General features: G+C 39.0%; 4 protein-coding genes across 4 annotated transcripts; 3 read left to right on the top strand and 1 right to left on the bottom strand.

Moving 5' to 3' along the window:
* The first annotated feature begins 4,135 nt into the window (after positions 1-4,135).
* LOC139736417 (thioredoxin domain-containing protein 17-like) lies at positions 4,136-8,313 on the top strand. Its single transcript, XM_071647169.1, has 4 exons — positions 4,136-4,390; positions 5,983-6,064; positions 7,054-7,135; positions 7,994-8,313. Exons 1-4 carry the CDS (start codon positions 4,150-4,152, stop codon positions 8,060-8,062), a joined length of 474 nt encoding a protein of 157 aa, XP_071503270.1. The 5' UTR covers positions 4,136-4,149; the 3' UTR covers positions 8,063-8,313.
* A 6,253-nt stretch (positions 8,314-14,566) lies between these two features.
* LOC139736416 (coiled-coil domain-containing protein 157-like) lies at positions 14,567-28,839 on the top strand. Its single transcript, XM_071647168.1, has 12 exons — positions 14,567-14,701; positions 15,868-15,977; positions 16,463-16,640; positions 16,965-17,748; positions 18,964-19,154; positions 19,787-19,963; positions 21,436-21,613; positions 22,654-22,790; positions 24,882-25,048; positions 25,874-26,031; positions 27,199-27,333; positions 28,637-28,839. The coding sequence occupies exons 1-12, from the start codon at positions 14,567-14,569 to the stop codon at positions 28,837-28,839; spliced, it is 2,553 nt and encodes an 850-aa protein (XP_071503269.1).
* A 6,963-nt stretch (positions 28,840-35,802) lies between these two features.
* On the bottom strand, positions 35,803-44,295 carry LOC139736406 (2-oxoglutarate and iron-dependent oxygenase domain-containing protein 2-like). The gene is made up of 7 exons (XM_071647158.1): positions 44,151-44,295; positions 42,660-42,713; positions 40,845-40,955; positions 40,001-40,100; positions 39,245-39,369; positions 38,395-38,652; positions 35,803-36,087 (listed from the first exon to the last, which is right to left on the bottom strand). Exons 1-7 carry the CDS (start codon positions 44,274-44,276, stop codon positions 35,803-35,805), a joined length of 1,059 nt encoding a protein of 352 aa, XP_071503259.1. The 5' UTR covers positions 44,277-44,295.
* A 5,227-nt stretch (positions 44,296-49,522) lies between these two features.
* LOC139736404 (zinc finger SWIM domain-containing protein 7-like) lies at positions 49,523-63,148 on the top strand. The gene is made up of 6 exons (XM_071647155.1): positions 49,523-49,601; positions 50,271-50,292; positions 50,740-50,845; positions 51,504-51,582; positions 62,094-62,119; positions 62,965-63,148. Exons 1-6 carry the CDS (start codon positions 49,523-49,525, stop codon positions 63,088-63,090), a joined length of 438 nt encoding a protein of 145 aa, XP_071503256.1. The 3' UTR covers positions 63,091-63,148.
* Positions 63,149-72,089: the final 8,941 nt, after the last annotated feature.

Genomic DNA, 72,089 nt, shown 5'->3' with positions numbered 1-72,089 from the left:
ACACCCTGACGTGGAACAATCACATTGCCAATGTAAAGGCCAAACTCTCTTCTGCGTTGTACTGCTTCAAGAGAATAAGGCCCTATATTCCGCAAGACACCGCCCTTATTTTATACGAAGGGTTAATTCAGCCCCATTTGGATTATTGTTCAATTGTGTGGAGGAACGCCAGTAAAAGTCTAGTAAATCAAATAAGTGTTTTGCAGAAGAGGGCTCTCCGCACCATTCTTATAGATAATCGTTTCAGTAGTCGAGCCTTATATGAATTATCTGGCGTAGAAGCAATTATGAATCGCTGGGAAAAACACTCGGCAATATTTATCTTTAAATTATTACACCAGTTATTGCCATTATTTATCTGCAAAAAAGTAGTTATCAAAATAGATAAATATAATTTACGTAATTCACGTAATATCATCATACTTCCAAAACCCAGAACAAATTTCATGAAATTTGGATGCATTTATTCCAGTGTTGAAATATTCAATAGCCTCCCCGAAAATGTAAGAATACTAAGTAATTTGAAGGCTTTTGAAAGAATGTTAGAGTATGTGTTATAGTGTGGATTTCATAACTATGTTTGAGTTCATTTGTCTGAATTTACGTGAACTTGTTTGTGTCACCCTCTTTTGTAGCCCTGTGTGTTTAGTGGTTACGTTTATATTCCTCTTCTTCTTCTTTTTTTGTTCTTGGTATCTAGTTTCTGCTATATTGTAATGTATTTCATTATGTTATGCTTGTTGTTTTTTATGTTTTTTGTAATTGTTAATTTACTTTGATTGATTTGTTAACTGTTGTGTTGTTTTTGTTGTTGCTGTAACACTGCATGTACTCACGGCCTCTCTGAAAAACAGCCTCATCTGGCTGATCGAGGGCATTTTTCCCCGTGATTAAATGAAATAAAACAAACAAACAAACAAACAAATAAACCTTGAATTTCTCTTAAAAAGGTATGCTCTGTACTATTTCATAAGTGTTTTCTTGGTAAGTCTCGCAAAAAGTTAAAAGCCCAATTCTCATTTCCACCAATACTGTATTATCCCTTTAATAGTCTTTTCACCCAGGTCATTTTAAGTTCAGAAATTACGCATGGAAAGCGAAACAATTATCTCCAATCGTCCGTTGATTTTATCTCGTTTATCTACCAGATCAATGAAAAATAATATTTGTTCCATTTCCTTAAAAAAAATGTGCTAGCGGAGAAAGTAATACTGAAAAAAATAATAATTCTGGAAAAAAAACACACACACACAAACTGATTTTGATTGCGATGATAAGGAAACTACTCGGAGGAATGCTGGTCCCACTGCTCACGGCTGGACTTCATCAAGCGTACGGCCTGAAGGGGGCGCTGCTGTGGTTTATTCTTACACCACATACCCGTTGGTCTGGTTCTGAAGACGCCACGGGAAGAAGAGTGGAAGAAAGTTCCTGTTTTACATTACAGTGACACAGACCACGTGGGTTCATGTGAAATGGCATTAGAAGACAGGAATAGAGCAAAGTCACCACCCACTGAAGACCAGGTGCGCTCCACTTTTAGCCGACTTGTCGCTACGTCGACGTCGTGTGGATTGCTCTATGTAACGCGGATTTCTTGAAATAATCATTGATAAGAATTCATCCTAGAAGACACACACTGATGCCTTGGCAAAGTTATTATGAAGGAATGCTGGGATTATCCGTAAACTGAAATTTCATCCCATCCAATACTAGTATCTATTATTTAAGCTTTATAATACACTGATAGCGTCACATGTAAATTATGGGCTGCTTGCTTGGGGGTCACCTCCAAGATTGTGCATTGATAGGATATAATAAAGAGCTGGGCCCTTCGAACTGTTTTTAATTTGGACTTCCGCTTACACTCTTCAAATACATGGGGTTTTTCGGAAAAAAATACTGAAAATGTGTGATATGTATCTTTTTCATCTTGGATATCTGATGTATTAAACCTACGTGAATGAATGTCATACTGCCCTTTCTGTTTTGTATAAGAAGAATAGTCATGTTCATAATTGCTCCACTCGTCAGCAAAACGTATTCCATATACCTCGTACACACACCACCTTTGCACAAAACACTGCTATTAATTCTGGTCCTAAGCTCTGGAACAATTTGCCAATTGATATTAAATCTGTCCCAGTTTATCTGTATTCAAGCAAAGATTTAAAGAACCCCTCCTTGCATTTTATGTTGATTGATGATAATATGACATTTTGATGACCAATGTGTGTATTACGCCTACTTAACATTCCATGTAAACATCAACCTAGCTCTTTTTTATTATTGTACAAAACAATGTATTTGTCCCCACAAGGGGTCTGTGTTACATGTGAATGTTTTGTGAAAATAAATCGAACTAGAATTGAAAAACTGAATTGAAATATCGCATTTCTCGGTTTATCCCAACTCTTGGATGTCAAGCCCTCTTACGGCAAGTTGCGTACGCTGAAACACCGCTACGAGTAGTATAAAAAGAGTCCAGAAGCTAGACTATACGGTCTAGCTAGACTACACCCACATCTATACAGATGGATCAAAAGACCAACACCAGAACACCAGCGCAGCAGTATACATACCAAAGCACGAAGTAAAAATCACTCATAAACTTTCACCAATTTCAATATTCCGAGCCGAACAATTAGCTATAATATTAGCATTAGATTGGATTGAAGAGAACAAAATAACCGACTCAGTTATTTTTTTGTGATTCTTTGAGCGTTTTGTGTGACTTGAAAGATTCAAATACATCCCCTTTTACCATTGAGATTAGACAGAAATTATACGCCTTAACAAAACAACAAATCAAAGTCAATTTTGAATGGATCCCCTCCCACTGTGACATCAGGGGGAATGACAAAGTCCACACGTTAGCAAAAAACGCGCTGAAAAACACTCGGGAAACGGAAGTCTGTAGCAGCATAAGTGAGACGAATATTATTATATTCAATCATTATATGAAACAGTGGCTGTTATAATGGGAAAACTCGGAAAGAGGTCGATTTTTATTTCACATACAACCAAACACAACGCAGACATGTAAAAGCAATCTGTATTGCAGACGTGATGAAAACATTCTTCACAGATTAAGAGTAGGAAGCTGTTTACTGAATGAAACATTGTTTAAATTAGGAAAACATATTGATGGTAAATATTCTCAGGGCGGTACATTAGAAACGGTGCAACATTTCCTCCTAGAATGTCCGGTTTATAAAGAATACAGAAATCAGTTGCAAAGTTATCTTGGAGTAAGTAATCTTACTATAGGTAATATATTGAATCATCCTCAACAAAAATATATTATATGTTTTGTTAGATGCACTGGTAAATATTGGATATTATAGTTTGTATTGATATGTTAACACTAGTTGTTTATGGAATAGCATGCATAATGATAAAAGTGCCCGGTGTGTATGCCTGAAAACCAAAATCTGTTTCAGGTTGACAGCAATTTGTTTTAATTAACCACAAAAATAAAGTTATTTATGCTAATACAAGAAATAAAATATTTGCCGGGAGCTGTTGCGCAGCAAGGACACAGAATAAAGAGCGCCATCAAACGACTTCAACCAGCAGTGACCACGTGACACGAACCAGGGGGGCATTTCATGAAGCATTTTGTCCGACAACTTGTCGGACAAAATTTGCTCTCAGCCAATCAGAAGCAAGGATTTCACTAGCTTTTAACAGTTTGTCAGACGAGATATCTGACAAATTGCTTCATGAAATGCCCCCCAGGGGGGCATTTCATGAAAGGTCTTGTCGGATAAAATATCTGACAAGTCAGTTATATCTGACAAGTTCAGAGAAATCAGCCAATCAGACTAGAGAATTTCTCAAAACTTGTCGGATATAATTGACTTGTAAGATATTTTATCCGACAAGTTCCTTCATGAAATGCCCCCCAGGACTCGACAAGCCAACCCATCACAGAACTCAAGAGTTCTGTGCAACCCATACACCCCCAGCCTCAGCCCAGTCAGTTAGCCACTGTACAAGCACAGCTGCAAACGCACCGTGCAGAGTAGCAAAAACAGTCAAGTCTGACTGAAAAACGCCAATAAACTCAACAACAATAACAACAAGACTACGGTCCAGTGTGCACCTGACTCGATCACGTGATTAACCTGACGTTCCTGACTCCGAATGCATGTAATTTGCACGCCGTCCGTACATGTACAGGAAACAAGTCTGTTGAGTTTCGCCTTTATCACTGCCAAAAGAGAGTGTAGAAGACCAGTCAAAATGGTGATTCAAGAGAAAACTGAAGGGATTGATAATTTGTTCGAACTCCTAGAGAAACATAAGGATAAGAAGGTGCAGTACATTCTGTTTTGTGGTTCGAAGGACAGTGATGGTGCGAGTTGGTGTCCGGACTGCGTGACAGGTAGGTAAAGTCAAAATTTACTACTTTTACTACAGGCCTTACCTAAATCATGTTTTTTAGTACTTTTACTTCTTAGCTTTGACTTTGCCCTCAACCAAACTAGGGGTCTAGAAAGGGTACTGAAGTGTCGGTGACGGGTGACGTGAGACCGTCGACCGGTAGTTGCATGGTCTAACGTCTATGGAGCTGGCGCCTGCGGAGCTGCAGTAACTGCGAAGGAGCGCCCCGCGCCGCCGGCCCGGCACCGGGGTTAGAGCTGGCATGAAATGGAGTAGAGTACCGTGAAGTGCAGAAAGAGTGTGCAGACAAAACACTGTCACAGATCAATGCAATGTACTTTGTGATGTACAGTTATATCAGTCTAATAGTTAACAAAAACCATGCCAGGCCAGTAAAGTGAAACTAATATGTGAGAGCCTTCAGGAGGCTGCACCTAGTAGCACATCTCTGTTGAAGATCTAGAGAGCACCCTCCTATATCCTACTGTAACTGCTCTCCACTAACTAGTGACCTCAACACGTTCGTTACTAAGTTAACTTACTGTCGAGTTGTCAAGTGCCACACATCCGTTGGTAGTGTACCATGTAGAATGTAGAATGTACACTGTAGTAAAACCCTTAAGCGATGCTGGATAAACTGCTGATGGAGGAACAAGATTATTCCAATCTTGGATGACCCTTTGGCTGAATGAGTACTTCCTAGCATCAAATCTCATGTGTTGCTTCTGGATTTTGAGTTGGTGTCCTCTTTGTGCCCTGGTGTGTAGCAAGTTGGAAGATTTCTGTTGGGTTGATTTTGCCTATGATGTTGAAAATTCTGTAGGTTTGGATTAAGTCTGCTCTTCTGTGTCTATGTTTTAGTGTAGTGAGGTGGAGTTTCTGGAATCTTTCTTCATATGGAAGATGTCTTATGCTTGGGATGAGTTTGGTAATTCTTCTTTGCACTCCTTCTAATAGTTGATTTCCTTTTTTATAGGTGTGGTCTCCACACTTAGATACTGTAGTCAAGATGGGACCTAATCAGCGACTTATAGAGTTGCATGATTATTTCTTGACTTCTGTATTTAAAGGAGTGTTTTCCATGTCAAGCGTTACTGGTTACAGTGTCCTGGAGTTCCTCCTCCTATTGTAGCTCATTGTGATGTTGGTTTTCCCCTTTTCCATTGACTGCTGTCACTGGCCTGCTACAGTAGTAGATGGTCCAACTCCCTGGATCATGGAGAGCAGTAGAATACCTTAATGTTTGAGTCAAAAGCTGCATCAGGTGGGCATTTCATGAAGCGCTCTGCCAGATATTTTTTTTTCTGACAAACTGCTGTAAGCTATGGAAATTCTTGCATCTGATTGGCATAGAGCAATTTTGTCAAAAAAAAAAAAAACTAACAAAATGCTTCGTGACATGCTTCTCTGGTATTACATGTAGTAGGATGCTGGGTGTGGTTATTAATTTGTAAAACTACTGTAAAAGTAGATATTTTTGCCCCCCCCCCCCCAACAAAAAAAAAGAGAGAAAAGTTTGTTGTTGTTGTTATCTTATAGTTATCTTGATTACCATTATCATTGTCATTGATACCATTATTATTGTTGTTGCAGCTGAGCCAGTGGTGATGAAATGCCTTGAAGCTGCACCAGAAAACGCTGTCTTTATTTATTGCTCTGTGGGTGATAGAGCAAGGTAAGCATTGATATATGGTTCCTAAGTATTTGTAGTGTTAAGAAGGACATTTTTTTTTCTTTCTCAGTTTTCTTATGAATCCAGGTGAGAGGCTAATACAACTGTATGTGTAGCTCATTAGGTGCTATCTGAAATGAGAATGTATAACAGAGAATATACTTGTGCATGTACATCAGAAGGAATTCAGTACTGTCACTGCAGAGTCCCTCATGATACGAATGTAAATCTATGATACATAAAAGAAAAGAAAAATAAAAAGGCTCAAATGTTGTCCAAGTCAAACAAAACAAGAAGGTCCAGCATATTTAAGGGTAATCTATCCCCAAATGATATGTTTTGTAAGTGTATGCACCAATATTAGTGGAAGACATAATTGTAGTTATGAGGACAATTGAACAATTCATTCAATAATTAATTTTTGAAAATCTAATGTCATGGCTGTCAGTGCTGGATGAGATGACTACAGTTTGTAATGTCACAGTAGGACAATGATTTAAAAAAAAAAAAATCCGTGTATACGCCAAATATTTTGCGAGGTTTTTATTTTCGCGAATTTCGCGAGTCAGGTGCTATTCGCCAAATAAAAGACGCGCGAAAATATTGACTCTGATCCTGATGTGAATGTGACGTACTCATGCACACTTCTCAGTTCAGCACAGGACTCCCCGATCGCGAAATCATCGAGAGTTCCCGATTCGCAAAAATTTAGACTCGCGAAATATATGGCGTATACAGTAATAGCCTGATGCTGACTGAAATGCAGAGGGCACATGAAAAGTTGATACAAGAAGAAAGGATGCTGATCTTGATGCAAGAGAATTGTGTACAGTATTAGAAGCTGTACATGGGAAAAGGAGAGCAGATAAAAATTAGGTAATGACACATGACTATCACTGTTTTAATTCTCATGTGTAGACAAAGCTGTATGAACCACATCCGGGGTTTTGCTTAGAACTCATAACTTCCTTTATTTGACTGTTTGTTTCTAGCTGGAAGGATCCAAACAATTCATACCGAACACATCCAAAGTTGTTGCTTAAAGGTGTACCAACTCTTCTTCAATGGAATACTGTAAGTAAACCTTTTTATCTCTAACTCAGAATCTCTGCCATTACCAAAAATCAGAGATTGGAATTTGTACATTTCCTTCATAAATGATTTCAAGTTCATATTGTTTTTATGGCTTAAAAAAGTATTTTAAAAAGTATTAAAAAAAAACAAGTATGTAATCCTCTTATCTTGTGAACAAAGAGAGTAAACGATTTCTGTCTGTCATCTTATTTACTGAGAAATCAGTCAAGTTCTAGTCTGTATTTGTTGGCCTGATAGGGTTATTTTAACATTAAGGATATTTGCTCACATGTACACAGATTCAAACAAGTGCTTTTCAGGTATACATGTAATTACAAGAATGTAATTTGATTCAGCTTTAAGGATGGCTTAATTGGAACCGTGAACATTATTTCCTAACTCTACTACATGTATTATGTACTCAGAGTACAGTGTAGAGTCATTTACTCTTTCTGTATTCATATATTGATACTTGCATATATTGTCTGTGTGTTATGATGGCATAATAGACAAAATTAAAAGATTTGAAACTTACAGTTTGCTGTAAACCCTTCCTGCAGATATACAATAATTTCTTATCAGTCATCAACCAAGAACACATTGTAATTTCCACCAATTATTTCTTGTTTGCAGCTAGATTAATGACATTTCTAAAGCTCTTGAAGACAGTCTGGAAAATGCTCAAATTACTTCCGCATCAACAAGAACTTCAACCAAAAATATTCAGAATTGTCATTCATTGTAGAATAATTTGCAAATGCCATGAGCCAGAATCTTTGTTGTTGTTGTTGTTTTGTGGACTAACTCACAATGTTGTTCAATTACATTTGTTTGTTTGTCTGTCTGTTTGCCTTTCAGCCCAAAAAATTGGTAGAGGAGGAATGCGCTAAAGAAGATCTTGTTAGTCTATTCTTTGAAGAAGATTGAGATTCACATACTTCACGGGGAGAGGATTTTCAGTGACCTTCAGATGTTTGTGGACATATGCAGTGCAACTTCAGAGACCCAAGAACTGTTTGTTTGTTTGTTTTGAATATACTGTGTAACAAACCCCTCTCAAAGATAAATGTTATATAAGTTAACTAATTCTGTCAGCATCCGTTGCCCTTGAGAGTTGTGGATATATATTTCTACTTCATAAAATGCATGGACATATGTCAAAGTCAGATTTTAAGTGCAGGAATCACAATCCAAAAACAGCTCAAACCTTTGCAATGAAAGTTGAAGTTATAAATGTCATGGTAAGTAGATAGAGATGTTTGTGCTACAATTGTACTTAAATGCATGATGTGGTGATATTTGTACTGCTGGTACTTCAAACACATTCCACTTTGGGAGGAGTGAACAAGAACTTCAAAACAGTTTACAGTGTACATGTACTTTCATTAACTGTAAAAAGTGATGTGTTCATTGGTATACAGTTTCATAAGGAATGTTGCATTCTCATTGTTTCCTGCATAAGAAATAACCTACATTTACCGTACATCAGTCTGAGAATATTTCACATTTATTCACATTTATATGCATCCCTGCTTATCATTGATCATGTACAACTATGCTTACAAGAATGTTTCCTAGTACAGTGTATACAGTACAAAGAAGGTATAGGCATGTTTGTTTGTTTGTTTGTTTGTTTGTTTGATTAATTTTGTTTGTGTGTTGTTGATTTTTAACACTGACAGGAGGCTTGTTTCGAGGATCTTTGTTTCCATTGTGTACTGCCCTCTGGTGGTCAGTCAGAGGTAACAGTCTAGAGCCTTACTGAGGGTTCTGTACCAGTCTTGAAGTAGAAATGAATTTAAATAAAAAGACAGAAAAGGGGGAAAAATCCTTGTAACCTCAGCAGTGAAGTGAAACAGAAGGGCATGATCACTTTGCTGAGGACATGGATTTGATTTTTTCCCCTCTTATGATAATAATGAGATGTGTTGTCAGTTTTTAGCACAAAGTACAAATGTAGCACACATGATAATCATGCGAAAAAATTCTGTACTTGTACTTCCATGGGAAGAGTGTGTACGGATCCATTGACTTGCCTGTTGAATTAAACACTTGTAATAAAAGCTGTACAAAATTCTGCTGTACCCCATCCATGCTTTGTTGTCTGAACAACATTTAAAGGAGAATGAAACCCACATATATGTGTAAATTGAGGGAATGCAGCAATATTAGTAGAACACTTCAGTGAAGCTTGAGGAAAATTGGACCAAAATGTTTAGTACATCCATGAAGTTGTGAATCTTTTAAGTTATGGTGCAGCCATCACTGGATGAGAAGACTACAGCACTTTGTAATGTCAAGTAAATTGTATGTACAATATGTACAACGTATACAATACAACATATAAAGAAACTATAAAGAAAATTCAACATATTTTCACTTTTTTAGCTCTCTGAAAGAGCACTAGACCATGATGTCTTTCAGAAAACAGGGAAAATATGATATTATGCTCAACATATATTGGTTACAATTTGAAGAGTTTATGTACTTTTCATAAGAACCATTTTTTTGTGAATTATGTGTATATTTTGTTTGTGTTGTACAGGTATGTGATGGCACAAACTGTACAGTAGTTGTCTTCTCATCCAGCGATGGCTGTGCTGTGCCTTAAAGGGGATGGTTAGTAACTGATCAGTGGGAATCAGTGGGAATGCTGGGGGATGATTGTTCCAATCCTTGTGGGATTCATTTAAGAGTACATTATATATCTATTGTTGTGTGAAAATATTTGCTTCAGAATGGTCTCATATTCAAGTAATGTGCAGTTAAATGTTTCCATGTTAGCATGCCTGTACAGTGTTGGGGCGATCGTTAACGGGCCATTAACAATTGCCCCAACTCTGTACAGGCATGCTAACCTGGAAACATTTAACTGCACATTACAATGTACAGTTGAACCTCTCGTATCCGGACAAGTCGGAACCGGGGTTCATCCGGATTAGGGATTTGGCCGGATACGGGAGACTCAATGCTTTAAACATGTACATATACATACACATGTACTGATGTAGCCCATGTAGTACCACAATGTGGTACTACAATGGGCTACATCAGTACATGTGTATACTGCAACCTTTTCATTGTTACACTCAGTAACGGCCCCAAAATAGAGGTTCGTGTTTGCAAGAATTAAATCATTTTCTTTTATAAATTCTTGGGATGATTTACCTGAATAATTATTAAGAAATGTATCAAGTAGATCTTGAAAATAAACAGTACGAGTCAACGATACTACGCTTCAAAATTCGATCATCACGGCTCGGCAAAGTCGACTGTATGTCGCCATTGTTAGATTGAGTTGGGAATCCCCCTCTCCTCCCGTAATTATAAAAAAAAGAGAAAAATCACGGCGAGTTTGCGTCCGTATAATAGAGAGATCCGGATAAAGGGAGGCCGGATAAGAGAGGTTCAACTGTACTTGAATATGAGACCATTCTGAAGCAAATAATTTTCACACAACAGTAGATATATAATGTACAGTACTCTTAAATGAATCCCACAAGGATTGGAACAATCATCCCCCAGCATTCCCACTGATTCCCACTGATCAGTTACTAGCCATCCCCTTTAAAGAATGTGTAGCTTTTCAATGGATTGTCTGATTTTCCTCAAACTTCACTAATGTGTTCTACAGTAATATTTCTACATTCAGGCAATCCACACATGCATATTTGGGTTTTATTCTCCTTGAAATACTGACTGTGCTTTTTAATTTTGTAGTGTAGTGTGTCACACTGAGCTCACCATGTGATGTAGTGTTGTAATTATGTGTAGATGTGTAACAGAAACGACTGCCTTTGTTCAAGTACTGCAATCATACAACTTCCAGCCAATGACCATGGGTGCGGCATACCAGTGGTCAGTGCCGTATACGGCACTGCCAGTGGTGATTGTAGTTTCCCTGTTCAATTTTACAATGTATTAGCCTAATCACCATCCACTTCAAATTATCATTAATGTTTACAGAATGATTCTTTAGATATATATTATATTCTATCTTGTATTATCAATGTCTACAGTAAAAAAAAAAGTCTCCAAAATCTTCATTTCTGTTAAAAACGTTGAGCAAGATTGAAGACACACACAGCATATACCATAAGTTCTAGTCAATCTTAAATTTTAAGTTAGACTTAAATTCTTTGTGAAACACCCCCAGGGCCCTGTCTTATAAAACTGATAGAAATCAATCAATCACAAATCTCTTGAAAGCTGCAATCAATCGCAACCTGTGATTGATTGATTGTAGTTCTCCATCTTAATTTCAGTCATAACTTTTTTATAAGATGGATTTGCATTCAATCGTAAAGTTGTGATTGATTTGAATCAATCACAAGTCTTTATAAGACGGGGCCCAGGTAGAATAAAGTGACATATGGATTCATGCATTAGATAACCTACAGCTTCCAACAGGCACACACACACACACACACACACACACACACACACACACACACACTTTTGTCAATGATATTTGTTAATTTCAATTCAAATAATACAGAGGCATTTCCCATAGACACCTGCCCGAGTATACTCGGGACTCGTCCTCAACGGGTTAAAGGACAAGTTCACCTTCATAGACATGTGGGTTGAGTGAATGCAGCAATATTACAGGGTCGGATCCAGGAATTCCATAAAGAGGGGGCGTATAATTACAAAATTAAAGGGGGGGGCGCACGCACCCCTCCCCCCATTTTTTTCTTTTTATTTCTTTTGTTTCAACAAAAAAATAAAGGGGGGGGGCGTGCGCCGGTAATTGCGGTCCTCCCTGAATCCGCCCCTGATATTAGTAGAACACATCAGTGAGAGTTTGAGGAAAATCGGACAATCCGTTCAAAAGTTATGAATTTTTGAAGTTTCTGCTCAGTCACGGCTGGATGAAAAGACTAAGTAAGCTTGCAATGTCACATGAGTACAGCGATATAAAGAAAGAATAAAGAAAATTCAACATATTTCCATTTTTCTCGCATAACAAAAGAACACTCGACTTCTCTCTTTCAGAAGGCAGGGGGAATAATATTACCCTTAACATACGTCAGTAGCAAGTCGAAGAAATGTGCACTTTATTCAAAAAGTAAAGATTTGTGAAATTCTCTTTTTATTTTCTTATATAGTTGTACGCATGTGACATCATACACTGTAGTAGTCTTCTCATCCAGTAGTGACTGCGCAGATACTTTAAATATTCATAGCTTTTGAACGGATTGTCCGATTTTCCTCAAACTTTCACTGATGTGTTCTACTAATATTGCTGCATTCTCTGCAATCCTAATGTATATGAAGGTGGACTTGTCCTTTAATGGAGTGCGCTACTAGTATACCATTTTTCTGAAAGACACGATAATAGATTTAATGTGCTCTATGATTTTGACCAAGAGAGACAGACAGACAGAGAGGGAGAGAGAGAGGGAGAGAGGGAGGGGGCAGGTGCATGAAACGACTGGAGCGCTTCCGATTCCAGCTGATAGAGTACCCGCTTTCGATTTTAACGGCTGGAACAAAAGACTACTCCGTGAGAAAAATTCCTATGGAGATTGTACACAACGATACCAAAGATCAACCCGTCCGACGGCCGAGGTGCAATAAAGGTTAATGTAGAAGCCGTCCCAGCACCCAAATGTCACATTTAACTTTGCTGTAGTCTTACAACGTAAGTACTGGTGCCGATGTACGTAGCAATGTTTTCAAGTAATGAACATAGAGAGATACTGAGTTGTTTGTTTAGGGTAAGTGAATGGCGCATGCAGATTTCTTAGTCCCATACGTGGCGTTTGTTGCTGTCCATTGAAGTAAACGGTGAAATAGCTTTGATTCTGCCGCTGCCTTGCTAGGCTACTCTTATTGACTCTGATTATGAATAGTAAAATTTGCGTGCTAGGCCCTACTTGTATATGACTGCATTTCAGCTTCATGTCTCATAGAATACCGGGTAATCTTGTTTTATAGAGAATGTTTCATCAGGTTTAGCGTACGAGTATTTTGCCTCGTCTTCTTTATTGCAGGCTAAGACTAAATGTTAGTATGACCATGATGACTGCTAACCGTTACTATTTGACTATTGAGATAATTGATTTAATGAAATTTCCTCTGCGGAGTAAATGTGAATTTTAGTAAATTTAAATGATGTAAATGTGAATTTGTTATGAATTTGTTGTAAAGTACTTCTTTGACAGGAATGCATGACTTCTGAATTGAATCTGTTATTCAGTGTTAACTGTAGAGCAGTCGCTTCCACAGTAACTGTACACACACACAACCCTACACAAGTGTAAGTCGACAGGGCTGTACGGTGTGTGATACACATATCTACGAAACCCCATGCACATATCTACTAAACTAAACCCCTCGAACACGGCCACACAACAACAAAACTGTTGAAAATTTCTACATTCTTATCACAAATTTTGCGAATCGCTCACGTGAATTGAGATGCTTGGACTAGTATGAGCATGGTATTTCAGTCCATAGAGAGCCCTACATGTAATGCAACATACACTGAGCAAAAAGTCCAATCTTAACCAGGAATGCTGTGATCATCGCTGGGCCATTCAAAATGAACCTTACCCAGAGCTCTTTGAACGATGAAAATTACGCTGCTATAGAGTATGTACACCCGTGCAGTCGACAGCACCCTCTTTGCCCAGTGCTGCGCCGACATTTCGAATCATTTCTGTGATTTATGCGATTTATGCGGCGTGCAGGATTAAAAAAGGTGTATTTTTTGGTAAGTTGTAAATTATGTATGTCAATGTCAATAGCTGAAAATGTCAGCTAAATAGATAAAGTTTTCAGCTTATGTAGTCTTAGTAACAAATATGGTGCAGTAAATTCAAAATCGAGTCGGCGCCCCGGATTCCTGAGATTACGTAGTGTCCACACTGTCCAGCCCTGTCGCGACTTTATACACTAATGTACACCGACAGGGCTGTGTATAGTTACTTCCACAGCTGACTATGGTACAATGGTAGCATATTCCAGTGAGATACTACCCTGTGATGAGTGAAGTTATCTTTTTCCTGATGTTAAGACGTGCATGTTGTTTCTGGATCTTGATGAAGTTGTGGCCATGAAGATAAACTTTCTTGTTTTTTGTTTTGAAAAGCTTGGAACAGTTGGTGTCGGTGAAGTCATTCATGATTTTGAAGACTTGGATCATGTCACCATTGGATCATTAAATTTAAAAAAAAAATGCCTAGAATTTTGTATGATTAACAAAATGTTTGCCTCCTTTGTGAAGCTATGAATGTCAGTAAAATACTGAAGTAGAATGTAACTGTTAGTGTTGGAGCTACTGTAGTTGAATGTCACAAATAATTGATGCCATCACTTCAAACAAAGGAAACTGAGGTAAGACTCTAAGAGTGGGGCATATGAGTTGACTCTCTTTCTTATGCCCTGCGAATATTTTTCCCCCTTCACTTCAGAACGCTTACCATGGCACACATGCTGGGCAGCAAGTACTGTGTGGAGAGTCTCCACAGTGATGTGATGGATCTTCAGTCTGCTGTGGCTGACACTCTCTCTAGGGTGGGGCCTGTCAGGTATCCTTCTTGGAAATTTCCAGACAAGGTGAGAAAAACAGAAGAGATGTAGAAGGTCTAGTCTTTTGAAGAACGCTACTCTGCACTCCAGTTATAATGAATAGGGTTGCAGCAAAATTCATTACAAGTACTTGCAAAACGAAGCAAAAGTTCAGGTCCCACAATTATTTTCTAATCCCAGTTTAGCTTTCTATGAGCTGCTGCAGCAGGGATTACCCATTCAAGATTCAAGATAAACCTTTAAATACTTTATTGTTCAGCTATTACAAAATTTGATCTATGAAAGAAAACTGCCGGTCCCAAACTCTACGTTTTAAATATACATTGTATGGGAGTCATGTGTAAAATTAATCTCTTGACTGTCAGATTTGCTGTTTGTTGAATTATTGACATGATGCTACATGCTTTTCAATATTCCGTGTAGTCTAGCCAATATCAAATGAAGGGCACTTTTTGTCTCTCATTTACTCAAACTGCAGATAAAAACAAACAGCTGCAGTGAAATGGGCTTCAAGTCAGGTGTTTCTACCATTGCTGAAACGCTGTATTTGTATTTTGTACATCATACTATAAAACGAGGAATGTCCGTGTGCATTCTAATTTTGCGAATTTTGCGAGAGCCAGGATTCGCGAAATTAGAAAGCACACAAAAGTTCTTGTCTACACTACATGCATTGAGAATGCCAGTGGCGATTCACGAAAATTTCATGCCACGAATGTATCATGTTTTACAGTACATGTACAATGGTGTAGACATAATTGTAAACTATTGCTTGGCTAGTCAGGATAGCATGATGAAGGAAACATGGCCAAGATTAAAGTCTCATTGCACTGAGAGGGCTGCCAAGTCTTTCTGATTTTTCAGGGGACTCCTTGAAAAGTTTTAATCAAACACTAATGAAGACTCCTTAATATGATTTTATTTATTCATTTATTATTATAGTTTCACATATTGAGATACATGTGATACACTTTTATCTCTGTGACTGCTCCTTGGAATATCCATGATTTCAGTTTGTGCATGTTGGCAGCCGTGCAAATGGTACAAACCAGCAAAAGTTTCATTTGCTGTATATACTATACAATCATTTAATCTTTTTAGATCACATTCTGTGTGTCACAAATGTCAACACTAATGATGATTATTCAATTGCAATCCAGTCTCAATGCTTGTTCTCTGGTCCACTGTCACAGGTGTCCAGTGAAGTGGACATTGAGGAGTTGCTGCAGGATCACGCATTCTGTGAGGACGAAGAGGACAATCAGGTCTCCCATATCATCCTCTTTGAGCTGGTCATTGACAGGTCAGTTTCACAGTCAATTTGAGAAAGAGCCCCATATTGAAAACATTTGTGATATCAACTACAGTGTCCCTAGATAAAATATTTTACAGTAGAACTAGAGCTGTTGACAATATGTGTTTGCTCTCACAGACAATTTGCTCTGTGCAGGCATAGGTTTCATTGATTTAAATTGTTGTTTGAGCACATGCTTTAAAGAATTGATTGCTATATTATGGGGAAAAAAATCACAGTTTTGCAATCCACTAATGCAGAATCGTCAATCTTTTTTCTTGTTAATCTCAGTGTAATGATTGTAGCTGATGCCATGCAGTTTAGGGTCAGTGATATTCTTGTCATTGAATCATCCAGTGAAATTCAACTGAGTTCCATTTATACCCACAGAAATTCATATTTCCAGTACTTGTACTAAAGTTATGTTATGTAGCATCATGACTTCAGAAACCTGATGTCTTAAGTCTGTCCATCTCATTTTTGTTTCTCCCCAGGATGGTCTTGCTGTTGCAAAGTTTCACTCGGTTTGTGGAACAATTGATACAGGGCACTGTGGGGCGACCACCGACAGCAACCTCCATGGGTTCACAGATGTCCATTGGCCTCGTAGTCAAGAAGTTCTGGAACAAAATTGTGCAGCTGAACAACATCACACATAAGCTTCATACTGAGGTATGCACATCTACAATGTAGGAGGGAATAAAGAATGTGTCCTGGGGAAGAATGGTGGTCTTGAAGAAAGCTTCACTAACTTCTCGACTTAACAGAGTCTGTAAGCTGTAAAATACCGCATAAGTGAAAATGAAATCAACATGTTGTAGTAGTTGCAACATGGTCTGTATTACTTGTTACAAAAGTAAGGTACAACTTACTGCTTGGAGATGCAGTAATGTGTGATGTGCATGTGTTGCAGGGAATGAATATTATCTTTCTTTGCGTCATATGTCTGTCTTCTTTATTCTGTTTCTTAAAGTGATGTAACATTTTTCTTTCCAGAGCAAATCAAAAGGGAGCACCATCAACAAGCTTGAAGTCATCAATGCCGAGTTACAGGACCAAGTCCGCAGGACGATGCAATCAGCTAACCTGTCTAACCACCTCCTTGGCAGTCATGTGGGTTTTTTACCAGATGGGGACTCTGATGAACCAGGGTCACTATCCCCTGAGACATCAACCCTCTCCAAATCACAGGCTGCAGTCCTCACTCCACAGCCAGCGATATCCATAGACACTAGGACAGTATCTTCACAGACACATGAGACAGCGTTTGTACCATGTGAGGCCTGTGACAGAGTGCAGCTGTGCTTGAAGGAAGTAGGTGAGACCATCTCAGAGGTGTGCCGCTCACAGGGCATGCCATCATCCGTTGCTAGGCACCGCAAGATGCTGCCAGGAGATGTGATGTCTGCTGCGGACATTGCAAGGTGGGCTCTAGAGCAGGGCAAGGATCTGGATAAGATCAAAGACCACCTCACCAACCTGATGATGCAGATAGACCCACTGAAGGCTGAGTTTGAGGAAGCCAGGAATAGATGCCAGGAGCTGACAGAGAATGTGGCAAGCAGAGAAAGAGATCTCAAAAGTGCCAGGATGTCGCATGGATCAGAGATCAAACAGTTTGAGGCGAAGCTGAAGGAGATAGAGCGACAGCACGCCGAGTCCATCATGGTGGTCAAACGAAGTTATGAGGAGACGAGAAGTGGGAAGAAGAAGGCTGATGATGAATTGGTGAAACTCAAGAGAGAGCTACAGAGACAATACGCAGCACTCAAGGAATTAGGTAAAGCTGTACAGCTATTGAGCAGTTTAAAGGACAAGTTCACCTTCATAAACATAAGGATTGAGAGAATGTAGCAATATTAGTAGAACACATCATTGAAAGTTTGAGGAAAATCGGACAATCCCTTCAAAAGTTATGAATTTTTGAAGTTTTTGTGTAGTAACCGCTGGATGAGAAGACTACTGCAGTGTATGAATAACTTAGATGTCACATGCGTACAACAATACAAGGAAAATATAAAGAGAATTTCACAAAATTTCATCTTTTGAAAAAAAGTACACATTCCCTTGACTCGTTACCGACATATGTTATGGGTAATATTATTCCCCCTGCCTTTAGAAAGAGGCAAGTCAAGTGGTCTTTTATTATACGAAAAAAGTGAAAATATGTTGAATTTTCTTTATATTTTCTTTATACTGTTGTACGCATATGACTCACAGGCTGTAGTAGTCTCCTCATCCAGCGGTTCCAACACAAAAATCTTAAAAATTCATAACTTTTGCATCGATTGTCCAATTTTCCTCAAACTTTCACTGATGTGCTCTACTTATATTGCTGCATTTTCTCAACCCTTATTTTTATGAAGGTGAACTTGTCCTTTAATGTGATTTAAGTACAATCACAGCATTTGATCATATGTCACATCTTCTTTGTACGGGATCTGGTTCTTAAAATCAGCATCAATGTCATATAGTGTAGAGGGTTGTTCTGTACTAACAATCTTCAATTGTATGTGAAATTTTCTTTAAATCCTATGTTGTTAGTGTTGCTTCACTTTTACATAGTTAAGTAAATATTTTTCAATGAAATTCCGACATTTGATATTTGATTATAAAGAACACAGAATGTTAGAGATCTTTGTTTTTTTACATGACGACATATCAAGGAAGAAATCAGATGGTGTATCTGAAAATACATTTTTATCATAGCAATTGTGTGCTTATGTAATATTTGCCTTGTGCAATCTAGTAATTTGGTAAATGTATTCAACGTTTTATGGACATCTTTCTGTCAAGGGATGTCTACCAGAAAGCCTGTCCAGGGCCTACCTAAGGCTTGCCAAACAAAGCAGCACCTAGTGCATGCAAACTGGGTTCCAAATATTGAAATGTAGGTCTTAGTGACACAGGAATTAATGTGTTAAGCAGTTCACAGGGACAAATGGATAAGTTTAACACATTAGTAAACTGGCCTGTTACATTACTGTTGACCCAGAGGGTGTGAAAGAAGAGCTGAGTCAGACACTGGACACGAGTGTGGTCAACCAAGCAGCCATCACCCGGCTGGAGAGTCAGGTCGGTCAGCTCAGTCTGCAACTGACCGAGACCCGGGAGCAACTGACCGAGTCCAGCCGACAGCTGGGCAAGGAGCAGGCCAAGAACCGCAGCATTGACAAACACGGAGAGGTGAGTTTGAACAGGGCGTCACACTGATTTTTTCTCACAAATCATTCCATATCAATCTTTAATGGTAGTAGATGGCCTGTTATTACTTATGTATCTCCCCAGGTGGATATATCCTTTACTGTTTCTTTGTGTTAATGAATATGCACCATGAGAATTTCTTCTTGTTTGTTCTTTGATTTAGTAATTGCAACTGGCACAGTGCAGCTTAAATGTTAACATAGGTATTTAAGCAGGCTTGTAATGCTCATTTTTTTTTCTACAGCAGTCATTGGATGAGTGTAGATACCACAGTAGTGTGTAGCACATTTCTGACAACACAATTTCCCTAAATTGTGATGATGTGGCTGAATCTTAATCAAATTTCTTGAGATGCCCATGACTTGTTTTAATCCCCCATGACCAAAGTCCAAATTTCATCGGGTGGAACATCACATCATTACTAATGTTATTACAGTCTAATTGACCATCATGAATTTTACTGTTGGAGGAAGATATTGAGAGCTATAATTACCATTGACACGTTTGTCCTTTGACATTATTATTGTTTGGTATAAACTGGAAGCAAACGGTGTGTTAATGAAGTCAAAAGATGTTACACTGTTGTCATCCTCCTGTGTACCTCCACCTCTCAGGCCCTCCAGAGCAAGCATGATGCCCTGGTGCAGCGGGTCGATGAGCTGGACCAAGAATGCCAGGACCTGAGAGATGCTGTGGCTGATGCTGAAGATGGCAAGGAGGAGGTGGTAGAGCAACTCAAGGCAACTCAGGAGGAGTTGCAGGGGTTGCAGGAAGAGCTGCAGACACAGACGGTATGATGGTGTGGGTGTGAAGAGCGATATTAGGTTAATGGTTGAGGGGGTGGCACAGCATTTACTCCTGCGACTATTGCTCCGGTCATGTTTTCTCCAAGGACTGAGGGTTAGGGTTGTGATAGGGTTTTATGTTTAATTTGATGTGAGGATTAGGGTTAGGGTTAGGGTTATGTTTGTAGGTAGAATATATGTTCGGGTTAGCATGTACATATTTCATGGGAGTGATTGTTGTAAGAGCAAATGTCATGGAACGGGTTAAGGCAGTTGTGGTGATAATGATGGTGATGGTGGTGGGTGTTGTTAAAGTGATAGATTTAGTATTGCTGGGTTGAGGTGGTGGTGATTTTGGTAGTAGTCTCAACCCTAACTGCACTGGGGGGGGGGGGGCCTCGGAGGCCCCCCCCCCTCCATACTTTTGGCGATTGCATCGCGACCGCTGGGAATTTCCGATTCTCGCTTCATGACTTTTTCCCCTGAAGTCTTGCGCACATTTTGATACCACATTTGTCCATATCAGACCTACCTAGGGGGTGTTATGGGCCAATTAGTATGCACGTGTCATTAAAACGGCTAATCGCTGCATATATTTGTGTACAGTTACATACTGTCAATAGACCATGGCTTGCATTACTTTATAAATTTTGCTCAGGAACTGGTTTCCCACTTGGTTCATGCTTCTATATTGTTCTGAAATAAATTGGGCAAAGTTTAGAAACAATGATATACATAAGGAATAGAAACAATACAAAACATAACAAAAAAGTTGGTTTTTTTTCTCGTTTTTTTTTTTTTCTCTCTCTGATTTATTTCACATTTGGGAAACATTATTCTTCATTATTACACAGTTTTCATGTAATTTTGTACTTGTTTAGGCTGAAATTATGAAAATATCCCCCAAATGCATAAAATACGCATTATGAATGATTAATTAGCTAATTATGCAAAAATGTGCATAATTGATTAAAATAAATTACACCATCAGATTCAGCACGCAAAGATCTATCAGCATGCAAATTTTCAAGTTCATCAGACATTGCGTTTCCGAGATCAATGGGGGGGCCTCCCAGGCCCCCCCCCCTCCCCCCCCCCCCCCCCCCCCCCCCAGTATTTTCATGGAGCCAAATAGCCCAGTACAGTAAGGGTTAAAAGTGGTGGTTGAGGTAGTGGATATGATGCCATGATTTAAAGATAAAATACTGTTCTGGTTTGAGACTAAAGTTGAGAGAGTGATATTGATTGTTGTTGTACTGTGAACAGTTGTCATAATTGCGGTGGTTGTGGTAATAATGGTTGTACCAGATAGCTTGAATTTAGGGAATGGGTTGATGTTAAAGCAGCTGTTTCAAACTTAGAAAAAAAAAAAATGGATGGTGAAAGTAATGATAATGATCGTGTGATATGCTTCTGTGAAAATTCTGTAATTCTTCAGTCCTCATATGCAATGTGTGATTATGCTACTTTTCCTCCAGAATTTAGTCACATCCATCAAAGAAGAGAAGGAGTTTCTGGAGAGTTCAGTTGGAGATCTTCAGACCATGATTCTAGCTCTAGAAGAACAGGTGAATGAGTCAAAGGAACGTGAGCGGCTACTAGTTATCTATCCAGACTCCAACCCTGGTTTGGTTCCTGCAACGAAGAGAGCAGACGGTGAGTGAACCACAAACCATTCTGGAACAGTGAACTTTCTTTTTACACTCAACTTAGAAACACCCAATCACATGTCTTCATTTTGATTCACATCAGTTTAAGACAAAAATATCTTACATTGTAGGGTTAGCCTTCCCGTAGCACACATGTGGTTGGTAATCAGGAATACCAACATGAACTACCTTGTTACTAGCAGTAACTTGATTGCATACAATATCAGTGGCCTGTTCAGGCCAGAACTAGGATTCTTATGGGAGGGTTCAGAATTAGAAAAAGTGGACCTTTTAGTTCGTTTATTTTCCACATTAAAGAAAAATAATAAAATCTGTGCGCCTCTGGGTTTAATCAGCTGACAAGCCCCCCCCAAAAAAACAAAAAAAATAAGGCTCCTGAGTGATTTTCTGGTACCACTACAATCTCCTCACAAAGATGGTTTCTTGGTTCTTTAACAAAAATTAAAAGGGGTGCACTCTTCTTCTTTATTTTTGCTTTAATTTTATTTTTTTCTATTTTATTTATTCATTTTTTTTTTGCTGCTGCTGCTGCTGGCAACCCCTGATGCCTTCCAGACTGAGAGAGTTTGGTAGAAAACCAAGAGGAAAAGGAAGAGGGAGAGATAGAATTATAAAAAATAAACAATTCTAACACATATTTAAGTAAGAGAGAGAGAGAGACCAGAGAGAGAAAGAAAGAAAAAAAAAGATGCCAACATGTACCACTTCAAGTGTTTCTATGGATTCTGCTAATCGGACCCTAAGTGAAAGAGCATTTCAGATAGATGTGGCTGCTGAAATGAAAGCCTTTTCTCCAAGAGTTTAGATCATTCTTTGGACTGTTAATTGTTTACTTTATGGAAGCTTCTTCCAGGAATGTAGATAATTATCCTCAAACAAGGTTTTGCAAGTATTGTGGATCTAAAGAATGTACTTCTTTCCACTCATGGAGCAGAATTCTAAGCTCTATTCTGTTGATAGTCTTATCTCTGGGTATGTAAGGGTTAAGAATTCATGTTTCCTGTTCGTGGATCCTACCTCTCACAGGAGACAGCGCCAGTGACCTGGGTCAGCAGGTTCAGGTCAATAACCTCCGCATCCAGATCCTGGAGGAGCAAAACGGTCTCCTGCGTAAGAACATTGACAAGCTTCTGGATGGCCCACCCCAGGGACCAGCCCAAGAGGTGAGGGGAACTACCGGCTTGGTAGAATGATGTAGCAGGTCCATGACGTCATAGGGGTGTTTCACAAAGCTGTTCTTAAAGTTACGAACGACTTAAGAACGACTGTTGATCAGTTTTTATGTGCTATGCTTATCAGAATTTCAATAATCAGGGAGGTGAGTCACCTTCCTGCAACAATTTAGCACAAGAATACCAGTCATTCTTAAGTTGTTTGTAACTTTTAGAACAGCTTTATGAACCATCCCCCCCTGGTTGCAGGTTTTGTAAATTGACTATATTGAGCTCCATTAAATGCAGTTAACTTATGTATGAACTGCCAAGTTTAGACCTTTGTATGTTCCGGTATCAATCTGATGTGTAAAGAAAGTTTCTCTGCTGATATTAATTTACCCTCATTCTGTGTGATAGAGAAACAATAATTACAATCAAGATAGGATGGGTTGTGACAGAACATTACATACATACACATGTAGGAATCTGATTCCTCCTCTTTGGCAGAGATTTGTACATTCCACAGTTGTACAGTGAAATTACTTTACCATAATCACAGTCATTGCAAAGCTACTTGTAAAGAGGGGAAAAGGAACATGCATTCAATTTGAATTAAAGTTTGGAACTGGAAATTGTATTTACTCACTTAGAATATTTTTTTTTCTGCACCTGCTATTGTCTATTTATTTAGGAATTGTATAGTTTCAAAAGATTACTTTGAATCTCCGTAGAGTATGTATCTTTTCTTCATAAAATCCAAATATTGCAAGCACAATTCGTTTGTATCAGGACCTTATCATATTATGGTAGAAAACGACTGTGCAACCTGACCTGCATCTCAGATACAAACTTCCCTGATTACCGGTTATGTCATCTGCATGTACCTTATTCATTCTTTGTGTGCACCTGTGTTACACAGTGTTTAGGATACACATAGGTGCATGGAGTGTGAACTTTCTAGTATTACTGTAAAGGTGGTTTCTTTCTCGGTTGTTTTATTTTCGTGCTTTTCGCGCTTTGAGGTTGAACCGCAATTTAACAGCACGCGAAAATGTTTTGAACTCGTCGCTTGTACAACGATATCATTACCGACCGCGAATTTAAACACACGCGAAAAAGTCCGCACCGATGGAAACCGCGAAAGTTTCTGTAGGCGAAAGAAACCACTTTTACAGTAGCTGCTCCTCAATTAACACCTTTAGAATTTGATCACTGGTAAAAGATGAAAGAATGATTGCATTGTCATACTTAAAGGACAAGTTCACCTTCATAAACATAAGGATTGAGAAAATGCAACAATATTAGTAGAACACATCAGTGAAAGTTTGAGGAAAATTGGACAATCGATGCAAAAGTTATGAATTTTTAAATTTTTGTGTTGGAACCGCTGGATGAGGAGACTACTACAGCTTGTGAGTCATATGCGTACAACAGTATAAAGAAAATATAAAAGAAAATTCAACATATTTTCACTTTTTTCGCATAATAAAAGAGAAATTGACTTGCCTCTTTCTAAAGGCAGGGGGAATAATATTACCCATAACATTTATCGGTAACGAGTCAGGGGAATGTGTACTTTTTTCAAAAGATGGAATTTTGTGAAATTCTCTTTATATTTTCCTTATATTGTTGTACGCATGTGACATCTAAGTTATTCATACACTGCAGTAGTCTTCTCATCCAGCGGGTACTGCACAAAAACTTCAAAAATTCATAGCTTTTGAACGGATTGTCTGATTTTCCTCAAACTTTCAATGATGTGTTCTACTAATATTGCTACATTCTCTCAATCCTTATGTTTATGAAGGTGAACTTGTCCTTTAACATCATGGGAGCTATTTCTATGTTGTTAAACAAATAATGCTTCATAGCTTGTGCCATGTTTGGATGGTGATGAAATGGTATAAGTTCACTCATTTCCAGGCAGAATAAGTAATATATGAATATACATATTTTTTTTCTTTTTCTTTTTTTTTTCATGACAATCTTTGCGCATTATCCCTTGTTTATTAAAGTCATAAAAATTTTATCTTCTCTCTCATTTTCCTTTGTAAAATGTTAACACACCATGCCCCACCCCCACTTTGAATGATTTTTCAGATGTCTGGTCCGGCAATCCCTCTCTGGCAGAAGGATTCACTGCAGCATGCAAAGCAAGCAGCCAGCAGTAACAACAACAGCAATGTGGACAAGAGGTCACACAGGTCACCAAGGTCACCAAGAGGTCAAACAGAACCTGTCCATTCCAATGGTCACTATAACATGCAGTGAGTGGCCAACTCAGATTATTGGTGGCTGTCTCTTGTCTTTGATGAAAAGTCAGTTAGACCATGGACCTACTACATATGGACTCTCATCATTTCATTAATAATTAATGCATGCCTCTGTCTATGTCAAGAGTGTCACAAAAACATTTTTTAACATTCTTCCCTGCATTGATGTTATGATCTCTGCCGCTGGCAAGCCAGAGCAAAACACGGTGCTGCTTTGAAAACTCTATAAACCAAATGTGCAGAAGATAATAACTGTCGTAAATAAAAAAAAATACATGTGCAATAATTTAATTGTGGCGTGTATCAGCATTTCACTGCTCTGATATCGTCATTGGCAAAATGCAGGTACTTGCAGGTACATACAGGTACTCTCCTACTTCAAAGCGTTTGAATTTGTAGAAAGTCCATTTGTTAGTAGGTCCATACGGTTAGACATTAGAGTAAAGATGTGAAAAGGATTGATTATGATGACACCATTAATTCAATGGTGTATCAAGTATTTCGTGTTAAAGAGAGGAGTCAGCAGTCTTGACTCAAACATTCGAAGCATAACAGCATTTAGCTGTTTGAAATATTGTTAGTAAAATGTAATCCAATATTAGTCATATACTCCTTGACAAGTGCGCAGTGATGTGTTTCAATCTTAATAGGGAGGGAGAGAGAACATCTAGAAGAGAGAGAGGTAGTGAGTTAATGCCTAAGAAAACTATGGTATCAATAGATGTTTTCTAGTGCAAGAGTAAGGAGAACAGTGGTGAGATGGAATATACCCAAAGTCAACTGGTTGCCATGGTTTTGTTATCTCTTCTCTGGTTCCAGTGAGCATCTCAGTGAGGAGGAGGTTATTAAAAAGTATGTGGGTCAAGGTGGGAAGAATCGTCAATTCAGCCCAGCATCGGATGAGGCTTCAAACTACCACATTCCTCCCAGACCTCCATCTAGGAAAGGAGTCAGGGACAAGACCAGACCAAAGTCAGGTTGGTGTCTTCCTTCTTTTCATTTACCACATTTTACTGATGTTTCATTAAAAGGAGAAGTCCAGAGGATATTCATAATTCCACATCATGTCATACATAAATCAACATCTCTATGTAGGCCCTATAGATTTGTAGAATCTATTGTGGTCCTTGAGCAGCGAAAGCAGTATTCTAAAAACCCAAAACAAATTACATTGAACAACTAAAAAAGCACTCTCAGAGCGCAGACCTCCGCCAAGCATGCAGCTCATTTCCACCACTGATCTTGTTCTTCCATAGAGATATCAGTGATTTCCACCCATACGTCGTATTGTGTGCTGAAAGTCGCCCGATTTCCTGATATAGAAGCCTTTGTTACATCATAAACCCTCAGCTGCATGGCGCGCCTCGCCCTAGCATAAACTAGAGCACGCACTTTAGTGCATGCATGCAAACCTCAAATACGCGCAGCCTGAACTCCCAAGTTCATTGACCCTACCTGCCAAAATATCAAAAATCCTTCATAAATTCCCAAAAAATTCTCGGATTACTACCAAAAGTTAATCATTTGTTACTTGTGTCATTCTCAACCTTTCCTGCAAGTTCCATTCCAATCCGTTAACTACTTTTTGAGTTACTTTGCACACAGACAAACAAACACACAAACCAACGGTAACGAAAACATAACCTGCTCCCTTGGCGGAGGTAATAATGATAACATAGGAGGCTCACATGTTTCAGAAATGTAGCAATGTAATTTCATTACAAGTTAACCAGTGTAGAATTTATGCGTGCTTTTGTATTTTGTTCCGCTTCTGTGAGCCCCCACTCATGTATTCTTATGCTGAGGTTGCTATGTCTCATCCTTGTTCATTGTGATATGTGATAAATTTTGAAACCATTCTTATTTCTCATTCCAATGACTATAAATTCTGAAACTCTGTACCCAGTATAACCAATTTAGAGTGGTTCAAATGTGAAAGTCAGAATATCATCCGGAGGTCTCCTATGAAATTTTACACCATCAAATTGTGCAAAAGCATGATTAGTGAGAATCATGTATCTTTTCTTCATTTTGTGACATGCTATTGTGAAATGTTCTGAGATGCAAGAAGTATTTTTGTACTTAAAATATAAAATCTGAGCGTTTATGGAAAATGACCATGTCTTTGTTTTCCTGATGTACAGCAAAACGAACTTCAAGTAAGAGTGGTGTCAACGTTGGGCGCCTCACTGGACCAACAAACTCTAGTCTTCATGCCTACCGCATCCTGAAGAGCAGTGGTGCCATTAAAACTCAGACAGCTGTGATGGAGAAGGATGGTGAGTTCTTCTCTCTCATCAAGGCAGTTCTTTCCTGGTGTGTGCCATATATTATATAATAGCCAGGTTAGCCATGGCCAAACCCTGTGTAACTTCTGTCTGACCACAGGCCTCAACCACCGACCATTATTAGATCCCCAGGAAGAGATTTTTTTTTTTTTTAATATATATATTCATTACAGAAACAGGCGTCTCCATAGTGGACCACCATAACTCTCCAGAAATGCATTTGTATGAGCAGTCTGCTGTAAGCACGTGCCGCAGACACTTCTCCAATTAATTCTCTCTCTCTCTATCTCACAACACGCAGAGTGTATCAACTTCCATGTTATAACAGGTCACTTCGGTGTGGTCAAAGGAAGCAAGCAGCAAGTCAATCAAGGCTGAGCTATGTATCTTGAATCTGGCACGCTCTTCTCCCAAATAAAGATTAAAGCAGAAATATATATAATTTTGAAAGATGTTGGTTTGCTCCAGTCATTAAAAAGGACAGATACAATAAATTCCTCTACCCAAATACTTCTTTTTGTCATTTCCTTTCTTGTATCATGATAGAGTAGAATACCCTTTCCAGTGATTTAGGCTCAGATTTTGCTTGAACAGGCAGTCTATTTTGTAGACATGTATCAAGGATGAAAAGCACTTCTGCATGATGGATTTATTAATTAATTTATTCATTTATTTTATTTATTTTTTCTTGTGGGGGGGGGGGGAGGCAGTTATACATGTAGATCATCAGGCTTTATACCACAAGCAATATTCAAGGTTATATCCTCTCACACAAGTCTCAATTTGTGTCATATGTCACACACAAGAGTTATTGGTTGTTGAATCATGTTGCAGGAATCAGTATCATTTACCACCCTTTTACACATGGCCAAAATCTGTCATACAGCTGCAAGCTATGCATTTTAAATCTCTAAACTGCACCTGCCCAAACAATGACCCCAAGCACCCGAGTGTGCACACCTTGTATGGCAAGTTGCATCGCAAGATTGTGTTCTGATTGTGTTCTGATTGTGCATAGCAGTATAACTTCTCTAATTTTCTCTTTTGTTTGAAATATCAATGTGTGTACACATCTGCATTACCCTTGCCCATGTTTATTCACAGTAATTTCATACTGCTGTTGTGATACAAAGTTTTGCTCTCTATTATTGCTTGCACAGTGGTCATCTGATTGCATAATGTCAGTTATCTTTGGAGCAATCATATGAAACTTACCATTTTTCAGGAATCATTTTAGCAATGGAAGTGATATCGACTTACCTTTACATTCCTTGTTTGTCTGTTTGATTCTTAGGGCCTGATTTCTTTGTAGGCAGTAGACCCCCTGCTAAAAATCAGACTGCATGGAAAACACCTGACCCAGGTCAAAGGTCAGAGGGCACACAGTCTCGGAACAGCCATTATGAACCAGTGGACACATACATCTGCCATCAGTGTGACAAGATGTACAACAACAAGAGAGATCTGGAGATTCACCAGTCTTATTGCTATCCTTGACAAATAGACATGAAGGTTCACCAGTCTTACTACTATCCCTAACAAATAGATGGAGGTGATTCACCAGTGTTACTGCTATCCTTGACTAATAGGGTGCGTTCGAGCGCTCTAAAGCGAACCAAAGCGAACTGAACTAAAGCGTACCGTACCGTACTGTGCCAGCTTGGGAGCGTTCGAAAGCTCTGTGGAGAAAGCGTACCTCTCGAGTTATTTTTAGAAAAGGTCACGCTTGTTTGTAGCGAGAAGGTCATTCACCTTGCGCTTGACCTACTTACAGCTGCCCCGAACAAAGAGAATTATGTTTTTGCATTGTGACGTATGCACATGATACGCGTATGCTTTACAACGAACTTATGGTACGCTTTGGTACGCTTTTGGAGCACATCGGGAAGTGATCCACTTTTGGCTCGGTACAGTACGGTACGGTACACTTTAGGAGCGTTCGAACGCTCCTCTAGCGCGGTACGGTACGGTACAGTTCACTTTAGGAGAGCGCTCGAACGCGCCCATAGACATGGAGATTTACCAGTCTCATTGCTACGTCTAACGTGTATACCAGTACAATGAGATTGTAAAGCAGTTTTACTGCTGCCTGCAGCAAATCAACAGACATGGAGATTCACCAGTCTTATGGCTACTTCTAGCAAGTAAACATCACATTTCTAGTTGAGTGAATCTTGTATGTGATGACTCACACATAGGGAGACATTACCTGAAGTGACTTTGATCATAAACTTTTGTTGTTTTCCTGTCACATGCATGCCATACTCTTTCTCTCTTGGCAGGTGACAAGATCATAGTTAATTTGTGTCAGCTAGTTTTATGAACTCACTAGAGCCTGACAGAGAGGTAGATGTACTGTGCATCAGATGAAATCATCTTGTTCCCTTCAGAAAGTTAAATTTAGGGTTTGCAGCCAGTCTCATAGCGTACAGGGCATGTTGGCAGTAATTGTCTCTAAACAGTCGAAGGCTAGTCGTAGGTTTTACCCGATATGATGCTGAAGCAAATTTATGTTTAGAAGAAGAAAAAAAAAAATCAGATTTTCATGCTGGAGTGAGATATTTGCATTGATTTTTAATGATTTACACCATGAACAACCCGGTGGTCTTTCCCTTTAAAGACACTCAGTCGTGGCGAGTGGTTTGTGCGGCACGGAGACGAACGCAACACGCTGCCTCCCCCATTCTGTATCAAATGTAGTGACCCCCGAATGAGAATAGCGCTGGCTCAATGGGTCAGCGAAAATACGGTAGGCTACAAGAGAGCTCCCTGTGCTTATCTCCTAACCCAAAATGGCTGTCCCGAGAGCTTCCGAATGGACGCACACTCTCAGTGCGCATGCGCATGAAGAGAGGCCAAAAGAGCCACGCGTCTTCTGGCCTCTCTCCTCCAATCACCGCAGCTCGCGGTGACAATATTTGTGTATGATGCGTACACACACACGCACACACACACACACACACACACACACGCCGCAGCGTCTTCTGGCCTCTCTCCTCCAATCACCGCAGCTCGCGGTGACAATGTTTGTGTATGATGCGTACACACACACGCACACACACACACTTGTCTCAGTGGTAGCATTGTCCCACACGTTTATGGATATAGCACCGAGTCTGCCATTGCGCAATTGCACGCACAAACTTCGGTCGTTCGGAGTTTACGTACCATTAGGGATGGCGATCGGCTGCCTTTAATTATGGTGTCACATGAGAATGCATGTACCAGGGGATGGTGTCCGGATTGCAGCATGTAATCTTCAACCACACCTGCAGACGCTTCTATTCCTTTTTTCCAGTAACCCTTGCCCTGCGGGAATATTACAATCTCATAGACTTATACTACAGGAGCCAAGAGGTTCCCATTTGCTGTGTTCAATATGTTGGCATCTCCATCTAGTATAAACCATGTTTAAATGAAATAGCAGATTGAAATAAAAAATGATAGGAAAAACTGTTATCATTGTGACACTTCTGTGGCAAATGAAAGCTGCTTTCAGGACACCCTGCATTGAGTCAGATTTTAATGTTCTGATTTTGACCACAAAGTGCAATACCTCCGATCAAGAAACTTTTGTCATTGCACCCATTGTCTTGGAATCAAAAAGCGACAGATATTTGTACATTTACATGTCCATATTGATTTGGTTAAATTGTTTAGCTTGCAAGCAATCATATCCTGTGATATCAGTCCAATTCTGTATAACTCTCACTAAACCAGTGTTCAAACGCAAATTGATTTGAGGCTATACTCATGATGCCATGTTGATATCTTTATATCAGAATAGCACATGCTGTGTACATCCTTTTAACTACAAAGAGGTCAGTAACATTGTCATACACAGCATGGTATAGATAGTCCATGAGCAGGTTGCTGCTCTATGTGTCTTAGATTGTGCTCAGACCTGAAGAGATGTACAAATATGACCCGCCATGTCAAAAGGATCCAATAGTTGCTGACTGCTGAGCAGAGAAAATTGAGTTTGAAGTCAGATCATCAGATTCCATCAAAATCATCAAATTTCTGTTTTGGCATTACTTGTGCATTTTGTAGTCTATCATCTACTGAAATTTTGAATCTTAATGATCAAAGGAAAGGCAAAAAATTTGCCTTTTTCTGGGCCACGATTTTTCTTAGACTCCGCCCCTAGCAATGAGGGAGTGATCTCATTGCTCAGTGGGTGGCATCCTGGTTACTGATTAGTCATGCGTAAACCGCTGGCGTAAGCTTGAATGAACATTGTGGAGGTTGCTAGGAGTGTACCTTCTATTGTCAAGAGGTGAAAATTGTCATACCTCCCTTAGATCACTATTGCATTGGAAGGAAAACTTTGAAGGTGGTTTTCTTGCAACACTGATTTTCCAGACCACTCAACATGCTCTCATAAAATCATCGATATCTCCACAACTGATTCATTTTATGAGTCGTGTTATATATGAAATTAAAGTGGAAGAGTAAGGAAGTAATGCCATGTCATTTTCAGAAGATAAACCTTCCCCGACTTTCGGATCCTTTTGAGTTTTGTTGTAGCAGGTCACAAAAAAAAACTTCTAGCCATTTCTCGAATGTCTTTTTATTTTCTCCTTTGTCAAGGACTGTTAGTATACCATAATGTAGCAATGCGGAGAACTCTAGGCTTTGACTTACAATACATTCTTTGCTTCCCATTTTAATATAAAATACAAGGCATTAACAGCAGTATCCAGGAGCCATGCGGGAGCACCAAATGATAGATATAACCTACCAATAGTTTCATATTGAATCACAAACAAATATCTATGTGCCTTTTTGTGTGTGTTCATAGAACTTCATACCTGCTGGAACAATTTACCCCATCAGTTACTGTAGGTGTGTGTGTGTGGGATTGTTACTGCATTGCTTAGCAAATGTATGAATGGCTAGGAAATCTTCAAATTGGCTACGGTGTGAAAGGGTTCAGAATCTTTCATACAGTCTGTAACCCCATTTTCTTATCAAGTGTTGACACCTTTTAGCGAAAATTCATTCTGGAATTATTATACAGTTTTGGGAGGCTTGTGAAGCCTGTGGCAAAAGGCAGTTAATGTTTAAACTGCAAAATGATTGATAGTGAAAAATTGATCAGTAGGACTCAATAAAAGAACAATAAGTATGAAAGGTTCAATGATGCCTGTTGAAAGCCTTTTGTTGATATGCCTTATGGACCCAAGACTGTCTCAAAACAATTCAGTAGAGAGGATGACTTCCATGGGTTTTTGAACCTCATATTGCAGTTAGCTTTTGCTCTGTAGTAAGTAAGTACAGTACTGCATGTCACATGTATCAATCAGCAGACTTCATACAATGGAATGGCATGTATGTATTGAGTGTGGCAATAAAGCAGATACACGGATGATCAGAGGAATACATGTATCTTGGTGATTTACAAATTCAGTTTCAGTGATAGAGAGCAATCTGTGGTGTGTTTTTCCTGGTGTATGCATTGTACATGTACTACGATGCACTCCCCTTATAATCAACACGAATTGTAACGCAACTCCCATTACAGCAAAGTAAAATTTTTGGTCCCAAATTCATTATCTATATATCTTTATTTACTTTCTTTGTTCGGTTATAATAATGAAGTTTCACTGTAACAATTGAAAACTGCCAGTCCTGAGGACTTCATTATAACAGGAGTCACTTGTACATTGTAGTGCTCAGAGTGTGCATGTATTTTATTCAAGTTACATATCAAACTGAACAAATTGTGTAAATTGAGTCAAAGGTGAGTAGAGAAGAGACATTGGTGAATGACTTTGCATGCAGATGTGAAACATTCTCAGAAGCATACAAGCAACCTCCAAGGGGCTTTATGGGGGTTTATCAAGTGTTCATACACGTATTAAAAAATACCTGCACTTTACTATTGTTTTAATTTGAATGCACGTTCAGACATACATATTTGAATTTTCAGGCGAACCACCTAATCATTTCTGACTGTTTTTCCTAAAAGATTTTTATTCCTGTTTGTAGTAATCAAGATTTTAAGTACAGTGCATTGAATTTCCAGACAAACTGACCACTCTGCAAATAAACACACACACACGCACATACACATGCACACACACACATGCACACACACTAACAAACAGGTAAACTGAACACACATTACCCAATCATTCTTTCGAGTAAATTGTTATTGCAGTTTTCAGTACATACATGTAAGAGAAAATTCATACCATTATTTGTGAAAATATATATTACTTTTATATATCAACATCTTTTACATAGATACTATGCTGTACTTTACAATATTCTCCGAAACATTTACCAACATGAAAAGAAACATTGCTACATAGGCTAATCAACCCTACAAATGTAAAAGTTTCATTTGAGGAAAACCAACTGTTCCATTTTTTCCATCACAAAAGTTCTCGTGAATCTTAACAATATGAATCAGCAGAGTCAAAATGAAAATATGAAGATCATGCCAAACATGAATGTGGGACTAGTGCCATTATACAATATAATTTGGTGATAAAAGACAATACACATACAATGTACTAAGTACTTACTTCAGTGGCGGATCCGGAGGGAGTGCACCAAGCGCAAGCCCTCTTTAGTTTTGGTTAAAACAAAAGAAATGAAAAGGAAAAAAATGGGTGGGCATTTGCCCCCCCAACCTTAATTTTGTAAAGGCGCCTCCCCTTTACGGAATTCCTGGATCTGCCCATGTAGTTTATATATGCACATACTTCCTTTATAAATATTTTTTTTCTTACCAATGCCCTATTTGCACATATTTTAATGGAAGACTTGCCTCACATGATTCTGAAAGAAATGTGATGTAAAGTTTTGGAACATTATCTTTTGCTTCCCTGAAACTCAGTCTTTACTTGTGAGACTACAGTTGGCATTCAAAGCCAAGGATGATAGAATTCAGGGATTTAAATCAGAACCACACTGCTCGCCAATATTCAACCATGACCAGAAGTGAAGGCAGATCAACTAAAATTCCTTCACACTAATCAAAATTTGCTGCTTTATAAATGTGTTTGATTCTTTGAAATACTGCTAACTGCCACTACTTGAAACCTTTTAAAAGTACATCCCATCCTTGAAAACAATAGGAAATATCAGTATCAGATAACTGATTTGATTGAAATATGTATTTGTTGCATCGTAAACCATCCACATTTATTTTTTTGACACCCCCAGAATGAAAATCTGTTGTGGTATGGAATTAACTTGACATAAACCACAATACAGGAAACTGTAGCAATAGTGGCCCTACATATTAACACTATATGTTAACTACCAGTACAAAATTGTACAAGAGCAATTAGCATTGTGACAATGAGTTACTTGAACATATGGAATAAAAAGAAGGATGGTACAAAAGCTGATAATGACACGGAAGTAAAGCTGAGTTGTTTCATCGAAAATATAATCGATTTAATATCTACTGTACTGTATACCACAACTGCCCTTTGGCACTTTGATAATCAGTTCCTGTACCCAAATTCACTGATACATGGAGGAGACCTTTTTAAAGTGTTTGTCTATGTGCTGGAAGGATACAGATACATGTATTGCAAATTCAAAAAACTCTTCTTTAAATGTGAGTTTTTTGGTCATAGCTTTATTTTTATGACAATGATACATGACCTAACATGGGCCAGTTAATGACTTCTTGTATAAGCAATAGCAATCTTTGCTTTGATGAGAAATCAGATCACTCGGGCTCCAAGTACAGACCATTCTTACAGGCAATATGAGTCACACTGATTGCTTCTAGCTGTCCCCACAATATGTGGGAAGTAACATGAAAATTGAAACCAGCTTTAAAGAAGTTTAACCAAACTTGCACATTTAGAATGCAGTAAGAATTACTCATAGGCAGTATTTAATGTACAGTGCACTCCCGTAATAACAAACACAGTTATAATGAAATTCTGGTTACAACGAAATAAAAATTCTGGCTGCAGCACTATCCAATTTTGATATAATGAAAGAAAACTGCCAGTCCCAAGGACTTCGTTATAGCGGGAGTCCACTGTATTACCACACCAACCAGAGGCTGTGTGAACAGCAAGCTCTGAACTCTCCTAACTCTCCAGTGCACTACAGCACACTAGATGGGGGAGCACAGGAGCAAACATGGAAGAGGTACCGGTATCAGTATTGTGTAACCACCCACTGTAAAAGTTGATATTTTCACGACTAAGTTTTCTCGCTCAGCAGGGTATAGAGTTTCATTTGTTATTAATTCATCGAAATCAAGACTTCAACTACTGGAACATATGATAAGCAAAAATATTCGCTTGCTTTTATTTTCGCGCTAGTTTCTGGTGGTGCGAAATGTGCGAAAATTTCCACTTTTACAGTATATATGAAGATTGCACAGCCTTAGCCAGCCTTAAACGAATGCCCAACAGCCAACTTTGAGTAAGCCACATTAAACACAGCCTCACATCAGCTTGTAAAGATTGACAGCAGTCAGAGAGTCACGCACATGTCAACAGTCTCTGGACTTGATCTCCTGGCTGGCCTTCCATCAGACGTGAACCCATCACCATACCCAATACTCTCAACCAGCTCAGGCTCCTCGTCACACATGGGGCAAAGCGCATTCCGTTGCCGTGACGACCGCATCCATATAATGAGGTTGTAGCGCTCCCCGTCACTGATGGGCATTGCTCCATGCATGTGTTGGCCACGGTGCAGAAGACCAAAGGTCCTTTTGTGCTGGAATCTTGTGTACTTCACACCATCTCTGGGAATCTACAACATTGGGTAAGATGCAGTCAACAAATAATGAAAGATGGCTAGCAAGTTTTCTGTTGGATATTGAAAATACATGTAATATTCATCTCTGAAATACAACTGTATGATCCTCATATTTTATCATTCCCTCCAAATAACACTAGTCTTGCATGAATGATATCTGTATCTGCTCTTATGAGACATTAAACTAGAAATGTCGCTTTGGCGACTGGTATGCCTCCGCCATAATGCATGATTTTCCCAATAGGTCTAGATAGTACATGTGGACAATGTGTGATTACATTTTCACAAAATTGGCGAAATATTGAAATGACAAGTTTGTCACAAATGTGTTGAATGTTCACCTTCCTTGACCTAGGTTTAATTGGATGAATAGGAGAGCATGTAACTAGGGATTTAAGGACTTTAACTCGACTTTGACCCATTCATACATTTAGGCATTGAGTAATTTTCAAGGTACAGGTGTGGAGAAAAAGTGCAATTTCTGAATTGAATAGTAAATTGTTACCATTTTCATCTGGCCCTTGACCCTAAAATTCATAAGATAATCACTTTCAGGTAGAACATGCATAATATGTACTAAGTTTCAAGATAACTTGAGCCACTTCCGAGATATGGACGAAAAAGTTAGTTCAGCACTTTCACTTGATCTTTGACCTTTTGACCTTTGAGGCAAAAAAAGAAGAAAAAAAAAACTTTCCAGAGAATTTCTATTAGGTTACACATGTATGCATGTATACACCAAGTGTAAAAAAAAAATAACCCTGCTGGCATTGCATGATAAGAGGGAAATAGTAAAATTTTGAAGTGTTGCACTTGACCTTTGACCCCTGACCTTTGACCTCATGAACCCCACATTCTCTAGATAATCACTTCCAGTCAGTATATGTATATACTCTGTTCCATGAAGATACCTTGAACAATTTTCCAAGGTATGGAGAAAAAAAAAGAAGTTTTAATATTTTTACTTGACCTTTTGACCTTTGACCTCATGACCCAAACTTTTACCAGAGAATCTTAATTGGGTAATACATGTATACACTAAGTTTCAAGAGAATATCTTCAGACATTCAATAGATATGGTGGAAATAGTGAAATTTTATGTATTTGACCCTGACCTTTTGACCTTTGACCTTTGACCTCATGACCCAAACTTTCACCAGAGAATCTTAATTGGGTAATACATGTATACACTAAGTTTCAAGAAAATATCTTCAGGCATTCAATAGATGTGGTGGAAATAGTGAAATTTTATGTATTTGACCTTGACCTTTTGACCTTTGACATTGAGCATGTGCACCCAAAAGTTGATAGGCACAACTTCACCCCCTAATACACATACATGCCAAGTTTCATTAGGATACCTCAACAGGTTTTGATAGTTACCTTGTCCACAAAATTCATTACGGACGGACGGAAGGACGGACGGACGGACGGAAGGACGGACGGACGGACGGAAGGACGGACGGAAGGACGGACGGACGGACGGACAACCCGAAAACATAATGCCTCCGGCACCACTTCGTGGCGGAGGCATAAAAAAACATGTTTTACATGCACACAAATACACACTGTCTGTGGTTTTATGAATGCATTGACTGTGAAAGTGAAAATTTTCCCGCATTTTGCTGCTCCAGAAGCTAGCACAAAATAACAGCACACAAGTATTTTTGTATGCCATATGTTCCAGTAATTATTCTACTGACTTCGCACAATTACAAACATGCGAAATTCATCTTCCCAGCCCAGCGTAAAATACTACTCGCACAAAAATAACCACTTTTACAGCATGTTACTGAACAAATGCAGGCACCAGTAAGCTTACTTGTAGCAGTCAGCTTAGGAATTTAATTCATACATATAGGTGAGACATCATGCAATGAGTGAAACCAGATTTATACGCATATCTTAAACATAATCTACACAGGGAGAAATCATAAGGATAATCAATCTGGAAATGCATCCTTTGATGAATTATTGTATACACTATATAATAGTGAGTCTAATATTTTGAGAATTGGGACTTCTTGACAATTTTGTGATTGGTTAAATTCAAGATCATAGAGTACAGTACTGAACAGAGAAATATATGCATGCACATCAATTCAGATCAGGGATCAGAATGAATAATTCTGTGTTTCTAAATTTGCAAATACCACCTAACTTGTGAAATTCACAAAAATAAAAACCTCGCTAAATATTTGGCGTATACAGTAAATGCATTAAAACACTGAACTATTTGACATTAGAGTATGTTCGTGAATTGTGTTGGCTACATATTAAAGGCATGATCCATGTTTGTACCTGTCTCATATCTCCAAAGTACAGCTCCCCATCACTGAACTCTTTCCCCAAACTGACATTGATTGTCACCTCTGCGTTGTCATAGTGATAGTTGAGGTCCACATCCTCTCCCAGTTTGTACTTCACGACAAAGGCCCGATGAGAGTCCAGCGCATCTCCCCCAACATCCGGATAGAGTAAGGTCGTCAGGGGCAACAGGTATTCCGTCCTCAGGGGATCCAGGAAGTTCTCATCAAAGCCAAGCTCCTTTAGGAGAACCTGATTGAAATGAGATGAGATGAGATGATTTAATCCCTTGCAAGCTTTGGCACCACACAAAACATACAACGGTTTCACTCATCACCTGGTACAATGATCATCACATCAAGTAGCACCAGGCATTCACAGTAGCACAGCATCAACAGCAGATTAAGGATTAAGCTTGAAGCTTTCTTAGTTGAAACATCATAAATGGGAGAAACTAGATTGGGTGCACCTCAAAATGGAAATTTATTGTGTGAAATAAATGAAACAGGTCAATGTATTACACTTGGTGTATACAATGTAGGAAAAACACATAACACATAAAGAAAATTACAGAAAATATGACTGCTACGTTCTTTCTTACTCCTAAACATGAAACTTGTGCTTCACATTAGGTATTTAGATGCTCCAGGTTTTCTATATAACTTTCAAATCAAAAAGGCCAGGTAAACAATGTCTGCACTCACTCTCCTTAGATAAGAGAAAAATTGCAGGTATGCAATATTCTAACCCTTCAGCACCATGCTGTACCAGCACAAATTAAACCAAATGAGTTTTCTATTAACTCAATGTTAACCAGACTGGAAAACAGAGAGGTTGAACTCACTCCATAATTGTTCATGGTGTTTGGTCTTCCTTTGGGTAGTGGGGACGCTTCAAAGTGGGCAATCTCCTCCACAAAGAGGTCACAAAACTCACCGGTGAAAACTGGGAATGAGAAGACTCTACTCCCTAAACAAAGACACAGTGAAAGAAGGCATAAGAGTCATTCAGCTAAGGGACAAGATGTAAAGATGTTACATGTCATATATCAACACTTCACTAGAAGACTCTACCTCTGTATATCACACATAGCATAAATGTATAGGTTAGTCATATACCAGACAGCAATTGGACAAACATGATAATATGATGGTGGGCCATTTGAAAGTTTTCCTGTGGCTAAAACATACTGTATCTGGAGGAAGACATTTCATCTTCATTTGGAAAAAAACAAAAAAACAAACAAAAACAATGAGGTATACACAGAGAGCAGTGTAACAAGGTTATTGTAGGGCATGACTTTGGGTACACGCTGCACACACAAGTGCAAAAGACACTGAAGCTATGAAGAGTTTGTGCACAGGTCTACCTTTGGACTTGTTAAGAATGTGCTAGGGTTAGACACCCTTCCACAACCCCCTCCCCCGGTCACTTTGCTCCCTTGCACAGCAGTGTCTCACTTCAAATTCTCACTCAAGGTTGGTCTCAATAGTCAGACTTGTACATCATTTCTGCTTGCACCATTCACAGCTGGAATACATGTACAATGTATATGCAGGCCCGGCTAAATGCCTTTCTTTCAAATAACAATGAAGCTAACCTTCTTCTTTTGTTAACTTTTCAGCCAGTCCTTCCGCTGTGGCACCATGGGTCTTGCAGTAATCTACAATCTTCAAAAACTCACCAGAAAAGTAGGAATCCTGGAAACAGAGATCAAACATCAAGCAATCAGCTTTCATTCCAAGGTGCAAAGTCAATTAAACAAAGAATAAATCTGTTTACATTGTCATCAAAAAAGAAAATGTCGACGTTTCCATCATTAACAAAAAAAAAAAATAATCAGTAGGTTTTGAAGGGACCTGTTGTCATTCAGAAGAATGCTGGCACTGGAAAGATATCAGCAGTATTTCTTTCAGGACAAAGATGTGATTGATATTGTTTCTACATCAAGCTGAACAACTAAATGAAGAAATCATTCCGAATAATAGTAAATTTCCGAAAAATCACAGCTACTAGAATGCCAAATGATATGTAGTAGGCTAAAGAAATATTGCCTAAATATTATCAGGGTAGAGCAAGCATGCAATTTTTGCAAGTTCAAGTTGTTTTTATTGTTTCATGAAACAAGACCCAAACATGAGATTTAAAGGCATAATTTACCATTTGCAAATTAAACAAAAACATAGCAGTAGTGCTTTAAAATAGTTCTAAAATGTGAGTTAGGGATGGAAACAACCGCTAGTTTATTGCAAAAAACACCGATATCTCCATAAATGCTTTACCCTTTTGTGATACAACAGACCGACACATATGCATCAAATGTGATATCTTGTACATTTCTGAAATCACTTCTCCCAAAGGTAAACTGGACCTTTACCATCTTGCTTTAATACAGCACACCATTTTCCTCCCAGTTAGTTTCTGTTTGTTTGAAAGAAGCTCACCCTTAGCGTGTAGATTTGGGGATGAAGAGACTTGTATCCAGCTGATATTTTCTCTGTCCTGTCCAGACATTGTCTGCCAAGATTTCTTCTCCTCTCTACCTCAGCCTTCACCTAAACCAATTTGCAGTGATCAGAAATACACAACTCGGTGTCATCAGTACACAATTTTCTAGTATTCAGTAAAGCATGAGATGTTAACACAGTGGCAATATAAATTCAAATTCTAGTATGCATCAATCATCATTGTGTATAACCAAATGAAAACAAGACAGCAAATATATAACTGTGTTACAATAACAAACTAATGAACCACAGTAACTTTAGATATACAAACACACACACAAAAAAAAAAAGACTCAGCCTCTTAACCCTAATCCCACCAGGTTTTTTGAGGGACTTGAAACCACCGGGGAGCCTTTCTGGCCCCCCTTCAGATCTCGGTCGTGGATCGCGCGATCCTCACAAAAATTTGCACTAAGGTAGAGGCCAATGTAATCTACAAGACTGTATACACTTGTAGTTAGATTTTTCAAATTTTTTATTTATGTACTTTATATTAATTAATTTATGCTAATTTATGAACAAATATATATATTTTTTTGCCTATAAATAAAAAAATAAAGCTCCAAGACTTTTTTGAAGCAAAAATTCGGCTTCATAATTATTTCCTATGTATTTCATATTGAATTTCTAATTATTTGTTTTTTTACTTTTTGTGGAGTTTTTTCATCAAAATTTGTCGCAGAAACTTTTTAAAGCATAATCAGGCTAAAATAAATCATTACCACCAATTGAAAGTAAAAACATTTTTTTTTTATGAATTAATTGCAAAAACACAATTTGCATTGGATTTGTACACAAAATCATGTTTTTGAGCAATTTTTGGGGTCTACAAATTTTTTTCAAAGGGGCGTGGCTTCAAAACGGTATGCCCAGGAGCGACAAATTTGGTCTCAAAAGTTGTGTGATACTTGAAAGAAAAAAGTCACAAAATGTCGCGGTGAAAGCATCACGCGTTGCGGAATATCAATCACCTGAAACATCGGGGGGGGGGGGGGCATTGAATAGGGTTATGTACTAGTTTGGGTCTGATAGATGAATGACATAATTGACAAGACTTCACTTGAGACTGATGTAATTTGAAATAAACTGATCTTAAAAACAAATTTCAAAGTTTTTGTCTTGCTTTCAAACTTACTGACTGATACAAACTTGACTGTGCATCATAAAACCAAAATGTTACTTTTTTTCCAAGTTAATTACATGTACTTTTCCACAGGGCATGTTATCTTTGAAAAAAAAAGATGAGTGAGGAACATCCATTTGTATTGATGTATGAGTTATGCATCATTTTAAAGCTAGACAGTCTGCCCTTTAAAAATCTAGCCATAATTCCAAATCAATGTCTGGTGACTTTTGTTTGTTTGTTGGTGGTGGTGGTACTGGTGGTGATGGTGATTTGTGATGCAGGAGGTCACACACAAACACAGGTTCATAACATACATGATGGAATACCAGAATTTGAAACAGATTTTGATCATTTCAGCATGCAAAGCATGCAATACATAAAGATACAAACAAATTATATAATTGCCACAACAAAGAAGATGAAAACACACCAACAAAACATCAAATGAGTCCTAGTCATGAACAACACTTGTCCAGACCATACTAGGCAAATGCAAACCTATAAGACCATGCCTACGGTAGCACTAGATCACAGCACAAATCAACAGAGATAATATGCAGCTTCCAACTATGAAAACTTTTCAGTTTGATGTGGATCACATAAATCATGCTTTAAATTCTGAATACCTGGCAGAGTACAGTTGGTAGCTCTTCATCTGTGCATCCTTTGTTCTCCAAAGTCTGTGTGAAAGTAGTCACAATAGTGAAGTGAAATGACTTTGAAAAGACTTTAAACCCGTTGAGGACGGACTGACTTTGCTACAACATGCATTTCCCACAGACCCCTGCCTGCCTGAGTAGACTGGCCTCATCGTAGGCCGGTAATAATATCTGTCATACAGCATCACCCAGTTCACCAATCTAAATATTGGCATACTACCACACATTGAGCATCAAACACAGCCTTTTTCATTTGTTATCTCTACGGCAGTGTAGAAAAATCTCTTGCCTAACTGTTTAGTGTTACTCTGTAACCTGAAGTTGAATTATGCCATGGTCACGTCACTGTCCCATCCCATCCCAGTTTATTTTGGAAAGAGCTGCTTCAGGGATTATCTCGCCAAGGTTCAAGGTCCATCTAACATTAGACAGTGCGTTCATCCTCGACCATTTGAGGGCAGCACTTTATCGGAAGAAGAAGAAGAAGAAGATGAGTAAATTCAAAATAAAGACAAAAACAAAACACCAACATCAACAATACTAGCCCGACCAGACGCTGTTAAAGTTACGCTGTAGTACCTACGTACAGCGACTGGGCTGTGTATAGTTACAACAATACCTAACCAGTCGCTAGTCAACTGTACAGCTGTCACCACATGACTCACGAGTCTTACTCGTCTCTAACCAATTAGGTAGAATTAGAACCAGCGACAGTCTACTCTACTTTGTTTGTTTGTTCATTTTCCATCTGAGAAGATGGTTGGATAGCCCATATTCAGCTACATTAAGCTGGTCTTGCATGGGGTCCAGTTGGATGTGAGGTGGGACCACTTCACCGGGTTAAACACCCTGCTTCTTCTTCTGGCAAGTTCTGCTCTTTGCGATGAATGAATGAAGCGGGATCTTTTAGTTAACTTACGTGCACGAGTTGTTACTCTCTCATACACGGGACCTCCATTTTATGTCCTATCCGAGGGACAGAGCTGAGTGTTTTGCCTCTTGCCAGAGGGGACGGTATGCTTACACTGTCACACAACATTGCTCAGTCCAGACTCGCAGGGTTCGAACCCGGGCCGCGTGATCGTGATCTTGAGGCAGACACAAGCTATAGCATACCGCGCTACCGACTGAGCCAACTCACTACAGCCCTAAATAAAAGGCCTACTCTGGTAATAGGACATCCCAACTAACACGAACTGTAAGTAACAGCATTCCACATGCTGCAGCAATATGTATTGTTAGACCTTTGCATCCAGATGCGGCGTTTCCATTGCATTACATCACATCAATTGTCACAAATGCCAAAAAGTAAACGTGTAGCTAGTCCCCTCACACAATAATGCGCGAGTGGGACTACACTACTCCAGTTATACTGTACCCAATGCCAATGGGACACACACGTAACGTTACACGGCACGGTAAAAGAAAAAAAGAGTCTAACAAAAGTTGTTCTCCCACCTTACTCCAAGTATCCATGAATAGATCATCATCACCAAAATACGTGACATGCTGTTTGAACTTTTTGAGAAAAATGTTGTGAGTAAAAAAGCACCCACAAACGAAAAATCGCTTGGCAGCACTCATTATTTTGAAGTTCCGATAACCATTGATATGACGTCCACTCCATATCCATCGCAGGCATGCGCAGGGCTAGCTGTCCGCCGCGCGCGCCGGCTCGCGATGAGGCTAGGCGCGCGTGGGCATGGGTCGGAGGCACAGTTCTGTGGTCGAAGGATGTAAACAAGTTGGTGATCATGACATGTACACGTGCACGTGTTTGTATACAGGTGTATTTTACAGGTGCTAGGCTAGGTGGTGCAGCTCAAACCGCTCAACGGACGATAGTATCTGTCCGTACCCTAACCCCGTCGCGGGGCGCTGTAACTCAGTAACAGCCCTTTACGGTACGTATTTGTCCGTATGGGGTCGCTGCTGCGGTTATCCGTACCCGTACCTGGTCATTTCAAAAGGAGAGTACAAGACGGCTATGTCATGATAGGAACCATGTGGCAGATGATCACCGGATTGCGTAAGACGTAGACAATGTACAAATGATGTGTAGTTCTATTTTCTAAATCTTAATTTAGAAGGTTTGACTGAATGAATACTGCAACTTTGCAATGTTTATGATATGTGATGTCGCGACTAATTACACTTCACGACTTGTGTCAGGTGTGTGTACAGCGACAGGGCTGTCCGTGTATCTAGTTAAAGGGAAGATAAACCCCAAGAGCAATGTGGATTGAGTGAAAGCAGCAACATTCGTAGAACACATCAGTGAAAGTTTGAAGAAAATCGGACAATCGATGCAAAAGTTATGAATTTTTAAAGTTTTGATGTTGGAACCGCTGGGTGAGGAGACTACCAGAGGTTATGACGTATGAGTGGACAACAATACCAAGAAAATATAAAGAAAATTCTGCAAAAATCCATTTTTCATGAAAATTACAAATTCCATCGACTTGATATTGACATATATGTTCAGGGTAGCAATTATTCCCCCTGCTTTCTGAAAGCGGTTGGTCCATTGCTCTTGCATGATTCTAGAAAAGTGAATTTTTGTTGAATTTCCTTTATATTTTCTTTGTATTGTTGTCCACTCATACGTCATATCCTCTAGTAGTCTCCTCACCCAGCGGTTCCAACACCAAAACTTTAAAAATTCATAACTTTTGCATCGATTGTCCAATTTTCTTTCACTGATGCGTTCTACTAATGTTGCTGCTTTCACTCAATCCACATTGTTCTTTGGGTTTACCTTCCCTTTAATGATATGCTAGAAACTATACACAGCCCTGTCGCTGTACACAGTGGCCCGTATTCTACTGTAGACCAAGGTTTAAACCCATTTTAGACTCACCTATGGTTTAGCTAGACCCGAGGTTTAATTTTGTATTCTGCTAGCGAGGTTTAGTTAAACCCAAGTCTATTTCGGGTTTACATTAAACCCGAAATAGTCTTGGGTCAAGCCACCATGGTGCCCTCTATGGAAGAAGAAATTCTCCCTCTCTAAGTACTTTTCTCTCCACAAATCCACTTCAATTTATTATTGGCAGTGTATCAGCCACATGAGCGTGACTTTCTTGGATTTTGAATAGTTTTTACGGGTATTTATGTCGAATAAGGGCATGCTGTATTTTTGCTTGCGACGACTCGTGAAGCACTGTGCATATACTGTACAGTTTGTGTACGTGTGCGACGCACATCACAGGATACATGGTAAGCGTATAGCGTAGCGCTTATTCTTGGCTAGCTAGCTTTGAATACTCGGTACCAGCAGATCCATCGCGCCGCGCCGGCCGGCGGCACGGTTGCTGTGTGCGCTGGATGGGACATGGCTTTTTATGTCGATTGAATCGTGAATTCGGAATGGACTGGCAATTGATCAAACCAGGACTTTGAGGTAGGAAATTGAATAAAAGCTTTTCTCTTAAGATTGTCAGTTAATAAAAATGGAAACCATTCTAAAATTTAGAAATAGATCTAGATCTACTATCAACCCTGTCTCGATATTAGAAGTAACGTTAGGGGGCCTAAATTTAACGTTAGATTTTACCTACCGACTGTACCGTACCACACTTCTACCTAACTTTTAATAGATCTAACGTTAGTCCTAACGTTACAATAATGTACTCTAGCTATTCGAATAGGTTCTACTAACGTTAGTAGGGCCCTACTCCTACTAGTACTAACTAGTCCTAACGTTAGTCCTACGATCGATCTAGGTTCTCGATCTAACAGTTAGTCTATCTATGCCAAATCGACCTCATTATAAGGCTCTACCCTCTAGTCTTACATTGAGTTCTTGGTCTAGTCTTCAGGTTATTTTCATCGTAAAGCTTATCTAGACTAACGTATTACTGTAGTACAGGTAGTAGACGTAGTAGCCCCGGAGACCGCGCCGCCAGGCGCGGTCCTGGCAGCTTCCCCCCAGTTTCGCTAATGTGAGAGCTCCCCTATTCTGTGTGCTTGTGCGAGTGATTGTGAATTCTGTGAACATCGGTGAGCTGCTTATAAGACATCATTTTGTGCATCACAAGCAATGAAATGCCTCAAACAGTCGCCGATGATAGTCATTTAGGTTTCATCGACCCATGGAAGTATTCCTAGTAGTTTCTGTTGAAAATTTAAGGAAATATAGCGCCGCAAAGGCACCCGTTTGTTCAACATGAAGATCTGAAATGGGAGCACAGCGCAGCCGCCACACGCAAGCCGCCACACGGAGTGTGGCGGCTGTCGCAGTTAATATAGACGTAGTAGTAGGCGTATCTCGTGTGTACTCGCGTGTGGCCGGCAAGCTAGCTGCTGTATCCAGCCAGCCACTCGTTTTGTGCCATTGGCATTGATCTGTGTGCTGGTACCCTTACCAGTCATCGTTAGACTCGATTTAAACTCGAAATAAACCTCCTCCAGGGTAGGTTTAATTTAAACCCAATTTAGACCACAGCTGGACTTAGTAGAATACAAATTAAACCTGGGTTTAAACCTGGGTCTAAACTGGTGGTTTAAACTCAGGTTTAAACCCCAAAAACCCACTTTAGACCCAGGCGTGGGTTTAAACTCGGGTCTAAGTTTTTAGCAGAATACGGGCCAGTAAGGCGTCTGGTCGGGCTAATGTCCAGTAATGATATGCATGCTTTATCTACACACAAACTGCATTGCACTGTTTTATTCAGATAACGGTATAGAAAGATAGGTAGATTGTTAAAACATTTTAAAACCAGAGACTCCAACCCCAAGCACCTTCTGATCTGGAGTGGAGATTCTCCCGCCCGACACCTCAGCAAACGGGAGACTCCATGTTGATGTGTGCGAAGTGCGAAGTTCCTATGGTTCTGCGAATCTGATGTTCTCTGGTCTGGTGCTATCTAAGGCTTATTTTTTCAACATACGATAGCAATAAGTAAAGAAATCCTTTCCACCGGGAGACACAGAGCCAGGGCGGGAGAAATCAAATCTCAAGCGGGAGAACGGGAGATTTTGCAAAAATGGGCTTTCGGCGGGAGATCTCCCGTCAAAAACGGGAGAGTTGGAGTCTCTGTAAAACTAGAGACTAACAATTTAGAGTAAATTTTAGGCCAAACACAAAATTACAGGCTGGTCTTCTACTGACACGATCAGATGTTCCGTTCAGCTCAAGTGGCTGAGACTAAATAAATGGTTAGAGTAGAGTCTGTATACTATACTAACGCGTTTACTGTTACTGTTCAAGATGACCGTTGCTGAAGATTTGATGTTATCAACAAAAAAAAAAAAACATGTAGAATTCACATACCGACTGGTACACGTATCAGTATTTGTTCTATCTAATCGCAATCTGGCAGCATCACATTAATTGGACCATTTCAATCTTGGTTAGAGGAGGTGAGATATCTATAATGCTTTGGTGAGAGTCGGGAACTGAAGGAGAATACAGCTGTATAATAGACCATTAACTGTTAGATTTCTACTATGAGGACGCGAGTAGGAGTAGAGCTCTAGCGCTCTAAAGTATGTGTATAAGATTCTAGATCTAGGGTGAAAATACACGAGATGGTGGACTGCACTTGGAAGAAGAAATTTACTTGGCAATAATTGATTGGCAGACAGGTCTAGTAAGTAGTATTAAGTCTGCTGATCCTTAATTCTATTGTTTATGTCAGGAGGAGGGCATTAATTTCCTCAGACAGAGTTTAAATTCAAATTTAAAAAGGAAGCTATCAAGTCGAGATTCCCACTACACGCTAACACTAACAGAGCAGTTAGAGTTGCACAAATGCTGAGAGAGCTCCAATCAATGGCAGTCTCCTTGATCCATGAATGTCGAGTCCACGGCGAGGTCACCATAGCGTACAAAATTTATCAGTGGATCTATTGTTATTCCAGCTATGCCGCCTTTCTTGCAACATTCTGGGACTACCGGTACCAAGCTAGAGGACATCACCTACAATTTAATCATAACTGTAGAATTCTTTCCTACCACGTAAACTAGTACAGTTTTTTTCCCCCAGCGTCGTGTATTGTGGGATATTCTACCTTTAACAGTGGTTTCAGTTCCCATCTATTGACTCTGTACAGAGTCCCTATAGCACCGCTCACCCTTGGTTAGCTCTCCAGATGCGATGTTTTTTTACTCCCACTTTTAAACAGCACCCGGTGTCATTGGGTATACTCTTGGGCATAGAGATTGGAAGCAAAGCTTATTTGTCCCATTGTTACTGTTCTGTTCCGTCTCAGGTAGGGTTCATACTAAAAAGATTGGCTGTTTCTCCAGTATCTTTCTAGAGAAGACTTGACTTGGTTTATGTGGGCAGCTTTGATGACTTCCTCAGGTAGTGCATTCCAATTGTTTACATTTCTTACATTTCTCATCATGTGTTCAGAGACTCCAACCCAAAGCACCTTCTGATCTGGAGATTCTCCCGCCTGAAACCCCTAGCAAACGGGAGACTCCAAGTTGATGTGTGCGAAGCGCCAAGTTCCTAGGGTTCTAGATGCTCTCAGGTGCTATCTAAGGCTTTTTTGTCAACATACAGTAGCAGTATAAAGTAAGAAATCCTTTCCAACGGGAGACACAGAGCCAGGGCGAGAGAAATTAAATCTCAAGCGGAAGAACGGGAGATTTTGCAAAAATGGGTTTTCGGCGGGAGATCTCCCGTCGAGAACGGGAGAGTTGGAGTCTCTGTGTGTTCCTGTGGTTGCTGCCTCACTAGTTCATGTATGAAAGTACCCTTCAAAAATGTTCTACTTTCTGTGGTAGTTTAAAATGCATCATATCGTGTAGATAACACAAAATTGAAATTGTGATAGATTACCATTATTTATTTTTTTCCTTTCACAGGTCAGGAAGTATGGCAGCAAAGGTCACAGAAGAAGTTCATCTTGAGTTACTGCAGCATGCTAAAGCTGTTCATGAGGAGCATGGAACTTGTAAGTATAAAAGATAATTTAAAGTGTTTAGTTTGCATACAAATTAACATTCATAGCAATCATTTTATGTGTGGTCATGTGTTCTAAATTTGTCATTACTTGCAACATAAGCTGAGGCACTGTTGACAATAAATTTTGAGAGAACCATAGAAGATTTTGTTGTGTAGAGTCTAGTGTTCTTGTGTTTCGTTCAAACATTCAATTTATACCATTGTAAAATTCATTCTGTACTGCTCCTCTTGCTGTTTAGTGTATTTAGTTAACCTGGAAGCCAAATTCAGGATACAAAGAACAAAAAGTATGGTGGCACCCTGCATATTTGGATCCTCAGATTTCAGAAGTCATGAATATTTTTGATAATAGCAGGAATCCACCCAATAAGACACACACAGAGAAAAAAATGCTGTGAATGTAAGTCTTTATTTAGAACTTTGAATGAAATTATGTGAGATAAATTTGTAGAGAAATTTATTGAAAAGAAAAGTTCTGTTTATTCTGTATCGAGATAAAAGGAAAATTTACATGACAGATGATATAACATTTTCTGTTATTATTTTCTTGATGTCCTAAAAACAGTTGAAATGCCCTTGCTCAAAGATTCAGTGTATGAAACGGATCTGAGGTTGATATCTTCATTTAACTGCTCTTGTTTTCTCTTTCCTCTTGCAGTGACCGATGAAATACTGTCAGCGTAAGTAAGAAAACAAATAAACAATAATATAGTAAGTAGCAATGTGTCAATTCTAATGTATGTGACTTGAAAATCAAAGCAAACTCATGAAAGTTTTAAATTTCACTATAGAACTTACACTATTTCAAAATACTTTGGCAGCATGCTTCAAAAATAAAGTCAGAAGTTCTAGACCTCACAGCATTCACAGACTATGAATTTTAGACACCGATAAGCAAGGATTTCACAGTTTTCATTTAAGGAAATCCTGCATATTTACTTTTTTTTTCAGGCTACTTTCATGTATAGTTTTCATTGCTGTAGAGTTTGCTTGAGTAGCTTGTTGAAGGATCATTTTGATATCTGTATGTTGTTCATAGAAGAAGTGCACACATGAAGATTACAGTGATGCTAGTGTGTACCAGCAGTATCTTGAGAATATTTGGTTTATTTCTGTCTCTTAACCAGGTTGCATTTCATGTTTGGTCCTCCCTTACTGCAAGCCTTGGATCTCATTGACCACCAAAATGTGACCAAATTAACAGGCACCCCCTCTGGGAGAGTAGTATATGAGGTAAACATGTTGGTTTGTTAGTCTCTGATGTCAACATTGATCATAATTCATTTATTGCAGTGTCTTTATTCATAGATAGAATTACACATTCATTCAGGTTCATGATTTTGTTATTGTACCCGATGGTTTCTATATTGCTTGCTGTGCCTCATGCCTCTGCCGAAAGGAGCCTGTGGCATACTAGTTATCAGATCGTTTCTCCATCTGTCATGATAAAATTATGATCCACAAACTTTTGTCAATATGTAAATGTTGGGCCACAATGATGTCCCTTTGGCAGAATATAGGCCTACAGACTTCTGGAGAAGGTGTAGACATCCCAGTTACACACGGACAACAGTCTAGTTGCTCTAGTTCTTTCGTTTTTCAGTGATAAGGTTTATTTTATTTTGTTATTTTTTTTTCTGGAAAATAGCTCCTGGTTACACTCATATCACCAATAGAATATCAGTTTAGCTGTGTCATGTCTGTTTTGTGCTAAGCTCCAAAATTAAAATTGAATTTGATACTAGCAGAGGCAAAGTCAACTGAATGTTCTGATTGCTTTCTGCCTGTAGAAAGGGTACTGCAAGCCTTTGGTCTCCTTGTATGTGATTTTCAATAGGCCAAACTGCATTCTCCACGTATTAAGTCTTTGCTTATTTCCTGTATCACACAGGTTGTTGGCAGTTCTGGAACACCATATCTTTGTCTTCCAAGTGCCCAGTATTGTCCTTGCCCATTTTTTGCATTTTCAGGTAAGCCATAATCCCATGGATACACATGAATGTACACTGAACTATTAGCTCATGGTGATAAGCACAATCACGGTATGCAATCATGACTTTCTCAGTTTAAAAAATTGTAACTTCTAAAAGAATGTACCAACTGACTTAAAAATTCACATGCAGCATGCTAAGACATCAGTAATCACATGTGGTAATACAATAGCTAATTTCTTCTCATTTACTGTTAATTATCACAAATTGATTACCAAAAAGTCCCAAAAACCCATGTAATGCGTCAAAAAAAGCGTTTTACAACTTACGTAAAATCAAGATTTGAGGTCCATATTTTAAGTCTACCCCTATGTGTTTGGTATCAAATTAATGGATTTCTTCCTGGCATTGCTTGCATCTAGCATGCAATAAATAAGAGTGGTCCTTTCAGCTGGAGAAAGTTATGAGGTCTGAAGTCCCGTCCTGGTAGGAGTGTAATGCTGGCTTATTTTTGTGACATTGTGACCTTTTAACCCATGCTGTACAGCTATGCATGGAGAAACAGCTTATTTTTCTGCTTTTCATTAAAGTACTGAAGACATACTACAATATGGTGTGCTGTTTGCCAATAAATGTCCAGCCGGTTTTGAGTTTTGAGCCATTTTCAAATGCTGAGGAAAATAAGTGCAGCCGTTTTTCAGTATTTTCAATGAGGTATATCCTAATTTGACTACTTAAAAGAATCTTTTCCCCTTATTGAATATCCTTGTTTTTTAAGCCAGGAATTGTACATATGTAGAAATCTATTGTGTGAAAATTTTAGCAAATTTGAGCAATAAGAACTTATTTTTTTATATTTTTACAAATTGCTGAGAAAAAAAAAAGACCGATCCATGCCCATGTTGTACTGCATGAAGGTGATATGATAAGTGTTCAGTGTTCATATTTCAATGCATGTTCAATTCTAAAGATATAAGCAAAATCATAGTATTTTGGCTTAATATGTCACTGTTTGAGTGTCATAGCTTGGATATCGAGTCAAGTCATCATAAATCTCATATTCATTCTTCTATCTGTGTTTACAAACATGAGAATGGATCCAAACACTGTGCACACATTCAAGGTCAAACTGTACAGATGATTTTTTAATGAAAAATATCATATCTTTCAAAGTACCAGCCCTAATTTCATAAAACTTTGTAATAATGGCCAATATATGTCTTTTACCTATTCCTGAAAGTTTCACCTCTTCACTCTTTGGCAAAAAATTGAAATATGATAAAATATGTAAAAGTGGTTTTATTTGAATTCAAAATAATGCCTACAAAATTGATCATCCATTCCGAGAAGTGAAAATATGACATTTATTCATATTTTGTGATATGTCATGGCTATGTGCTGGTGGTGAATGAAAGGGATATTTATCAGGAAGTTCAGCAATATCAGATGAAAAAAACATTCTCCTTTTTTGTAATGAATTTTTCCAATATACTGTATTAGTCATTTTAATGTAATTCGACCCCCCTAATTAAAATGCTAATTTATGCGCAAAAAAATGCAAAATTTGGACTCTTTCTTTACATGAAATGAAAATTTGAACACTCCGCTACAACAAACAGCAAAAAAAAGCATTTTCACCAAGTTTTTTTCATTTTTCCCCTGTTACGCAATTGCATACCCTGATTGTGCTATTGACCTCATATATTAAAATGTCTGGCATGCCTCATGCTTTTATAAATACTTTTTACAATTTCAGCTTCTTTTTGAAAACTCCGTGACAGATTTTCACTGAACTTGTCAGGTAGCCTTCCATCATGTATGCTGTGTTCTTCGTAGTCGATCACATTCTGCAAGATGGTTGAAAAGTGAACTTGATTTTAGTGCTTAGCCCTGCTGGGTTCCATCATGTTGTTGTTGTTGTTGTTGTTGTGTGCGTGTGTGTGTGTGTGTGGGGGGGGGATTTGTGTTATTTGCAGCGCATTTTAAATGAGCATTTAAACCCCAAGTGAGCAATCAACAAAATATTTTGTGCGGTTGTTTTAGTTCATACCTGTCAGATATACTAGTACACTGAACGAATGCCAACCTTCGGGTATAGAAGTGAATTTCTTGCCTATTTGGTTCAGTTGCACTCATGACGTTTGAATCGAGAGTGAACAATATATCAAAATTGCAATATATCACATGACGTGTTTTTTTTTTCACAAAACTTATCAGTATCGATAAGAATCACACATGAACACCGAAGAAACAGGGAGGAACTGATAGTACTAGCCTAGGCCCCCAAATCAAGCAGTGCCTATCAAGAAAACATGTATGCTGCCCTCTGTCATTCACTTTGGGTAATGCAATGAAGAACTGGAGAACGCATGGAAGTGTTGCATAGCCCACTTCACCTCAATATGTATAAAGGTGAAGTGGGCTCGGCCTCGTACATGATGGGTGCTGCATTATTGTCTCGCCCACCGGAGGTGAAGGCGAGACTAAGGGATCCAAATGGCGTCCGTCCGTCGTCCGTCCGTCGTCCGTCGTCCGTCACAAATGTTAAAGTTTACCTGCAAGACTCTCTTATGATGCATAACTTTGCAACTGTTACAGCAATGGCAGCCACACTTGGGTGATAGAAGCACTAGGGGTATCTTCATGTTATGGTGTTGTCAGAGGTCATGTGATGATGTCAAAGGTCATTTGAGGTCATATATTAAAGAGTATGTGCAAGACTCTCTTTTCTACGTTAAAGTTTACCTGCAAGACTCTCTTTTGACAAATAACTTCACATAAGTTGCTTGGATTACAACCTAACTTGGGTCATAGATGCACTGGGGGTACCTTCATGTTATGGTGCCGTTGGAGGTCACCGGATAAGGTCAAAGGTCATTTGAGGTCATACGTTAAAGTTTACTTGCAAGACTCTCTTATCACATGTAACTCGACACATGTTGCTACAATGGCAATCAAACTTGGGTGATAGATGCACTGGGGGTACCTTCATGTTATGGTGCCGTAAGAGGTCACATGATAAGGTCAAAGGTCATTTGAGGTCATACGTTAAAGTTTACTTGCAAGACTCTCTTATCACACGTAACTCAGCACATGTTGCTACAATGGCAATCAAACTTGGGTGATGGTAGATGTCTCTTGGGAAGTTGAAGGTAACCACAAGGTCAAAGGTTACAGACAGGGGTCAACGAACTTTTAGGGCCCAATGTTAAGTTTTTAGGGCGCATTTCGTTTATGGCTCATAACTTTTGATCCCTTTGTCCGTTTGTGACCAAACTTGGATGGAAGATGTCCCTTGGGGAGGTGAAGGTCGTCACAAGGTCAAAGGTCACAGACAGGGGTCAGCAAACTTTTAGGGCCCAATGTTATGTTTTTAGGGCACGTTTTGACTGTGGCTCATAACTTTTGATCCCTATGTCCGTTTGTGACCAAACTTGGACAGTAGATGTCCCTTGGGGAGTTAAAGGTTATCACAAGGTCAAAGGTCACAGAAAGGGGTCAATAAATTTTTAGGGCCCGATGTTAAGTTTTTATGGCGCGTTTCGATTACGGCTCATTACTTTTGATCCCTTTGTCCGTTTGTGACCAAACTTGGATGGTAAATGTCCCTTAGGGTGTTGAAGGTCACCACAAGGTCAAAGGTCATAAGCAGGTCAATTAACTTCTGGGAGTTATAAAAAATATTAATTCCTTGTGCGCGAATGGGCGAGACACAATTTGGCGATTGCCTTGTTTTTATGTATAGGTGTGATGGAGGAAAGACTGCTGGCAGACGTTGCAGTATGTTCACTTTGTCTTTAATTCTGAGCTTTCAACTGAGTTACCAGTCTTTTTCAAGGGCATGGGACGCATACAAAAACGCAAAAAAGCAACCTTGTACGTGATGGGTGCTGCATTATTTTTATACCCCCGCCAAACGAAGTTTGAAGGGGGTATATAGGAATCAGCGGACGGTCGGTCGGGCGGTTGGGCGGTCCGGCGGTCGGGCGGTCCGGCGGTCGGGCGGTCGGGCGGTCGGTCGGTCGGGCGGTCGGTCCGTTGCAAATCTTGCGTCGCGAACTACTTCCTCAGTTTTCAACCGATTCCCATAAAACTTGGCACAGATGTGTGCCTTGGGTTGTAGATGTGCAAGACGTATTTTTTGACAGTACCCAAAAGTACGTTGCCATGGTAACGGCATATTATGGGCAAAAATGGGTACAAATCTTGCGTCGCGAACTACTTTCTCAGTTTTCATCCGATTCCCATAAAACTTGGCACAGATGTGTGCCTTTGGTTGTAGATGTGCAAGACGTATTTTTTGACAGTACCCAAAAGTACGTTGCCATGGTAACGGCATATTATGGGCAAAAATGGGTACAAATCTTGCGTCGCGAACTCCTCCCACAGTTTTTGATCAATTTTTATGAAATTAGGTACAGATGTTCATCTGAATATGTTAATGTGCAAGACACATATTTCCGCAGTGGCAAAAAGTGCGTTGCCATGGTAACGGCATGTTGGTAAAATATAGGGCAAAATGCTTCATGGCAAAACTGCTTCATCAGTGTTCTTCCAATTCTCATGGAATTCATATTGAATGTTTGTCTTAGGATTTAGGTCGGCATGACACATTTCTTGACAGTGACAAAAAGTATGTTGCCATGGTAACAGCTCACATATTATGAGCCAAAATGATGGAAAATTTTGTGTTGCAAACTACTTCCTCAGTTTTTGCCCAATTTCCATGAAACTTGGTACAGATGTGTGCCTTTGGTTGTAGATGTGCAAGACGCATTTTTCGACAGTACCCGAAAGTACGTTGCCATGGTAACGGCATATTAATGGCAGAAGATCAAGGAAAGATCTTGCGGATTTAACTACTTCCTCAGTTTTTTGACCAAAGCTTATCAAATGTTGTTTTGACCAAAGCTTATGAAATGTTGTTTGGCAGGGGTATAACCAGTCACTGTAGCGACATTTCTAGTTATGTATAGGTGTGACGGAGGAATGACTGCTGGCAGACATTGCAGTATGTTCACTTTGTTGTCTCGCCCACCGGAGGTGAAGGCGAGACTGAGGGATCCAAATGGCGTTCGTCCGTCGTCCGTCGTCCGTCCGTCGTCCGTCACAAATGTTAAAGTTTACCTGCAAGACTCTCTTATGATGCATAACTTGGCAACTGTTACAGCAATGGCAGCCACACTTGGGTGATAGAAGCTCTAGGGGTATCTTCATGTTATGGTGTTGTCAGAGGTCATGTGATGATGTCAAAGGTCATTTTGAGGTCATATATTAAAGAGTATGTGCAAGACTCTTTTCTATGCTAAAGTTTACCTGCAAGACTCTCTTTTGACAAATAACTTCACATAAGTTGCTTGGATTACAACCTAACTTGGGTCATAGATGCACTGGGGGTACTTTCATGTTATGGTGCCGTTGGAGGTCACAGGATAAGGTCAAAGGTCATTTGAGGTCATACGTTAAAGTTTACTTGCAAGACTCTCTTATCACATGTAACTCGACACATGTTGCTACAATGGCAATCAAACTTTGGTGATGGATGCACTGGGGGTACCTTCATGTTATGGTGCCGTAAGAGGTCACATGATAAGGTCAAAGGTCATTTGAGGTCATACGTTAAAGTTTACTTGCAAGACTCTCTTATCACACGTAACTCAGCACATGTTGCTACAATGGCAATCAAACTTGGGTGATGGTGAGAGATGATGTCTCTTGGGAAGTTGAAGGTAACCACAAGGTCAAAGGTTACAGACAGGGGTCAACGAACTTTTAGGGCCCAATGTTAAGTTTTTAGGGCCCATTTCGTTTATGGCTCATAACTTACGATCCCTTTGTCCGTTTGTAACCAAACTTGGATGAAAGATGTCCCTTGGGGAGGTGAAGGTCGTCACAAGGTCAAAGGTCACAGACAGGGGTCAGCAAACTTTTAGGGCCCAATGTTATGTTTTTAGGGCACGTTTTGACTGTGGCTCATAACTTTTGATCCCTATGTCCGTTTGTGACCAAACTTGGACAGTAGATGTCCCTTGGGGAGTTAAAGGTTATCACAAGGTCAAAGGTCACAGAAAGGGGTCAATAAATTTTTAGGGCCCGATGTTAAGTTTTTATGGCGCGTTTCGATTACGGCTCATTACTTTTGATCCCTTTGTCCGTTTGTGACCAAACTTGGATGGTAAATGTCCCTTAGGGTGTTGAAGGTCACCACAAGGTCAAAGGTCATAAGCAGGTCAATTAACTTCTGGGAGTTATAAAAAATATTAATTCCTTGTGCGCGAATGGGCGAGACACAATTTGGCGATTGCCTTGTTTTTATGTATAGGTGTGATGGAGGAAAGACTGCTGGCAGACGTTGCAGTATGTTCACTTTGTCTTTAATTCTGAGCTTTCAACTGAGTTACCAGTCTTTTTCAAGGGCATGGGACGCATACAAAAACGCAAAAAAGCAACCTTGTACGTGATGGGTGCTGCATTATTTTTATACCCCCGCCAAACGAAGTTTGAAGGGGGTATATAGGAATCAGCGGTCGGTCGGGCGGTCGGGCGGTCCGGCGGTCGGTCCGTTGCAAATCTTGCGTCGCGAACTACTTCCTCAGTTTTCAACCGATTCCCATAAAACTTGGCACAGATGTGTGCCTTGGGTTGTAGATGTGCAAGACGTATTTTTTGACAGTACCCAAAAGTACGTTGCCATGGTAACGGCATATTATGGGCAAAAATGGGTACAAATCTTGCGTCGCGAACTACTTTCTCAGTTTTCATCCGATTCCCATAAAACTTGGCACAGATGTGTGCCTTTGGTTGTAGATGTGCAAGACGTATTTTTTGACAGTACCCAAAAGTACGTTGCCATGGTAACGGCATATTATGGGCAAAAATGGGTACAAATCTTGCGTCGCGAACTCCTCCCACAGTTTTTGATCAATTTTTATGAAATTAGGTACAGATGTTCATCTGAATATGTTAATGTGCAAGACACATATTTCCGCAGTGGCAAAAAGTGCGTTGCCATGGTAACGGCATGTTGGTAAAATATAGGGCAAAATGCTTCATGGCAAAACTGCTTCATCAGTGTTCTTCCAATTCTCATGGAATTCATATTGAATGTTTGTCTTAGGATTTAGGTCGGCATGACACATTTCTTGACAGTGACAAAAAGTATGTTGCCATGGTAACAGCTCACATATTATGAGCCAAAATGATGGAAAATTTTGTGTTGCAAACTACTTCCTCAGTTTTTGCCCAATTTCCATGAAACTTGGTACAGATGTGTGCCTTTGGTTGTAGATGTGCAAGACGCATTTTTCGACAGTACCCGAAAGTACGTTGCCATGGTAACGGCATATTAATGGCAGAAGATCAAGGAAAGATCTTGCGGATTTAACTACTTCCTCAGTTTTTTGACCAAAGCTTATCAAATGTTGTTTTGACCAAAGCTTATGAAATGTTGTTTGGCAGGGGTATAACCAGTCACTGTAGCGACATTTCTAGTTATGTATAGGTGTGACGGAGGAATGACTGCTGGCAGACATTGCAGTATGTTCACTTTGTTGTCTCGCCCACCGGAGGTGAAGGCGAGACTAAGGGATCCAAATGGCGTTCGTCCGTCGTCCGTCCGTCGTCCGTCACAAATGTTAAAGTTTACCTGCAAGACTCTCTTATGATGCATAACTTGGCAACTGTTACAGCAATGGCAGCCACACTTGGGTGATAGAAGCTCTAGGGGTATCTTCATGTTATGGTGTTGTCAGAGGTCATGTGATGATGTCAAAGGTCATTTTGAGGTCATATATTAAAGAGTATGTGCAAGACTCTCTTTTCTATGCTAAAGTTTACCTGCAAGACTCTCTTTTGACAAATAACTTCACATAAGTTGCTTGGATTACAACCTAACTTGGGTCATAGATGCACTGGGGGTACCTTCATGTTATGGTGCCGTTGGAGGTCACAGGATAAGGTCAAAGGTCATTTGAGGTCATACGTTAAAGTTTACTTGCAAGACTCTCTTATCACATGTAACTCGACACATGTTGCTACAATGGCAATCAAACTTGGGTGATGGATGCACTGGGGGTACCTTCATGTTATGGTGCCGTAAGAGGTCACATGATAAGGTCAAAGGTCATTTGAGGTCATACGTTAAAGTTTACTTGCAAGACTCTCTTATCACACGTAACTCAGCACATGTTGCTACAATGGCAATCAAACTTGGGTGATGGTGAGAGATGATGTCTCTTGGGAAGTTGAAGGTAACCACAAGGTCAAAGGTTACAGACAGGGGTCAACGAACTTTTAGGGCCCAATGTTAAGTTTTTAGGGCCCATTTCGTTTATGGCTCATAACTTACGATCCCTTTGTCCGTTTGTAACCAAACTTGGATGAAAGATGTCCCTTGGGGAGGTGAAGGTCGTCACAAGGTCAAAGGTCACAGACAGGGGTCAGCAAAGTTTTAGGGCCCAATGTTATGTTTTTAGGGCGCGTTTTGATTGTGGCTCATAACTTTTGATCCCTATGTCTGTTTGTTACCAAACTTGGACGGGAGATGTCCCTTGGGGAGTTAAAGGTCATCACAAGGTCAAAGGTCACAGAAAGGGGTCAACAAATTTTTAGGGCCCAATGTTAAGTTTTTATGGCGCGTTTCGATTATGGCTCATTACTTTTGATCCTTTGTCCGTTTGTGACCAAACTTGGATGGTAAATGTCCCTTAGGGTGTTGAAGGTCACCACAAGGTCAAAGGTCATAAGCAGGTCAATTAACTTCTGGGAGTTATAAAAAAATATTAATTCCTTGTACGCGAATGAGCGAGACACAATTTGGCGATTGCCTTGTCTTTCTCTGCCAGCAGTTATTCCTCCATCACACCTGGATTCCTAATTATACAGGGCTTGTCACTAACTTTTTCTTCTTTTATTTTCTGGTGACCTATTCAGGATTCTAAAATCTCTAAATCTGAAATTTTGGTGGCCTGGGAAAAAAAAAGATGTAGTGTCCCAAAATAAATGGAAACATGACAATCTAGTTTGAATCAATGCTTTGATTCTAAGCCTTTTGGGAAATTTGGTAGCTTAACCTATATATTTTTTATGCCTCCACCACGAAGTGGTGCGGAAGGCATAATGTTTTCGGGTTGTCCGTCCGTCCGTCCTTCCGTCCGTCCGTAATGAATTTTGTGGACAGCGTAACTAAAAAACCTTTTAAGGTAGCCTAATAAAACCTGGCATGTATGTGTATTACGGGGTGAAGTTGTGCCTATCAACTGTTGGGCGCACATGCTCAAGGGCAAAGGTGAAAAGGTCAAGGTCAGATACATAAAATTTCACTATTTCCACCATATCTATGCCATGCCTGCAGATATTTTCTTGAAACTTAGTGTATACATGTATTACCCAATTAAGATTCTCAGGTGAAAGTTTGGGGTCATGAGGTCAAAGGTCAAAGGTCAAAAGGTCGAGTAAAAATATTAAAACTTCACTTTTTTCTCCGTAACTTGGAAATTGTTCAAGGTATCTTCATGGAACATTAGTATATATACATGTACTGACTGGCAGTGATTATCTAGAGAATTTAGGGTTCATGGGGTCAAAGGTCAGGGGTCAAAGGTCAAGGGCAATACTCCAAAATTGTACTATTTCCCTCATATTTATGCAATGCCAGCAGGATTACTTTTTTGACACTTAGTGTATGCATGTATAACCTAATAGAGATTCTCTGGAAACTTTCTCTCTTTTTTTGCCTCAAAGGTCAAAAGGTCAAAGATCAAGGGAAAGTGCTGAACTAACTTTTTCCTCCATATCTCGGAAGTCGCTCAAGTTATCTTGACTCTTTCTACATATTTATGCATTTTCTGCCTGACAGTGATTATCCTATGAATTGTAGGGTCAAAGGCCAGATGAAAATGGTAACAATGTACTTTTCAATACAAAAATTGCACTCTTCTCCATACCTTGAAAATTACTCAATACATAAACAATATGAATGGGTCAAAGTCAAGTTAAGGTCCCTAAATCCCCAAATACATGCTCTCCTATTCATCCAATTAAACCTAGGTCAAGGAAGGTGAACATTCAACACATTTGTGACAAACTTGTCATTTTGATATTTTGCCAATTTTGTGAAGATGTAATCACACATTGTCCACATGTACTATAGACCTATTACAAGAATCATGCCTTATGGCGGAGGCATACCAGTCGCCTTAGCGACATTTCTAGTTTATTTTTATTTTTTGCCCCAGGCCACCAGGCCACTGGGCCGCTGCTAGGACTAGCCCTGGTTTATATACAACGGGTATATATGTATGTGTATGTGTGTGTGTGTGTGTGTGTGTGTGTATGTGTGTGTAAATATATGTTGTTGTTTTTTTAGTTTGCCTTTGTAACCATATTCTGACTCCTGACCAAGGTGTTCCATGGTATCTACCATGTTAATCTAGAAATGCTCAACAACAGTCATTTATTGTGTATTTGCTTGTGTTACTGACTGCCCAATGTTTTACTTTGTTTACTGTTTGTAAGAATTATCAAGAACTAGTAATTTTATTCTCTTGCAGTAATCAAGAGGCAAGATGCACCCATGGTGAGTAATTACTTGTGCTAGAAATTATATTCAATTTATTTCTCTTATGGCTCACAAGCTTTCATCCATTGATTAGTAATTTCCAAATGAAAAATATCAAATACATGTATTCAAAAGGGCAATCATATAGAGTGGTACATTTTCATATGATTTTCCGCAAACCAGATGGTACCGTGTACTCCCACTATATCGAACATGGTTTATGGAGAGAGAAAGAGATCTGAAATCAGAGAGTAACATGCAAAATGTGAACATAAGCTGAATATGAGTGTGAATTTGACAGAAATGAGGCAAAATACTGAAATTCAGTGAGTCCCACTTTGTGTCATCTAGGAGGTGCCATCTTGGTAAAGTTATAATTTGTGTTCATAATTGATATCTCACTATCACATTTTGTCAAAATGAAAATTTTCTTCAAAGTATGCATTTTCCATGATTATGTACAGGATTTATAATACATGTATTACGTTCTTGTACATTCCCAAAGAGATGGTACATTTTACCTATCAAAACAACTGTTGCTCCAAGGATGGCAATGTTGCATATGTGGGCCTCATATTCAAACATTCAAACCTTCCCATTTTTCCCCAAATGTACTCAAAAATGTTTTACAGGTTTATGGCTTGAATACACATGTACAATGTATGTGTGCTTTCATGGAAACAATTTTTAAAGTGTCAATTACCCCTCAAGGTACAACTTTTGTGTGTGAGTGTGTGTGTGTGTGTGTGTGTGTGTGTGATTGTAAGGTTACTCATCCAAAGATTATTGTACTGAATGCTTAACTTTTTGCCATTCCATCATGGAAAAAGTAAAGGATTCATTCTGTTTTTTCTCTGATCCAGTGTAAACACATGTTGGCCGTCTTGCTGTCATCAGCGATGAGACTAGCAAAGGAGTCTACGTCATCTGATGATCATGTGACCAGTCTTCTGCTATCATGTGCCAAATTGGATGTTGATCCAACGTGAAATGTTATGTGACTATAGACATTTAGATTGACAGATTTTCTGCCAGAGTCATATGTAATCTGTGTGACAATAAAGAAACTCCATATAGAGAGATGTGAGTGAGTAGATGTGTTGGTTCATTACTGTCACTGCTACATTGTATGAAAATGATCCCTTCAAGACAATAATTGGATACACTATACCCAGCTCAAGTATCCAACATGTCATGTTGAAAGAGATGGATGGAAGTTAACACTCAAAGAGAGAGAATCTCAATGATGCAGCAATGAATAGCCCAAAATCATGGTGATATTTGGTGATATAACATCTGCTAGGAAAGACAAGAGTTTAAGTGTATGTAAGACCCCTTTCAGTGAAACCCACAAACTTTAGAAAGAGAAAGACAGTCTTGCAATGATTTTTTTTAAATGTAATGATATTTATATAGTGTGTTTCATGTTGAGGCACAGGAAGTAAGCAATCTGGGAATACATCTGTCGAGTACTACATTGTATTTAGTTTTAAGAATCTCTCCTTCATGGGATGGGCTTAATATCCGTTGTTATTCCGTCATGAGCTTTAGAAATTCAACGGTTAACTCTATGTTGACTTATGCAGCCATGTAAAAAAAATCCAACCTTGAATTGTTTTGACAAAGAGGGAAATACATTGTATACTGAATGTGTGGGCATGAGATTGTATGATTTTGAGTGCGCTTCATTACCCATTTGGGGTAAGATCGTGCTGTCGAGTGCAACCAGGCTTGAATTATTGCCTTAAAATGTGACTGAGATCCAAGTACAATAAGCCAGTTCATAATAAGTTCACATGCATGTGTGGGTCAAATGGCCTTTATATTTTCTCGGTTGGTTAAGCACTTCATTTGTTATAAAACTGTCATGATGCATGAGCTTGCTTGACATAACAATTCATGGAATTCATTTTCAAACAAAGCATGAACTTGTGCAGACCAGGTGACCAGAATAGTCTGACAACTTGGGCAAGCATCCATGTTTTGCTTTGCATTGCATACTTTATGAAATTTTTCATGCCAATCTTGCCCAAATAGCAGGCCTGCTGTCAGGTGGATGTGCTAGCAAGAAACATTTTCAAGGATAACATGAATAATCATTGCATTGCAGATGCTTATCAGTGAATTTAAAAACCATCATGCCTGTTGGTACAAATTACATTTTTCTGCTAATGTGCAAAGTGGAACTACAAAATGACTTATTGCATTTAGGTCTTCATCATGATTTTAATACGTGTACATAGTGTGGAGTGTTAACATATTGGATAACTATAACTTCAGGTACCCACGCATTAAGTGCTGAAACTGCAACACATTTGTTTTGTTTTTGTTTTGTTTTTCAAATCTCTTGTTTTAAATGTAGCACAAGAAAAGTCAAAGGTCATGTACAATGATCAGATGTAGGTAAGGGTTGGCAGTTGTTGTTTTGGAAAGTGTGGGGGGGGTGGTCATATCACAATAGGTTTGTTACATGGTAATTGTTAATCTTGAGGAAATGTTAGCAGTGAAAATTCTACGTTATTTCAGTCAATGTAAGTTTGTTTGTTTTTTTCTTCTTTTTTTTTTCTTTTCTTCCATGTGTGTATCATGCATTATACAAGTACAAGGTATTCATCTATACCGGTATGTATAGATACATGAAGATTTTGTTGGAGAACTGGGCCAAGCACCATTTGTGAGTTCATCATCAAAGCAAACTAAAACCATTCCAGTGGTACCACACTTGTTATATCATAAGATTGTTCTTGAAGTGATGACAAAAATATACCATATTTCTTAATATTTTCTTTGTCTAGCAGCTTCTTCTCAAATACAGTATCTAATTTTGTTTTTGTCATTCTTGTGAAGATGGTGACCATCGTAGTGAATACAGTACTGCATTTATAACGATTGGGGAACAAATTAATCTTTTGTCTCGCAAAGAAAATCGTAGTCACTAAAAGATTATTTGTTCCCCAGTTGTTTGTTTGTCATATTATTGACACGAACGCACAAAAACACACTTCAAAACATTCAAGAGAGGATAATATTATGCTGTGTCATTGCCTTAGACAGAAATAGAATGTCTGTGTGTGATGGCTACAGAGCAGAACTCTCGGGAAGGTCAATGACGGTTTAAGCATGGACCTAATACACACATGGACAAGTAACGAATGTCTTTCTTTGATCCCATCATCACCGCCGCCACCTGATTATGTGCATCTTAATGAGTACTTTCAGGTGCTTGGATAATAACGATTGCGCAATCGTGCATCGTCCCTGACAAAAGAACCATTTCCCTCATTGCAGTCTTATTTTGCTGAGGTGCCTTTTCAGACTCAACTGCCTTTGAATAAACACCGATGAAAGGGAGCAGCAGACTCAAAAACATGACAGTTTCCCTGTCACAAAATTGAAAATTACTGAAGTGGACACTTGTGGACAAGCATGTAACATGGCTTAATGCTGGGATATACATGTAATCTACGGTTACTGTCCATGTTTACTCTGGAACAATATGCGAAAACTATGAAAATTAGCTTTCAAATCACATCCAACCTGCCAAAATAATTGCTTTCTCTTGTAAAGTGCGCGCATTTTTCAAATAAAATTACTTGAGCGACAATTTCCTAATGTACACTACAACTGCACATGCATTTTTCTTGATTTAAGAGGCGTACTATCTTCTCTGCGCATGTACTTTTTAGAGTTCTCAAAGCGTCGTCTTGATTTTATCCAAGCTGGCTGTCGGCGGTGATGATAAGATCAAAGCAGAAAAGCATGCTTAAAATGCTTTTGTGCTACTTTTGACAGAAACAGGTGCATGAATTCATTAACGAGCGATGAACGTCCATGTATAGTAGGTCCATGGTTTAAGGAACTTTCATAGGTTACTGTACTTATAGGCTACATAGATGATCATCTCCCGCTGTCGTAGATTTCTAAATAAACATTCCCTTTTTCGTACTCTGTATAATCGGTTCCTGTACTTCCATGACGTTTACCTCCGGCGACAATTGATTGCTCCATTGAAAAATCTGTGACGGTAACCCAAACATGAATTCTACCCACAAATATAACTCTATCCATAATCCTATACAGTATCATCCTCACATCAAACTAAACCTAAACCCTATCACAACCCTTGGAGAAAATAAGACCGGCGCAATTGTAACAGGAGCAACTGTCGTGTCACCGTACAATCATAGTGTAAACTCCTCCTTGTTAAGACGTTATTCCAACGTTAGACAAACGTTATAACAACGACCTTTCCATCTTGTTTGACATTACCCCAACGTTTACTCAGAGTTATTAACCAATTTTTCACCTTTTAATTAAGGTTTAAGAGATAAAAATTCAACCAGTCATAGGAAACACGTCAGAAATACCACATTCACCATACATTCATGCCCTTGTAACAAAAGAAAACTGCACATAAGTCCTATGTAGCATATCCACATACACTGTACATTGTATTATAAACTCTCCCGATTTAATACTTCACTCGATAGGTATACCTACTCCTCTGCAAACTCCACTGTAACATAATTGCTCATAATTTGGGAAAACTGTACCTGTGCTTAGTATACGCCATCAAAATATTTTAAGCAGGAATGTACACCCCAAGGCAACTCCATCGACAATACTCTGCATCAATAAAATTATTATCAATGAGTGGTAGGTGTACATGCAAAACCGAGCATGTTGCCAAGAGCCCCTCCCCCCGATGAAAACCCAAATTCTATATTCAGTGCCTAGGACTTATTCCCCACCAAATCAAGGTTAGAACCAGAGTTCTCCGTGAAATGAGAATGAATTTAAAGAAAAATGCACTGTGATTATAAAATAACGGATCCTCGGAGAAGGTAGCTCGTTAAAACACACAATACATAGAGATGCATGTGTTGGTCGTAACATATTTTATCAAAACAGCTTCCTATATACCACCTATACACCAAACCAAATTGTTAAAAATTGTATATAAATAAACTTTTCTTTCTTCATCATATCGAAACTGTACATGAAACCGTTATCACAACATCAAAGCCTGACTGACAGCGTGTGCAAGCCCCGCACTCACGGCGAGCTCCACGTACCACATCCACCACCTGTAAGGTGACCTGACAAAAATTACCACAAGTTGGAGCAATACCCGCCAGACGGAGACAGAACCCTTCATGAGGGTGTGCTCTGGGCAGACAATCCAAAAGGAGATCAGATGCTTCAAGTATTAGCGTACACCTTACAGCCATATACATTGTATACACACCCATTCCCAAGTCACTCTCTTGTACATTCCACATTTTCCACTTAAAAATCATCTTGAATCTACGCCACTCCACCCATCCGGGGAAGAAAAAAAAAACGCACAAAATCATCCTTTCCGATAAAAAAAAAAATGGCGCCAAGGACCACAATATTATTGTGAATTCTCTACCCCAAACCCTCCCACTCTACCGCAAAATTTAATGATGAAAAAAAAGATAGCAGATGCGTGACATGCCTTTGTAATATACCTAGCAACAATATCTATTTACGTGTATGCAAAAATAGAATCATTTGCGTGAATTTTGTAGGCCTATAGTCCAAGACCGCGACTTCACTCCGCCCATCAGGGGGACGCAGATTGGGGAGACAAAACAAAAGATCTCCGATCAGATGGATAGAGAGACGGAATGGCCACTTACATAATTCTAAATGTAAATCTGTACACTCCCAACAAATTTACATGCAAACAAGGACACACACACACGCACAAATGAATAAATAAATAAACGTGATTGTTCACCACTGGATGTACACAGTCTGGCACTGGCAGAATAAATCCCCGCGTATACACAGAGTTGTATATTCTGTATACGTTTTTCCCCAATAATATGTATTTTTTTTTTTTAATCTCCTCGCATGTAAGAGAAAAGCAGGCTTGAGACTGGGCAACTGTTCATCTAAATGTACCTTCTGATCATTTCTGGATTGTTTTATTTTGCCTACTTCTAATCTTACTGTCCCATTTCACGTATCCCTTCGCCATGCACAGGTGACACGCACGCACAAAACGATACCTTACAAAACATTCAAGAGAGGATATGCTGTGTCATTGCCTCAGACAAAAATAGAATGTCTTTGTGTGATGGCTATAGAGCAGAACTCGGGGGAAGGTCGATGATGGTTTCAAGGGGAAATCCAGTCCAAAAATAAGTTAGTGTAATAAAAAAGAGTAAAATCTTACGAATTCAACGGTAAAAATTTGACGGATATCGGATGAAAAATAAGGAACTTATGAAATGTTGAAGTTTTGCTTATTTCTGCAGAACAGTTCTTGTATAGTGGATATGAATATGCAAATAAATGAGCTGACCATGTCATAACCTCACAATTTTCCAATGATCGTGTATAAAAAATGACGAAAATTCAATGTTTCTGTCATTGAAGTCTAAAACACGATGTTATTCCAGGCTGAATAACTTCAGAATTGTGATCAGTAAGATATCAGGATTTGAGGCTCGGGCAAAATAGCGTTTGCATGAAAAACTGGGAATTCAAAAATTTTATGTCTTAAACTATTTGGCATGTTGTGAGGGTATGACATGCTCATTTTGCCATTTGCATATTCGTATTGACCGTTCAAGAACTGTTTCCGGAACAATTAGCGAAACTTCAAAATGTCATAACTTCCTTATTTTTTCCACCCGATTTCGATAAAAATTTACAGGTGAACTCGTAATATTTTACTCTTTCTTATCAGACTAACTTATATTTGGACTGGATTTCTCCTTTGGCAAACTTAATATAAAGGAACTGTACAGTACTGGTTTAGTGGAGGATTCAGGTTTATAACATTCCTAAGTGAGATAATGAGAAATCTCTTATATAATATGAAAGAGCATGTAATCTCAAGAAGGATTCAACGTTTATTTGATGAAAATTGGTTTTCAAATGGCCGACATATCAAAAACGAGATAATAAAAAAGGCAACAGGCCAAGCCTTTTATTAGGATCTCTTTGTATCACCTTGTTTTTGGATATCTCTGTCATTTCAAAACCGATTTTCCTCAAATAAACTTCTGATTCCTCTTAGAATTGTATGCTCTTTGACATCTCATATAACATGTATAATAGAGTGGTTTCATTAAAAGCTAAATCCTCCCCTCAACCAGAACTGGACTTTTTCTTTAATAGTCAAGTTACTTATGCCACATAGAAGATCATTTCCCGCTGTCGTAAATTTTTGAATAAACCTCCAATTTTTCGTACTCTTTAATATCGGTGCCTGTACTTCCATGACATTTACTCCAAGCGAAAATTGCTCCCATGAAAAATCTGTGACGCTAAGCCAAATATAAATTCTACCCAGAAACATAACTCTATCCATAATCCTATATAATCCTCACATCGAACTAAACCTTAAACCTAAAACCGTATCACAACCCTAACTCTGAGTCCTTGGAGACAAGAAGACCGGAACAAATTGTCGCAGGAGCAACTGTCGTGTCACCGTACAATTCCAGTGTAAAATCAGCGTTAGACAAACGTTATAACAACGACCTTATACCTTCTTGTTTAACACCACCCCAACGTTTACTCAGAATTATTAACCAATTTTCCACCTTCAGTGGCGGATCCAGAGGGGGGCGCAACCAGCGCACACCCCCTCTTTATTTTTCGTTAAAAACAAAAGAAATGAAAAGAAAAAAAAAAATGAAATGAAGGAAGTGCCACCAGAAATAATTAGTCACACCCCCCCCCCCCCCCTTTACAGAATTCCTGGATCCGCCCCTGACCTTGTTATCAAGGTTGAAAAGAAATAGAAATTAAACCAGTCGTAAGAAACACATCAGAAATACCACATTCATTATAATTCAATATGCCCATATGACAAAAGAAACCTGCACCTAGGTCCCATGCAACTTAAAAACTCTCCCGCTTTATTACTAAATTTTTTACTCGACACTCCTCTACAAACTCCACCGCGACATAATCGCTCAGAATTTGGGAAAGCTGATTTGCTTAGTATGCCATCAAAATATTATAAGCAGGAAGGTACACCCAAGGCAACACCTTGTGGGCCTATATGTGAAAACTAGAGGCCCGATGGAATGACTGCAAAGCCCAAACTCTATATTCATTGCCTATTAAAGACTAACCTCCACCAGATCAAGGTTAGAACCAGAGTTCTCCATGAAATGAGAATGAATTAAAAAAAAAAACACCATAAAATAACGGATCCACGAGGGGGAATTATAAATCGGTATGATTACATGATACATCGAAATGCACATGGTAGTCATAATGTTACATTATCAAAACAGTTTTCTATAGGTCCTACCACCTACACCAAACTAAATTGTTTACACTTTGATATATAAATCAGTTTTTCTTTCTCAACTGGGTACCGAAACTATATCCGAGGAAGTAATAAAAAAATCGTGTCACGCTAAGGATGCTCCCTGCCAAGTTTGGTGAAAATCCGTTACTGGTTTTCAAGAAGAAACACCTTTACCTCTCCATCACGAGTATATATTATACAATGGTACGTTTTAATCAAAGTTGTGATTTTGGGAAATGGGAGACGTGTGAAGGTGACCGAGTAAGCCTACGTGCAAAATGTGGTTTTCACTTATTTTCTCTTTTTTTTTAAACATTAGATTGACATATTTAACAGACTGTATAAGCAATATAAAATGTTTTTGAAATTCTGCTTGATTTCACATGAGAAGATATAAATCAGTTATGTCTTTGTTACCATATCATGTGAAACCGAAGCATTGTTTGTCTTCAGAAGACGGCCTGTCAATAACTATAAACGATTGGTACTCGACGTCGACGATGATTATACACTGCAAAAACCAAGGACATCTAATAATGCACATGTACACAGATAAGATAACGGATCCACGAACAGTGACGAAGGGTAAAAAAAGTTCGTTGTAACACATAATATAAAGAAATGCAGATTGTGGTACTAACACTACATTATCCAAACAGTTCTCTATATACCACCTACACCAAACTAAATTGTTCCAATTTTGATAGATGAATAAACTTTTCTTTCTACATATCAGGTGCCGACCCTGTACATGAAACCGTTATCATAACATCAAAGCCTGACTGACAGCATGTGCAAGCCCCGCACCCACGGCGAGCTCCACGTACCACATCCACCACCTGACAAAAATTGCCACAAGTTGGAGCAATACCCGTCAGACGGAGGCAGAACCCTTCACCAGGGTGTGCTCTGGGCAGACAACCCAAAAGGAGAGTGGGTATACACTTCAAGTATTAGAGTACACCTTAACAGCCATTAGTTTACACACCTATTCCCAAGTTAACTATCCTGTACATTCCACATGTACACTTTAAAAATCTTTCTTATATCCATGCCACCCCACCCACACGGGGATGAGAAACACACACACACACACACACACACACACACACACATACACAATCATCCTTTCCGATTAAAATGGCGCCAAGTACCACAACTGTTATTTTGCACAAAATTATATACAGTGTATACCTACCAGATTGTCTACCCCAAACCCTCTCACTCCCGCAATATAATCATTAAAAAAAAATAGATAGCAGGTACGTGACATGCCTTTGTAATGTTTAACCATCAACCTAGCAGGTGCCAGGTTTAATGTCAGAGGTAAAAATGGCAGAGAGGTGAAAATGGCAGAGGTAAAAATGGCAGAGAGGTAAAAATGGCAGAGGTAAAAATGTCACAGGTAAAAATATCAGAGGTGAAAATGTCAGAGGTTATAATGTCAGAGGTAAAAAAAATTTTATGGGTAACAATGTCAGAGGTAATAATGTCAGAGGTAAAAATGTCAGAGGTTATATTGTCAGAGGTAATAATGTCGGAGGTAATAATGTCAGAAGGTAAAAATGTCGGAGGTAATGTCAGAGATAAAAATGTCAGAGGTAAAAATGTCAGAGGTAAAAATGTCAGAGGTAAAAATGTCAGAGGTAAAAATGTCGGAGGTAATAAGGTCAGAGGTAAAAA

This window comes from Diadema antillarum, unplaced genomic scaffold, assembly GCF_040938485.1.
Source record: "Diadema antillarum isolate AM-2024a unplaced genomic scaffold, OU_Dant_1.0 seq00000644_RagTag, whole genome shotgun sequence".
Lineage (NCBI taxonomy): Eukaryota > Metazoa > Echinodermata > Echinoidea > Diadematoida > Diadematidae > Diadema > Diadema antillarum.
Note: the sequence above shows the minus strand (reverse complement) of the source record. Positions and strands in the feature narration are given on the sequence as shown.

Excerpts from the sequence above, each read along its gene's own strand:
- LOC139736404 (XM_071647155.1), top strand. The coding sequence starts at position 49,523 with ATGGCAGCAAAGGTCACAGAAGAAGTTCATCTTGAGTTACTGCAGCAT. Across the intron at positions 50,846-51,503 it reads CTGGGAGAGTAGTATATGAG|GTTGTTGGCAGTTCTGGAAC; the intron begins GTAAACATGTTG and ends TGTATCACACAG. Across the intron at positions 51,583-62,093 it reads CCCATTTTTTGCATTTTCAG|TAATCAAGAGGCAAGATGCA; the intron begins GTAAGCCATAAT and ends ATTCTCTTGCAG.
- LOC139736417 (XM_071647169.1), top strand. The coding sequence starts at position 4,150 with ATGCATGTAATTTGCACGCCGTCCGTACATGTACAGGAAACAAGTCTG. Across the intron at positions 4,391-5,982 it reads GTGTCCGGACTGCGTGACAG|CTGAGCCAGTGGTGATGAAA; the intron begins GTAGGTAAAGTC and ends TTGTTGTTGCAG. Across the intron at positions 6,065-7,053 it reads TCTGTGGGTGATAGAGCAAG|CTGGAAGGATCCAAACAATT; the intron begins GTAAGCATTGAT and ends GTTTGTTTCTAG.
- LOC139736416 (XM_071647168.1), top strand. The coding sequence starts at position 14,567 with ATGGCACACATGCTGGGCAGCAAGTACTGTGTGGAGAGTCTCCACAGT. Across the intron at positions 15,978-16,462 it reads TTTGAGCTGGTCATTGACAG|GATGGTCTTGCTGTTGCAAA; the intron begins GTCAGTTTCACA and ends GTTTCTCCCCAG. Across the intron at positions 25,049-25,873 it reads AATGGTCACTATAACATGCA|TGAGCATCTCAGTGAGGAGG; the intron begins GTGAGTGGCCAA and ends CTCTGGTTCCAG.
- LOC139736406 (XM_071647158.1), bottom strand. The coding sequence starts at position 44,276 with ATGAGTGCTGCCAAGCGATTTTTCGTTTGTGGGTGCTTTTTTACTCAC. Across the intron at positions 42,714-44,150 it reads TCATGGATACTTGGAGTAAG|ACTTTGGAGAACAAAGGATG; the intron begins GTGGGAGAACAA and ends ACTTTCACACAG. Across the intron at positions 39,370-40,000 it reads AAAGTTAACAAAAGAAGAAG|GGAGTAGAGTCTTCTCATTC; the intron begins GTTAGCTTCATT and ends GTCTTTGTTTAG.